Source organism: Cetorhinus maximus, unplaced genomic scaffold (assembly GCF_964194155.1).
Source record: "Cetorhinus maximus unplaced genomic scaffold, sCetMax3.hap1.1 HAP1_SCAFFOLD_622, whole genome shotgun sequence".
NCBI lineage: Eukaryota > Metazoa > Chordata > Chondrichthyes > Lamniformes > Cetorhinidae > Cetorhinus > Cetorhinus maximus.
The window spans coordinates 30,581-102,669 of record NW_027596564.1 but is presented as its reverse complement, the minus strand read 5'-3'; the positions used below and the strand labels follow the sequence as shown (position 1 = coordinate 102,669).

At 44.5% G+C, this 72,089-nt stretch overlaps 1 protein-coding gene across 1 annotated transcript; it reads right to left on the bottom strand.

Moving 5' to 3' along the window:
• Nucleotides 1-18,924: 18,924 nt before the first annotated feature.
• Nucleotides 18,925-41,777, bottom strand: LOC144674304 (zinc-binding protein A33-like). The gene is made up of 6 exons (XM_078535726.1): nt 41,343-41,777; nt 41,157-41,252; nt 40,830-41,063; nt 39,770-39,792; nt 35,776-35,894; nt 18,925-19,834 (listed from the first exon to the last, which is right to left on the bottom strand). Exons 1-6 carry the CDS (start codon nt 41,751-41,753, stop codon nt 19,284-19,286), a joined length of 1,434 nt encoding a protein of 477 aa, XP_078391852.1. The 5' UTR covers nt 41,754-41,777; the 3' UTR covers nt 18,925-19,283.
• Between the last annotated feature and the right edge of the window lie 30,312 nt (nt 41,778-72,089).

The following is a 72,089-nucleotide window of genomic DNA, read 5'->3' as shown; positions in this document are numbered from 1 at the left end:
AGGACAATAAAGGCTGGTCTAATCAGTGATGCCTATGTCACATGAGTGAATTTTTTAAAAACTGTAAACTCCTTTTGGAAGCCTTCCACCCCCCAGGCCTCTGTCATAGCGCCAAATATACTATTCAAGAAGGAGTCTTTATATTTACATTTCATGATCCGAAAATTACCTTGGTCCATTGACTGAGTTAATGACGTTACTTTGGGGGAAAAGTAAACAGCGAAAACATTGTTCTTCACCAACAGTTCAGCAGGAGAATGTGCTTAACCATTGTCCAGGAGCAACATGATTTCACAGCTACCCAACGTGCCTCTGGTACAAAGTGGTTGTGAAATCAATCAGAAAACATGTCCCTGGTTACCCTCATTGGCAGAATAGTGAACAGGTAATGTCCGAATCCTTTTGAAGCATCTGGGACGTTTGCTCTTCCCAATTACAGACAATTTACATTTGCGTGTGCCGGCTGCATTGGCACAACCAAGGACAGTCAGCCTGTCCTTAGCACCCTTAACAACTGTTGGTTGTCTCCTCAGCCGCCGTTAGCATTTTCCTCGGGGTGTATCACCAGAGCAGAGGTGTGTGTTGATCACTGAAACAATTGGGGAGGGTGCGGTTACATGGGGCCAGAGAAAGCAGTCACAGATGAGGCTGTGATGGAAGGAGCAGTGGATGGATGCAGAGCCCGGGAGGGGGCAACATTCAGACACAGGCATTCATCATTTCGAGAGGCACTGGCGGAAATTTCCCCACAGTCAGTCCGCATCTGAGGGACAGTCAGTAGCCCTGAACAAAACTACTCCACGGGAACACGGGCCAAGCATTTGACATCCTTTCCTTTTGCCCAGGATGCTTCATTTTTGTCACATCATTGTCCCACTGTACATTCTGAAACTGAGATGCATTTCTTCCAAGTAGCACTCTCCGATTTAAAAGAAAGCCTGACTGTATAGATAATTCCACCTCCTCCACCACCATCACCCCACCCCCACCCAAGTAATTCAAACCCAAAACATTGAACACTGATCTTGTTGAATTAATGGGTAAAAATTATCAAGTCATGACTTGTAATATTTGATATTTGTTGAGCAAGGTGACTTGTGATCCTCAGCAAGAAAACATTGCAGAATCATTGGCGGCATTTTAAATTGCAGAAAAAATGTAAGGTGCATTTGGTGAGCACCCTGGCCAGGAGCCTCTTAGACCTGAGTACCTTTTCCACCCAGTCTCCTCTCTCTGAGGACCCATGTGAAGCTGGTTTGCCAGTCAAAACCCAGCTCCCAGCTTCACATCGCAATGCTGGTTATAATCCAGCATCATTTTGGCAATTGCCCCGGGTTACTAGCTCAAAATAACCTGACGTGGTTCCTCTTAATGTGGACCTGTGCAGAGATTTAGGTGAGAAAGGGATTCAGTGTCAGTGTGAAAGGCTGATGAGTCAGCTGGGGTTCAGCGTCTGTGTAAACTGGGTCCAGAGGAGATAGGATACTTGGAGTAACTGGTGAGCTAATTTTGGATAAGCGTTATTTGTTGATAGTAGAAATGTCACGTTGTCTCTCCCATTTCTAACAAAACCTTAAATCCGATAATTCTGAAGTATAAAAGGAATTAAAATTGCTAATTCTTTTCTGCAGGACAGGCTCCAAGGAAATGCATAACCAATCTTCCACATTTGAGTTTCCTGTTCGTGCTTTTGTTTATTTATATTTTCTTAGAACCTACATACGAATTAGGAGCTGGAGTAGGCCACTCAGCCCCTCGAGCCTGTTCTGCCATTCAATAAGATCATGGTTGATCTGAATGTAACCTCAACCCCACATTCCTGCCTGACCCCCGATAACCTTTCACCTCCTTGTAAATCAAGAATCTATCCAGCTCTGCCTTAAAACTATTCAAAGACTCTGCTTCCACCGTCTTTTGAGGCAGTGAGTTCCAAAGACTCACCACCCTCTGAGAGAAAAAAATTTCTCCTCACCTCTGTCTTAAATGAGAGACAACTTATTTTTAAACATTGACTCCTAGCTCTAGATTCTCCCACAAGAGAAAACATCGTCTCCACATCCACCCTGTCAAGACCCCTCAGGATCTTAAAGGTTTCAATTAATTCACCTCTTATTCTTCTAAATTCCAGTGGATGCAAGCCTAACGTGTCCAGCCTTTCCTCATAAGACAGCCTTCCCTTTCCTGACATTAGTCTAGTAAATCTTCTCTGAAATGCTTCTAACTCTTTTACGACATTCTTTAAATAAGACCAGTACTGTGCACAATATTCCAGATATGGTCTCACCAGTGCTCTGTACAACTGAAGCATAACCTCCCTACTTTTGTAATCAATTCTCCTCACAATAAATGATAGCATTCTATTAGCTTTCCTAATTACCTGCTGTAACTGCATATTAACATTTTGTGATTCATGCACAAGGACACCTCTGAATCTTAGCTCTGCAATCTCTCACCATTGAGATAATAAGCTTCTTTTTTATTCTTCCTGCCAAAATGAATAATTTCACAATTTCCCACATCATACTCCATTTGCCAGATCTTTGCCCACTTAACCTATCTGTTTCACTTTGTAGCCTCATTACATCCTCTTCACAATTTAATTTCCTACCTATCTTTGTGTCATCAGCAAATTTACTAACCATTCCTTTGGTCACTTCATCCAAGTCATTTATATAAATTGTAAACAGTTGAGGCCCCAGCACTGATCCCTGTGGCACACTACCCATCACATCCTGCCAACCATAAAAAGACCCATTTATGTCTACTCTCTGCTTCCTGTTAGCCAGCCAATCTTCTATCCTTGCCAATATGTCTCCACCTGCACCATGAGCTTTTATTTTCTGCAACAACCTTTGATGTGGCACTTTAGCAAATGCTTTCTGGAAATCTAAGTACAGTATATCCACCGGTTCCCCTTTATCCTCAGCACATGTGATTCCTTCAAAAACTCTAATAGATTGGTTAAACATGATTTCCCTTCTGCAAAACCATGTTGACTCTGTATGATTCCCTTGAATTTTTCTAAGTGCCCTCCTATAACATCTTTAGTAATAGCTTCTAATATTTTCCCCATGACAGATACAAGGCTAACTGGCCTATAGTTTCCTGCTTTCTGTCGCCCTCCCTTTTTGAATAAAGGAGTAAAATTCACTATTTTCCAATCTACTGGAACCTTCCCCAAATTTAGGGAATTTTGGAAAATTAAAACCAATGCATCAACTATCTCACTAGCCACTTCTTTCAAGGCCTTAGGTTGAAGTCCATCTGGAACTGGGGATTTGTCAGCCCGCAGCCCCAACAATCTGCTCAATACCACTTGCCTGGTGATTGTAATTTTCCCAAGTTCCTCCCTTCCTTCCATTTCCGGATTTACAGCTATTTCCAGGATGTTACTTGTGTTCGCTATAGTGAAGACCTAAGCAAAATTGTTTAATTCATCCACCATCTCTCTACTTTCCATTATCAAATCCCCACACTCATTCTCTAGAGGACCAACACTCACATTGTTAACTAATTTATTTAAATATTTATAGAAATTCTAACTACCTGTCTTTATATTACTAGCTAGCTTTCCCTCATACTCTAATGATCTCTCCTTATTAATCTTTTTGTCATTCTTTGCTGTTCTTTATATTCTTTCCAATATTCTGACCTGCCACACGTCTTTGCGTAAGTATATGCTTCCAAGTCAAAATTATTGTTTGCGCCATAAGTTACAAAACCTGTTTTCACAAAAGTGAAATGTTCTTGAGGATACAGCACTTTTGGATTCTGTCCAAGTTTTGACACTGATTCAATGGAAGATAATGAACGAAGGGATAAGACAACATTATTAATTTGCACTATGTTAGGCTAGTTAATCAGTGCGCTGTCTTTCACACATATCGATTATGCTCCAACCCGGAAATGAACTGCTGACCCCATGATCGCAAAAACTCCATTCCTGTAACATTGTCCAGCTTTGCCCAGACTTCAGCCCGACTGACACACTCAGCCATCACTCTGACTCCAGTCCTGACTATTACAATGTTCTCATCGCCAGTAACCCGCCCACCGCCCAACATAAACTTCAGTTCATCTGTAATTCTACCGCTTATATCCCACCTCTTGCCAAGTCCCTGTTACACATCATCCCCGTCCTCACTAATCTACAGGGGAACAAAGCGAGTGGCCTGTCAGATCCTCAGTCAAACGGAATCTCTGTCTCTGCTTCCCGCCACACTTACAGACACTAGTCCTTGTATATGGGAGCTAATGGCAGCGGCCTTCCTTTGCCGGCCTTATCTAAACCTGTCATAATCTTGTCCACCTCTATTAGACCCACCACCTTCGCTCCAGGGAGAACAAGCCTAGCTTCTCCAACCTAACCTCAAAACCAGTGGGGGTTAAGCCCAGGGCCACCCAGCAATTCAAAGAGAAATTTGGGCGGCACAGAGGGGTGGGACCAGAAAGGAAGGGAGAAAAAGACTTCCCTTTTAAAAAAAATATTGAAGGAGACAAACTGAGTGAAGCGTTGAGAATGCCTTGGGAACAGCTCAGGACTGTTTTGCCGTGAAGATGCCTGAGTTTTGGAGAGAGCAGAATGAGGGGTCAGCCTGAGAGGTGAAGGAGTGGCGCCACCAAATGGGAAATATCCATACTGCAGGCAGCATTCCCTCAGTGAGTTCGAGCGAGTCTGCCTCACACCCCATCACCCCCACGACCACACCGTGACCTCCAATAAACCCCCTGCCGTGTCCCCACTAACATTATCCTGAACCCCAATAATACCCCGGTGTCCCCAGGATCATTATCCTGAATCTCAATAATACCCCGGTGCCCCCAATACCATTATCCTGAACCCTAATAACCCCCCTTCCCAACAACATTACCCTGAACCCCAATAATTCCCCGCCCCCACTGACATTATCTTAAACACCAATAACCCCTGTACCCACTAACATTACCCTGAACCCCAATAATCCACCAGTGCCCCCAAAAATATTTTCCTGAACCCCAATAACCCCTGCCCCCAATAACATTACCCTGAACCCCAATAATCGCCCAGTCCCCACTAACATTACCCGGAACCCCAGTAACCACCCCTGTTTCCCCACTAACATTATCCTGAAAACCAATAACCCCCACATCAACCCCAATAATGGACCTTTTAATTCTCTCCTCGGATACTCCCCAGGGCTCTAATCACCTCTCCTGGAGACAACAAACTACATCAGAAACAACAGAAAATGCTGGAAAATCTCAGCAAGCCTGGCAGCATCAGTGGAGAGACAGACAGAGTTAATGTTTCGAGTCTCTATGACCCTTCTTCAGAGCTGTATTTAGCTTTTACAATAAACAACATCTTTGTGACTCCAAAAACTTCCTCAGCAACCTTACCCCAACCACCAAGTTCTAACTGTTGCTCCAAGCGGGAGAGCCTGGACAAACTGCTATCACCTGACGAACTGACTAAGGCCCTTGAGTCCTTCGAGAAGTGTAAGACTCCCGGAAGCAATGGCTTACCGGCTGAGTTGTATTCGGCTCTGTGGGACTGGATCAGCCCAGACCTGCTAGAAGTGTACGAGAGTATGCTCCTGGCTGGTAGTGTGTCAGAATCCATGAGGAAAGGCATCATCACCCTCATCAACAAGCACAAGGGGGAAAGGGAGGAAATTACAAATTGGCGACCCCTCTCACTGTTGAATGTGGACTATAAGATTCTGTCCAAGGTCATCGCCAATCGGGTCAAGTCTGCTCTGGAGTTGGTGATCCACCCTGACCAGACCTGCACTGTGCCCGGCAGGAAGATCTCAGTCAGCCTTGCACTGCTCAGGGATACGATTACCTATGTGCAGGACAGGGGTGTGTATACCTGCCTCATCAGCCTGGATCAGGAGAAGGCCTTTGACGGAATATCACACACCTACATGGTGGATGTGCTCTCCAAAATGGGGTTTGGGGAGGGATTCCGCAACTGGATCCAACTGCTCTACACTAACATCAGTAGCGCAGTCTCAAATCAACGGGTGGTAATCAGAAAGCTTTCCAATTAAATCTGGAGTCAGGCAGCGCTTCCCTCTCTCCCCTGTTCTGTTTGTGTGTTGCATAGAACCATTTGCTGAGTCCATCAAGGCATAAGAGGAGTGACGATCCCAGGCAGTGGAGGCACTCAGGTCAAAGATTCCCTGTACATGGACGACGTCACCGTCTTCTGCTCGAATCTGCTGTCGGTGCGCAGACTGATAAACATCTGCGACCAGTTTGAACTGGCCTGGGGAGCCAAGGTTCATCATGGGAATAGTGAGGCCATGTTCTTTGGGAACTGGGCATACTGATACATTGTCCCCTTCGCCGTCAGGTCAGACGGCCCGAAGGTGCTGGGGATGTGGTTCGGAGGGACCGGGGCATGTGTTAGAAACTGGAAGCAGCGAGTGTCTATGGTGGAAAGAAAACTGGGCATGTGGCAGCGACTCTCCCTCTCCATTGCGGGTAAGAACCTGGTCATCAGGTGTGAGACACTCTCGCTGTTGCTGTATGTGGCGCAGGCCTGGCCCATTCCAGACTCCTGAGTGATGGCGATCACCCGAGCCATCTTTCGCTTTATCTGGAGTTCGAAAATGGATCGTGTCCACAGGGATGCGGTGTAGAAGCCTCTAGATAATGGGGAGAAAACGTGCCAAACATCACCCTCATCATGATGGCCACCTTTGTGTGCGGCTGCATCAAGCTGTGTGTAGACCCTCAGTACGCAAACACCAAGTGTCACTCCTTGCTGAGGTTCTACCTGTCCCCGGTGTTGCGAAGGATGGGTCTGGCAACGCTGCCGCGGAATGCTCCAAGTAGTTGGACCGTGCCGTACCACCTGTCCCTTGTGGAAAAATTGATGCAGAGAAACTCCTTTGACCACAAGTCCATCAGGCAGTGGTCGGCACGTAACGTTTTAGAGTCCCTGCAGGAAAAGGAGATGTTGGATCCTGTCGATGGTTCCCCGAGCAGTCTGTCAAAGTCATGTGGCAGAATGCCTCATCGCCAGAACTTTCCAACAGGCACCATGGTGCCTCCCCGTCAGATCCTTCCTACAGGCCAAGAATCTCACCCTCTTTGCCCCTTGCCCTCGAGGTGGCTGTGTGGTGGTGGGGTGGGGGGGTGGGGGTGGCGGGCAAGAGGCTTTTGTTCACCTCCTTGTTGATTGTGCCTTTGCAAAGAAGGTCTGGAGAGAGATGCAGTAGTTTTTGCCGAGGTTCATCCCGAGCAGTGCTGTGACACAAGACTCTGTGCTTTCAGCGCTGTTCCCAGGGACACACGCCGAGACAAACACCAACTGCAGCTGGAGGATCATCAACTCGGTGAAAGACACTCTTTGGTCTTCATGAAGCTTGTTGGTCTTCCAGTGCATAGTTGTCCCCGACCGTGTGTTGCAGACTGGCACATTCCAAGGTCCAGGGCTATGTGCAGAGAGACACATTAAAGCTTGGGGCAGCCGCTGCAAAGGCCCAATGGGGATAGGTCGCTGACTAAGACCTTTTGCCATAGTGCACCAAGAGACTGGGAATTGTATAGATCCCTCGGGCTGTACGGCTCACATTGAACGTATGCAGTGAATACTAAATGTATTATAATTGTATTGAAGCACCTCAGAGTGCAACAGGATGTGTGTTGATAACTCCAATATCATTGCACTGTCTGACTGTCTGTAATGACCATATTGAAATGACTGTAATATTCATTGATTGTATTGAAGCACCTCGTGATCCATGTCTAAAAGTTGAATTTGATACACTTTTTGTGATGGCGATTTAGAAATGTTTTGTAATGTTCTTCCAGATATTTAATGAATAAAGTATATTTGTCCAAAAAAGAGGTGTTTCTCCCAGGATGAGGTCAGCCCATTGCACTTCGAGTGTGCTGACACCTGCAATGTCCCCAAATGCGGGATTCTCGACTGTAAAATTTGTGGGAGCGGGAGGACTGCATTTGCGCCCTCCCCTGATTAACTAATTAATGTCAGAATTTACTGTAACATATTTGTTCACCAACAGAGACCGCTGTTGCATGTTCTACAAAGTACTCGAAAAATTAACACATAAAGGACACATGTATGTGGAGAAGCAAACAGTGTTAACGTTTCGAAGTCCAAGATCGTCAACATCCGCAGTGTTTTGCTTTTATTTTAACATTGGCATTTGAGGTCGCTCTGCACTCACTGCATTTATCATGATTTCCTCTTTGCTTGTGTACTAACGTCGAACGGCCAGCAGAGGGTGGCATAAGCAAGAGAAACGGTTTTGAGGAAAAGACGGTTTTTAAATTCATTCACCCAGAAACAAATGAGTCCCCCATTGCAGCAGCGAGCTGCTTCTAAAATGTCTTTAGGCTTTTAAATCCCAATGCCAAATCGGCTCCTGAAATGATATTTTTCATTTTTCATTTATTATTTATTCAATTCCCTTTTGAACAGCACCTGGTTCACAGAATGTGAGGGGGCAAGATAATGTTATTTTCGGTCTACACAGGCTGAACACGTCAGGATCAACAACAGAAGGGCTAAAGGATCCCCAAAAGATATTGGGTAACTGGTGCAGAATCAGGTTAAACTTCCGTCTTCATCAATTAGAGTTCATTTCATTTCGACAACACCCTCCATGCCCAAATATCCGTCCCTGGCCTGCTGCAATGTTCCAGTTAAGCCCAACGCAAACTGGAGGAACAGCACCTCATCTTCCGATTAGGCACTTTTCAACCTTCCGGGCTTAACATTGAGTTCAACAACTTCAGCGCATGACCTCTGTCCTCAATCCTCAGCCCCTTTCAGATCCCCCTTTTTTCTAATAATTTGTCATTTTTAAAATATATTTTTTAAAATATATTTTCCTCTTCCCACCAATTTCTATTAATGTTAAATTTATTCCCATCCATTGTTTTATCTCCAGCTTTTAGCCTATTTCGATCCCTTCCCCTCACCCCACCCCCACTCGGGCCATTTGTCACTTCCTCGTCTTGCTTTCTACCCTTAATGTCACTATTAGCACATTCCTTAGATAATATCATTACCATAAAAATCCTTTGTCCCTTTGTCTATGACATGTTTGGCAATCTCTTCTTTGCCTCCACCTGTCACTGGCCCTCTATCCAGCTTCACCTGTCCCACCCCCCTCAACCAGCTTATATTTCACCTCATTTCTATTTTTCTTTAGTTCTGATGAAGAGTCAGACGGACTCGACACTACAACTGTATTCATCTTCATCGATGCCGTCCGAGCTGCTAAGTTTTTCCAGCTCTTTTTGTTTTTTTCACAGAATCCATAGACCACTTCATCAGCAGGTGCAGAGAAAAGGGTACGTTCTGTGATTTTTCAAATGCAGAGCTAGCAGGCAGAATTGTTGTGTTGGTGATCACATCCACTCCCATGGAAGGATTCCAGGAAGATCTGTTAGACAAGCCGAAAAGGTGCAGCATTCAAGAGCGACTGAAGAGGATGGATGTAATTACGAAGTGATCCTCACAGTTTGATGAAACTTACAGGTCCAAAGTACAACCCAGTTGTTGAAGCACACACTAGGAAACCCAAACCTAGCAGGACATGTGGAGGGTGTAGCCTTCTGCATGCACCAAGGAAATGCCCAACTTTTCATCGATTCTGTAAGGCATGTGGCAGAAAGGGCCGTTGGCAGAGGCTGTACACTTGAGCAAAGGCTGATGCAGCTACAAACAGCCGTGCGCTGATCCATACAACCTGCATGCAACAGGTACTTTTCAGTAATGAGGATGGCCAGCTGGTATCCTGCCAGAAACATATACACGAAGCGATTGGCAAACAAGAAAATGACGATGTGCACGATGACATGGAGAGTAAAGAGCACCTATTTCACACCGTCAATCTTGTGGAAAGCATTGATGCCATCTCACCATCTGAAGTGTTTGCCAAGATTTGAATTAGCTGCCCTAAGAAAATTGGTAAGGATTCATTATTGGTCAAGATTGACACAGGGGCAAGTGCCAACATGCTCCCCCTACCAATTCTAAAAGTCACATATCTGTAGACATGGCAAAACCCACTGCTGTGAAACACTCAGCAAACAACAGCTCACGAATTCCATGTGCAGGATCATACTCCTGGACTGTAAGTACAGTCAATCCTCCTGGTGACACAGATGTTCTATATCTTGGAGACTAAAGGTCCAGAGTCCCTAGTTGTACCAGCATGCCATGACATCACACTAGCAACAATCCATGGAATCAATCAGACCTCACAAGGCAGATCAAACTCAGAAACTACACCTGTCACCTCAGTTCATGAACTAAAATCGAAATATCCAGAATGTTTAGACATAATTGTAAATTAAAAGTGAGCTGCAACATTACACTTGCAGGAGAATGCAAATCTGTCAATTGATCCAGAACAAGTCTGCAAGTCTGTCAATTGATCCAGAACATTTTGTGCAAAACAAATGCTAGCAGCTACAAGAAGAATTGCTGAAAGGTGACACTACAGAAACTGTTGAAAACAGATGGCCTGATTCAATTCAGTATCTCCACGAGCACATAAGATCATTTTGGCCATATTGGGACAAGTCAGGCACCTCCCGGTAAGTCATTTCTAAAGGCAGGCAGCTCATCAAACTGGAATCTTTGTGACCTGATATTAGCTTGATCTAATGCCCCAGATGAATGAATGATTTGCACAGTGAAATCCCTAATTCTCAAATGTAGACAGACCAAACAAGATCTGCCCATTGCAATGTTACATCCAAGGGTGACACCTTTAAGTGGAATTATTCTATAACTGGCACAGATCTTGTTTGGCCGACCAGTGCATACCAATTTACGGACTCTTACCCATTCTACTGTCTCAAAGACTAGAGAGCAACTTTTAAAACTGCAAGAGAAGACGGCCAATATCTTGATAAAAATGTGGGTACAGAGCTGCCACGTTTACCTTTGGGACAAGTTCACGTCCAGGGGCCCACAGAAGGGTACGTGGCAACCAGCCGAGGCGTCGAAGATTGGTTCAAACCAGTATCCTATGAAGTCATGACTCAAAAAGGCACAATGGTGAGACATAACTGAGGAGAAATCAGATCTATTTCAGCTCCTCAACCACTGTACATTCCTATTGCATTTAGGAAAAGATCCCTAATGAAACCAGAAACAAAATGCAAGTCTGACTATCCCGCAGGTCACTGTGAGCAATTAAATACACCTCCAGATAAAGTTACCATCATAGGATCTGGGCGTACCAGCAGATTGCCTTTACTCTTCAGGGACTCATAGATTCATCCGTTCGATACGCTCATGTTATACCATTAGGTAACTAAACATGAACAAGTATTCTAAGTAGTTACACTTCTTTGGAAGGGGTTAAAGTACCTTTAAAAAGGGGGAATGCTGTAATATGTCTTTAAGAGTTAGCTGCCTATCATCACTAGAAGGGAAGTCTGTCATGCAATCTAGCTTTAGTTTCACTTTTGATAGTGAGCAGAGCTCACAACAGACAGTTCTGCTGCAGATGCCTTCAATGTTTCTATCCATGTATATCTGTCCCCATGTTCCTCGCCTCAATAAATGAACCCACAGCATATTTACACAATCACTTATGTGCAATTGATGCCTTTATATCATTGTAAAATCACCCACATGGAGTACAAGATAATGTATGTGTACAGGCGAGCAAGGCTCCCCATCAGCACAGGCTGTGTCTGCCCGGTGTCCCTATGTGGTTCACAGAGTGAATGAGGGGGAGAGAGCACTGTGTTAGATAATGTACAGGTGAGTGAGCCTCAGTGCAGCAGCTCAGTGTCTGGTTTTCCTCAATATTTGTGCATTTTCCCCTCAATTATTTTCTGTTCTGTCATTTAATTTTCTTTTCCCCAGACAACATACCAGGGAATGTTTGATATGAAACGAGAATTGTAAATCTATTTGTAATCTGTTTGTGAGTGTGCTGAAGTACCTGAGAATGTTATAGGCTGCATTAAACAAAATAGATTTGTGTTGCACTTTATGTGATGTCAAATTGGAACTGTCGTGTAATTTACCTTAACTTTATGAATAAAGTTTATATTTTGAAAACAATAGTATTACCGTTTCTAGTACCTGTCGAACAGGAATTGATGTTTATCTCGGTGTGCGTCCCTGGGAACAACCTGTAGAGCACGGGGTCCTGTGTCAAGGAACTGCTTAGGAAGAAACTCGACAGAAACCACTGCATCTCATTCCAGACTTACTTTGTATAGACACTTTGCAGCATTTAATCTGTCCTGTTTTCTATTTTATCAGAGACCTTCCCTTCTGTTCATCTCCCCCACCCACCCCACCAACCAATGCATCAACTATCTCACTAGTCACTTCTTTTAAGACCCGAGGATGAAGTCCACAGGATCCGGGGATTTTTCAGACCGCAGCTCCAATTGTTTGCTCAATACCACTTCCCTGGTGATTGTAATTTTCCTGAGTTCCTCACTCCCCTCCATTTCCTGAGATAAAGTGATTTCTGGGAGGTTACTTATATCCTCAATAGTGAAGGTTAATGCAAAATATCGGTTCCATTCATCTGCCATCTCATTATTTTCCACTATTAATTCTCCAGACTCACTTTCTGTAGGATTAACATTCATTTTGGTTAATAAAAACAAAAATTGCAGGAAAAACTCAGCAAGTCTGCCAGCTTCTGTGGAGAGAAGGATAGAGTTAACGTTTCGAGTCCATGGTGACTTTTCTTCAGAACTGAAGAGAAGTAGAAATGTGGTGAAATATATACTGTTTAAGGGGGTGGGACAGATGAAGCTGGATAGTAGGTCAGTGATAGGTGGAGGCAAAGGAGGTATTGCAATAGATGTCATAAACAAATGTTCAAATGGGGTGTTTATGGTGGTAATACTGGCTAAAGGAAGTGCTAATGGTGGCATTAATGATAGAAATCAGGATAAGCAAGTTACATTTGGCCCTCATGGGGGTGGGGTGGAGGGGCGGGGTGATGGTGTGGGAGAAAAGATCAAAATAGGCTAAAAGGTGGGGATAAAACAATGAATGGAAATAATTTTTTTAAATAATAATAGTAATGGGTAGGAAAAAAATGAATGTACATAAATTAAAATTTAAAATTAGATATTTGGAAAAAAGGGGATTAAAATGGGTAAGGATGGAGGAGAGAGTTCATGATCTGAAGTGGTTGAACTCGTTGTTAAGTCCGGAAGGCTGTAAAGTACCTAGTCGGAAGATGAGGCGCTGTTCCTCAATTTTGCATTGAGCTTCACTGGAACATTGCAGCAGACCCATGATGGACATGTGGGCATGAGAGCGGGATGGTGTGTTGAAATGGCTAGCGACAGAAAGTTCTGGGTCATGTCTGCAGACAGACTGAAGTTGTTCCACAAAGCTGTCACCCAGTCGGCGTTTGGTATCTCCATTGTAGATGTGACATCGTTGGGAGCAGCGAATGCACTAGACCAAATTGAGGAAAGTGCAAGTGAAGCACTGCTTCACTTGAAAGGAGTATTTGGGCCCTTGGACGGTGAGGAGTGGGGGGGACAAAAGGGACAGGCATTGCACCTTCTGTGATTGTATGGGAAGGTGCCATGGGAGGAGGGTTAAGGTGTTGGGAGTCATGGAGGACTGGACCAAGGTGTCCCGGAGGGAACAGTCCCTACGGAATGTCGTCAGGGTGGGTGGAGGGAGGATGTCTTTGGTGGTGGCATCATGCTGGAGTTGGCGGAAATGGCAGAAATTTTAAATCCTCTCTGCACTCTCCCCAGTTCCTCTCTCATTTTTAATAATAAATTGACCAGAGCCACGTGCAGTACTGTAAGTATGATCTAACCAAAGTTTGAAATAACTTTAGCTTAACTTCCCTAATTATCAATTTGATCCCTTCAAAAAGAAGCCCTCCTGGTTGGTTTGTTTCTCTTCAGCCTTTCCCTCCCCAGTATTGACTGACTGACTAATTGTTTCTCTCACAGACACACGTACACAGACGCATATATGCGCGCGCACGCGCGTGCACACAGACACACACGTATGCACACATGCACATATAAAGACACGTCATCCATTTATAAATTGTGTTTCTGATTCTGAAGTTCAAAATATTAATGCAAATTATCAACTGCAGTGGGGCCAATACTGATCCTTGTCAAATACTATTTCCCACTTTCTGCCACTCTGAATAACTGCCCTCTGCTTACTACCTGCTAGCAATCCATTCTTCCCTTCTCCCCTGACCTCCATATTTTCTGACTTTATTCAGTAGCCTATTGTAAGAGGCATTGTCAAAGGCCTTTTGAAAATCCAGGTAAATTGCATCTACTACATTACCATTGTCTACTGTCTCTGTTACCTCCTCCTAAAATTTCATTACTTTGGTCAAGAAAGATTTTCCCTTTTGAAATCCATGCTCATGATTCTTTTTTTTTGTTCGAAGCTCTTCCTGTCTCTAGTAGGGATTACATTATTTCTTCTAGCACCAACATTAAGCTGACTGATCGACTATTCCCTAGTCACATTCTGTCCTGCCTTTTTAAGAACAGGAATTACATTCGCTATCCGCCAGTCCTCTAGCACTACACCTTTTCCTCAAAAAAATATTTTGAATCTGCAGTAATACCTCTGCTATCTATTCCCTAGATTTACTTTAAATGTCTGGGCGTGAAACTTCTGGGCCAGGGTTTTATCCTCTTTGAGTTTGATTCGATCCCTTTTCGCTTATTTTAATTGCACTTACTTGAAGACTTAGATTATTAATCAATATCATGTCTACCTGTTCTAGCTCCCTGTTAAATACTGAAATTAAATAATCATTTAATTTACTTAGAAAAATATACTTTATTCATAAAATATCTGAAAGCACATTACAAACATTTCTAAATCGCCATCACAAAAAGTGCAATCAGATTCAACTTTAACACATGGATCATGAGGTGTTTCAATACAATCCATGAATATTACAATCATTTCAACCTGGTCATGACAGTCAGACAGTGCAATGGTATTGGAGTTATCAACCTACATCATGTTGCACTCTGAGGTGCTTCAATACAATCATGATACATTTAGTATTCACTACATACATTCATTGTGAGCCATACAGCCTGAGGGGTCGAGTAATCATTTAATATTTATGCCCTGCCTCTATCCTTATCTGTGGCATTATCCTATCTATCCCTTAATGGTCCTATTTCCATCCCAGCCTTCCTATTTTTATTTATGTGCCTGAAAAATATTTTGTTTTTTACCTTCCTTTTCAGAGTTTAACGTTTCAGAGTAATATCAAACAGTTGAATTTACATATCAAAGGGAAAATTAAAGGAGAATGAAAGGCTATGTGAGGAGAGGGCCATGTAAGATCTAACAGGAGTGGAAAAACATAGAAAAATAGAAGCAGGAGTAGCTCATTCGCCCTTCGAGCCTCCTCCACCATTCAATATGATCATGGCTGATCCTCAATCTCAACGTCATAGTCCAGATCTCTCCCCAGCCCCTTTGACGACTTTAGTGTCCAGATGTCTATCTAATTCCTTCTTCAACATATTCAGTGAATTGGCCTTCACAGCCCTCGGTGGTAGAGAATTCACCACCCTCTGTGCAAAGAGGTTTCTCCTCATTTCAGTCCTAGATGGCATACCCTGTATCCTAAGATTGAGAACCCTTGTTCTAGACCTCGCAGCCAGAGGAAACATCATCCCTGTATCCAGCCTGTCCAGCCCAGTCAGAATTTTACATGTTTCGATGAGATCCCCTCTCATTCTTCTAAACTCGTGTGAATACAGGCCCACTCGACCCAATGTCTTTTCATACGGTATTCCCAGGAATCAGTCTGGTGAACCTTCGCTGCACTGCCTGTATGGCAAGTTTTCTTTCTCCGCTCAGGAGATCAAAACTGCACACAATACTCCAGTTGTGGTCTCACCAAGGCCCTGTATAGCTGCAGGAATACATACTTACCCCTGTACTGAAGTCCTCTTGCAACTGCTTGCTGCACATGCATGCTTGCTTTCAGTGATTGGTATGCAAGGACACCCAGGTCCTTTTGTACATCAACATTTCCCAATCTGACACCATTTAAAAAATATTCTGTCATTCTGTTTTTCCTAGGGAAGTGGTTAACTTCACACTTATCCACATTATACTACATCTGACATATATTTTCCCAATCACTCAATTCGTCTAAATTGCCTTGAAGCCTCTAAACATCCTACTCACCGCTCACATTCCTGCCTTCAAGAAGCCCCCAGCCATTTGTGCATAAGTCTGCTATGTAAAGTAACTGAAGTTGGGGAGGCCATTTGGAATTCCACTGTCTAGTGGGTACTGTGTTAACTTGCTGGTTTTTTTAAATTCTAAAATCTGTTTTGTTCTGTTGCCTTAAAGGGGGATGTGTAGCTGGGAATCAGGTTAATATTAGGAATGTTAGGAGTTGGTATAGGAGTAAGTAATTTGTAGTCTGATTTATGTGTTTAAAATCTTTTATTTTGTTAATAAATACTCTAATTTCATTTTTAAGATCTCTAAAGTCTTAGTGGACACATTATTTCTGAATTTAGTGCACACATCTTCTCGTAATAAATACAAATTGTAAAATCATTGTGATAGAGTGACCAAGTTTCCCGTGTGGATGTGGTCCGCCCGGCACACATCATCTGCCTTGTCATAACACCGACCTCTTGGGAACAACACTGTAAAACTACTCCAGTCTGAAAAATAACCATTCACCATACCTGTTTCTGCTGCTGAGGCAAATTCATATTCATACTGTCACTGCCCATTTTATCCCACGGGCTTCAAATTTTCGTGTTAGCATATTATGTGACTTTTTTCAAATGCCTTTTTGGAAGTCTAGAAATAGCACATTAGCCATGTTACCCTATCAATCCTACCTGTTACCACATTAGAAAACTCAGTCAAGTTGGTTGGGCACATTTCTTTTGAGAAATCCGGGCTGGCTTTCCTTAAGTACTCCACACAATTGTCTACGTGTTTTTTAACTGTGTCCAAGGTTATCACTTCTAAAAGCTTTCCCAGCACAGGGGTTAAACTGTCTTACCTGGAGAGGCTGGATTTATTCTTAGACCGTTTCTGAACAAGGATGAAACATTTACATATCTCCAGTCCTCTGGCTCCTCTCCTCTACCTAAGGGGATTGGAAGATTATGACCAGTGTCTCTGCAGGGAACTTTAATGGAAAATTTAATAGAGAAGTTCAAAATCATGAAAGGTTTTGAGAAAATAGGGAGAAACTGTTTCCAGTGGCAGAAGGTTCAGCAACCAAAGGATACAGATGTAAGGTATTGTTTAAAAAAAATCCAGAGTGAGATGAATACAGATTTTCCCGCAGCCAGTTATTATCTGGAATTTACTGCCTGCCAGTGTGGTGGAAACAATATTCAAAACTAACTTTCAAAAAGGGATTGGCTGTGGGGGAAAAGGAACTGGACTGGGACCAGTTGAATAGCTCTATCAGAGTGCCTCTCTATACAGAGAGGGCTGACTGACCACAGTCTGTGCATTGTGATTTTATGATTTTGCATTGCTTCCCACCTGAAGCAGGCTGGCATTCCCACTGCCCATCTCAGGTCCCTATCCACAGTAGTGATGGCTGAAGTACCAGAGTAAACTTCCGAACAATTTACAGGCAACAGTCACTCCATTTAATCCAGCCAGAAGCTCTTCAAATCATCCAGGTAAATTTGGAATGGGGGCTGTAAGAATCCAGACTCTGGAACAATTTGTAAATAAAACAAACAACATGTTTAGTTTCTGCTTCTCAGATTTAATGATGAACTGTGTCCTTTTTTTAGAAAACTGCTTCTATTCCACTCGTTTTCAGGTTCTTTTGGTTGAAGAACAAATTTACAAATGTAATCATGGACTTCCAATGTAAATTATAATTCTATATAAAAATGATAATATGAACAGGTTACATGTACAGAGAGACTTAATAATGTTTTTAATAAAATATGTAACTACATACTAGTTATTTAAGGACTATTTCACTGACGGGGAAAGTGATGAGACAGAGCAGACAAACCACAGATAAATGATAACTGTGACTCCACTTCTTTTTGCAAAGTATACTTTATTCCTAAAATATCTGAAAGAACATTTCAAAATGACCATCACAGAAATTGCAATGATATTCAAATGATCATGTTGCACTCAAAGGTGCGTCAGTACAAGAGAAAGCCCATGACAAACATTATAATGCAGCAACTGAACTACTTTTCACGTGGTTAACACTGCCTGTTAATGGCATACATACCCGATCAGTTCACACATCACGTTCAATACAGACAGACTATCACATCAGTATTCACAACAGTGTCACATCATTTACATGCTCAAACAGTCTCAAAGCACGTTCACATTTTAGTGTAAAACAAACCGGAAACACCCCTCCAATTTTATTACAGAGTACCCACTTGAATTTGACAGTCTGGGCAATATTTACAGGCGTGTACCAACCGAGTCCAGTTTCTCAGTGTTATTGAAACATGGTGAGAGTTTGAAGAAAGTCAAGATAACAGTTTTATCGCGGTTACAAGAAACAAACCAATAAGAGATTAATATAAACAGAAAATGATGGAAATACTCAGCAGGCCAGACAGCATGATAACGGCACTTGCTCACTGAGTCCAAATTGAAGACGGACGAGTATCACAGCAGCAGCTGGACTTCCACCTCCCCTCCTACCGAAAGGAAATATCAGACTCACCGCTGAAAACCATGACAGCCGAAATGTCCATCACCGTGAAGAAGGGAGAGAATTCGGGAGGTTTGTGGTTGGAAATCTTGACAGCTGCTCATGCAGGAATAACACTCACTCCTGGGAATTTATACAAAGCGGGGAGCTTGTTATTTCCCCCACTTCACTTCCTCACCCTCTTGTGCTTTTCTGTCTCTCTCCCACCCTCTGGAGAAATTATTTCCTGGACCCCCGGGAAAGACTCCCCGGACCCCAGTTTGAGAATCACTGAACTGATTCATCTCAAACAAGCTGATGTCCCACCACCTTCCGCCTGTGGAGCAACATTACAGGCAGGAAGGTCACCGGGTTCCTGCAGTTCACAGCTCATTCTACCCAGTAAGTTCCTCTCTACAATTGAGCTTCTATTTGTTTCTTCTCTCCCCCTCCTTCTTTCCCCCAGCCCTACAGAGGTCCTCGCTGATCTTTCAGTTCCCAGTTCCCACACAGGGTTTATACCCGGAATGTTAACCTGGCTTCTCTCTCCACCTGTGACTGAGACCCACACCCATCAGTTTACAGCTGGCAGGAGGCAGGGAGCCGGTGTGAAATTATGGGATGGATCTGTTAGTGACCTTGAATCCCGCAGATTCTCAACGGGGCCGAGTTTTTCCCGTCGTCATTCCATCCCGGGCGGAAGATGGGAAAGATTCTCCCAGTGAAAGTGTGGGTAAAAGTGTGGAGATGGGACATGTTGTCCGCATTGTAAAATGACACCTGTCCACCCTCATAGTCCAGGAAAACCCCGATCTTCCGGGGATTCACACTCGGGGTGAGGGGGGTCCGTGAGGGGGAGGTGGCGGCAAAATAACCAAATCCGGGAACCAGCCCCACAACCCACAATCCGGACTCGGGGATCAGGGAGATTCCCCCTTTCCTGTTCACAGACTCTCGGGCCACTCCGAGCCCCCACCGAGTCTTCTCCCCCACCTCCACCTCCCAGTAATGTCTCCCTGATGTGAATCCCTCTGATCCCAGGACACATTCCCAGGGATCAAACCTCTCCGGGGTGTCAGGGAGCCGCTGCCGTTTGCCTCCTTGTCTCACACTGGTCCGGTCCTCAGACAGGATGAGCCGGGGATTCGCTGTGTTCAGATCCAGAGTCAGAGAGGCTGGAGCTGGGGGAAAGTTAAAATAACACAGTCAATGATTTAGAGAGAGGGGCTGGGGAGGGGGAGAGAGTGTGAGGAAGGAGCCCGGAGGGGGAGAGGGGGAGAGGAAGTGGAAGAGAGAGAGAGAGAGAGGGAGGCGGGGAGAGAGAGAGAGAGGGAGGCGGGGAGAGGAAGCGGGAGAGAGAGAGAGAAGGAGGTGGGGAGAGAGAAAGAGAGAGGGGGAGAGGGAGCTGGAAAGAGATGGAGGGGGGAGGTGAAGTTGAGGAGAGAAAATGGCAGCAGAGGAGGGAGCAGGAACGTGGAGAGGGAGAGTGTTGGTGGACTGATGGAGAGGAAGAGGTGGCAGAGAGTGAGAGCAGGAGGGTTTGAGAACATGGGAGCAGGAGAGAGAGAGACCAGCATGACAGAGATTGGGAGAGTGGGTAAGAAAGAGAGGGTGGAGTAAAGAGAGCAGGGGATGGTAGGAAATGTGTGCGGATGTGAGAGTGAGATGAAGGGGTAGAGAGTGCAGGGGGCAGGGAGAGTGCGAGGGTGAAAGTGAGATGGAGGGGTCTAGAGTGCAGGGTGGCTGGGAGAGAGGGTAGATGTGAGAGAGAGATGGAGGGGTAGAGAGTGCAGGGGGCAGGGAGAGTGAGATGGTGTGAGAGAGAGAACGAGATGGAGGGGTAGAGAGTGCAGGGGGGCAGGGAGAGTGTGATGGTGTGAGAGGCAGAACAAGATGGAGAGGTAGAGAGTGCAGGGGGCAGGGAGAGTTTAAAGGTGTGAGAGAGAGTGAGCAAGAACTGGAGGGTGAACGCAAATCGGGCAGAGTGAAAAAGAGAGAAGGGGAGGGCTTACAAGGGTGGGAGAGAGAATGTGAAGGTCTCAGAGAGAGTGGGAGACTGCTGAGAATGTGAACGAAAGCAGAAAGGGGAGGGGCGAAAGTGCAGAAGAGGAAAGGGAGAGCGTGGGAGGAGGGGAGGGCGTGGGAGAGGTATAGCGGAATGATGAGGAAAGGGGGAAGGAGAGAGAGTGCCTGGATCGGTGGAAGAGAGGGCGAAATGGGCCTGACAGGGACAATGGGTGGGGAATGGAGGTAGAGGGCGGGAGGGACTGATATTAGATCGAGCAGGAGCATTGTTGAGAGGGTGAGTGCATGGCAGGAAGAGGGAGAGTGTGTGTGGAAGGGGAGAGAGAAAGATTGTGGGAAGGGCAGAGGTAATAATGAGCGCAGAAGTTAAAGAGGCAAAGAGAAAGGGAGAGTGGGAGGTGAGTGAGAGAGTGTGGGGACAAGGGGAGTGAGAAAGTGTGGGTGGAGAGAAGGATGGGGGAGAAGAGGGAGAGCGTAAGGACGGGAGAGCATGAGTGACAGGGTGTGGAAAGAGATAGTGACGCAGGGAGAGAGAGAGTATGAGAGAGGGAAGAGAGATTGTGAGAAGGAGAGCGGGAAGGGGAAAGATTAAGTTTGGGAGAAAGCGGGGAGGAAACAGCAGGCTGGAGAGAAAGAGAGCTGGAGAGAGTAGGTGGGGAGTGATACTTCTGCGAAACAGGTATGAAAATGTCACCACACAGATTGTTTACAATCTGATCCTGTAAGGTACCAAAGAAAATTAAATTACAAGAACGCTATGATTAGGAGCAGGGGTAGGCCATTCGGTCGATAATGGCTGATCTGATTGGATATATTCAATGACCCAGCCTCCACTGCTCACCGGGGAAGAGAATTCCAAACACTAACCACCCTCTGACAGAAAACAAATTCTCCTCATCTCAGTCTTAAATGGGAGACTCCTAATTTTAAAACTGCCCCCTAGTTCCAGATGCCTCTCCAAGGTAAATGTCCTCTTGGCATCCACCTTGTCAAATCCCCTCAGCGTCTTACATGTTTCAGTAAGATCACCTCTTATCCTTCTAAACTCCAATGAGTAAAGGCCAAACCTGTTCAACCTTTTATCATAAGATAATCCATTCATCCCAAGAATCAGTCGAGCAAATCTTCTCTGAACTGCGTCTTATGTAAGTATCTCATTTCTTAAGTAAGGAGAGCAAAATGGTACACAGACTTCAGATGCAGTCTCACTAAGATCCTGTACAGCTGTAGCAACAATTGCATAGTTTAATACTCGATTCCACTTGCAATAAACATGAACATTCCAGTTACCTTACTAATCACTTGCTGTACCTGCAATTAATTTTTGTGATTCATGTACCAGATTGTCCAGATCCCTCTCTACTGTAGAGTTCTGCTGTCTCCCTTGGTACATTGCGAGGCCAGACCCCAAAATGTGTTACAGTCCCAGGCAAGACCCTCAAATTTGGTTATGATCTGCTTAGTGACCATTAACTTTTTTATGTTAGTCGACCAAATTTGAAATCCCAGTTGCTTACTAACAGGATAAATCCATAAGATTCCATGCTTTGAAACAAACAGAAGAATTTTACTAAACAAGAGTCAACAATGCAAACAGATAATATTATCTCTTATATTCTATCATAAAGAATTAACATGAGGTAAACATTAATTAACAGGAAAACTGCGGTCGAACACACCACAAACCACATGTTTAATGACAGAGACGAGCAAGGCAAATCACATGAACCTGCTCATAATCTGCCCAAATGTCAATTATCACCATTAAAAACCCCCCGGAATAATGGAGGATCAAAGGACAAATATCAACAAGGAACTGCAACACAATATTATTAGTTAAAAAAAAAGTACAAGAGAAATTAATGGGACTTAAAGGAGATAAATCCCCTGGACCTGATGATCTACATCCCAGAATGTTGAATGAGGTGGCTGTAGAGAAAGTCGGTGCATTGGTGGTCAACTTTCAAAATATGAGACGCTCTGGAATTGTTCCTGCAGATTGGAAGGTGGCAAATGTAACCCCACTATTTAAGAAATGAGGAAGAGAGAAAACAGGGAATTACAGACCTGTTAGCCTAACATCAGTCGTAGGGGCAATGCTAGAGCCTAAAATAAAGGATGTGATAACAGGACACTGAGAAATAATGGGAAGCTTGGGCAGAATCAACATGGACTTGATGAAAGGGAAATCACGTTTAACAAACCCCTGTTGGAGTTTTTGGAGGATGTAACTACGAGAATAGGGAAGGGGTAACTGGAGGATGTCATTTATTCAGGTTTTCAGAAAGCTTTAGATACGGTCCCACACCAGAGGTTTGCAAACAAAATCAGAGCAAATGCAATTCAGTGGAATTTACTGGCATGGATTGAGAACTGGTTTATGAACAGAAAACACAGAGTAGAAATAAATTGGTCATTTCCAGGTGGACAGGCTGTGACTAGTGGGGTATCGCAAGGGTCAGTGCTTGGGCCCCAGATATTCACAATCCATATCAATGATTTGGATGTTGGGATTAAATGTAATATTTCCAAGTTTGCAGATGGAAGTGTCAGTTGTGAGCAGGATGCAGAGATGATTGAAGGAGATTTGGAGAGGCTCAGTGAGTGGGCGAAACTGTGGCAGATGGAATTCAAGGTGGAGAAATGTGAGGATATCCACTTTTGTGGGAAAAACCGAAATGTAGGGTATTTCTTAAATGGAGAGAGGCTGGGAAATGTTAAGCATAAAAGGGACTTATGTGTCCATGTTCATGAGTGGACAAAAATGTGGCAGATGGAATTCAAGGTGGAGAAATGTGAGTATATCCACTTTTGTGGGAAAAACCAAAATGTAGGGTATTTCTTAAATGGAGAGAGGCTGGGAAATGTCAAGCATAAAAGGGACTTATGTGTCCATGTTCATGAGTCACTGAAAGCCGGTACAGCAAGGAATTTAGAAGGCAAATGCTATGTTGGCCTTTATTGCAAGATGATTTGGTTACAGGAGTAAAGGTGTCTTACTACAATTATATATAGCCTTGGTGAGACTGCATCTGGACTAATATGTGCAGCTTTGGTCTCCGAACATGAGGAAAGGTATATTTGCCATAGACTGAGTGTAATGAAGGTTCACAAATAAATTCCTGGAATGGAGGGATTGTCCTGAAGATGCAGAAAATTTGGATTTATTTTAAAGTGCCAGCTAGGACCAGCATCTAGGTTTCCAAAGCATACACAGACAATCACAGCCTTACATGAAAGCTAAAAACTTGTACAAAGGGTTCAGCTGTAAATTTGCAATTAGGAAATGGGAGACACACATGGGCAGGGACTCAGGATGACTGGATCAAAACATGGGGAAGGCCATTTAACACCGTCTGATAGCCTTGAACCACACCCAGTCAGCCCCCATAAACCTTTTGTCTAGAACAAACGCACATTCTTTGTTCTCTCCCAAAAGGACAATGCCCAGTATCTGCACTGCAATTACTGTACAAGAACACAATGATCAGATTATTGTGCTGTGGCATTTGTCTAACTAGCACCATTAAGTTGTAACTGGTAGTAAAAAATATATTAACTGTGCTCAGTTGAATCTCGGTGGAGAAGCGCCTGGATTGCCCAGCGTTAGCTGCCCACATGTGTAATAAAGGAACCACTTGAATATTGCATCTGGACTCCGAGTGTTGAAATTTTGTACCAGTGTATTCCTCGGACCTTTCAGTCCTGTGAGCAAAGATTAAATAGACGGGTCCTTTGCTCTCTGGAGTTTAGAAAAATGAAAGGTGATCTCATTCAAACATACAAAATTCTAACAGGACTTGACAGGATAAATGCAGAAAGGATGTTTCGCTGGTTGCGGTGGTGGGGCGGTCGAGAACCAGGGGACACAGTTTCAGATTAAGGGGCAGGTCATTTAAGGCCAAGATGAGGAGGAATTTCTTCACTCAGAGGGTGATGAATCTTTGTAAGTTTCTGTCCCAGACGGTTGTGGAGGCTCAGTCATTGGGTAAGCGCAAGACTGAGATGGATAGTTTTCTACATATTAAAAACATCAATGGATAAGGGGATAGAGCAGGAAAATGGTGTTGAAGTAGAGAATCAGCCATGATTTCATTGAATGCCAGAGGAAGGGCTGGACGATCTACTCCTGCCAAGAGCAGTTCTACTCCAGTATCTTGAAAGGGTTAAACAATTTTAGTTAGAATTGCCTGTTAGTAACAATAAAATATAAGCAGAACGGGAGAATAGCATATGTGTTTCAGACAGAATAAGAAAGGAGATGGGCAAGGCAGGAGAACAAAGAACAAGTTCAGGGAGTGAGTGGGCATTGAAGTCAGGAGGCACAGACTCCTGGACAATCAGCAAGAGATGGTGGTCTTGCGAGGATCAGAACAATGTCGAGTGTCTGTACACACGGGAAATAAGTGACAAAAGCCGAAGGCCTCTTTAAGCATGTGATTGTGAATTGACAAGATTAGATTACGAGTCTGTGACTAATTGTGTATAAAAACAAGATTTCGCTGTAATCTGCACAGCTCGGTCTTGGACTGCCCAACGCTGTCTCTCCCTGCATACACTTGAATCACTAATGAAAGATCTTGGCCTGTTCCTGCGTCTCCTGGTAGTTTGTAAGGCAAATTATAACATGCCGACAGCAGTTCCACTCCAGCATCTCAACACAGGCACGGTCCCAGCTCCTCAGCTGAGCTGCTGCACCAACTGCTGCTCCCAACTCTTTAAACTCAATACAAATGAACACAAATGGTTGTTAACTGACCTTTGAATTCACCTGTTAACCTGTGATCTCCCAGCAGGGTTCAGCCCCCTTGCCCTGAGACAGGAACTGAATGTATCAACCCTTGGGACATTCTGAACCTTAAATGTTACAATCTCCAGACAACACAAAGGTTATTCCCACAGGTGTGAACTTACAATCGCTCCACACCGAAAATACACAGTCAGAACTCTAACAATATAGGTTTAATCATCCTCTCTATTAAAATAATACATTGCCTTGATATTCTTCCTGCCAAGTGGACAAGTTGATGAATTTGGACATTATAATCCACCCGCTAAATTAACTATCAATTAATCTATCTAAATCCTTTTGTAGACTCTTCATGTGCTCTTAACAAGTTAAATTCCTAATATCTTTGTGTCATGAACAAATTTAACTACCAGACATTCGGTCCCTTCATCCAAGTCATTGATATAGATTGTAAATAGTTGAGTTCCCAGCGATCATCCCTGTGTCACTCCACTAGTTACAGCTCAGCAACCCAAACACAGGAGCGGGATTGGGAGAGAGAGAGAAAAAAAAACGTGTGAATATAGAGAGGGGAGAGGGAGGGGGAGGGGAGGGAGAAAGGGTGATGAAGGAGTGAAAGATTGGGAGGGGTGGGGGTGTGGTCAGTGAGTGGACAGAGTGGAGCCAGAGTTAGCTGGAGGGGACAGTGACAATGGTGGAAGGGGAGGGCTGAGATGGTGGAAGGGGGAGGGGAGTGAGGTTGGGAGGTGGAGCGGAGAGAGAGCATGGGATGGGGAGGGGAGAAAGAAAGCTGAAGGGAAAGGAGGAGGGATTGCGAGGGACAGTGTGCGGGACAGGGAGGACAGGGAGAGTATCGGACCGAGATGAGGGAAGAAGTGCGGAATGGGGAGGGAAGACTGACTGGAGGTAAGTGAGTGAGAGAGGGGAAGGATGGGGAGTGGAGTATGTGTAGGAATGGGCGGAGGGAGAGAACAAAGGCAACGGGAAGGGAGGTGGCGGGGAGCAGGGGACCAGGAAAGTGAGATGAGAGAGAAAGCAGGAAGGAGGTTGTGAGGAAAATGTACAGGGTGGGGGTGGGGGGAGGCAGAGGGAGCATGGGAGCAAGAAATCGAGGAAGGGAGGACTGGGGGGGTGGGTAGAGGGAGTGGGTGGTGAGTATAGAGAGTGGGGGAGGGGAGAGAGCAGAGATGCGGGAGGAGCAAGTGCAGATTTGGGTGGGTGATATTGGGGAGACAGTGGGTGGGTGAGCGTAGAGTGTGAAGGAGCCAGGCAGCAGTGGGAGGGGGGTGGGCATTGTGTCATCCAGCGTGGACAGGAGCATTGAGGAGCTGAGAAAAAGACTGCTGCCTCCCCCATCTCCATATTGTTATCAGGAAAATAAATGTGCTCAGCTTTTCACTGTCGCCCACATCCATGTCCAGGAAACCCAAGGCTCAGGGCTTGAGTCTCAGGACATCCCAATTGTTGGACAGACTCCAAAACAGCACCAACATTAGCAGATGGATGGCGCCTAACGCCTGTTTTCGTAACTGTCCTAGTCCCTTAAAAACATCCGAGCCCAATTATGAGTTGGACTAGATAACGGAATCTTCTCGCGCAGAAGGAGGCCATTCAGTCCATCGTACTTGTTCAGGCTGTCCAATTTAATCGTCTAGTCCAGCTTTTTGCCCGGAACCCTGCATATTAGTCCATTTGAGAACATGTTCAATTCATTTTTGAAAGTTCCTATGAAATCCACATTTTCAGACAATGAATTGCAGATCATGAACATAGTCTGTGAGATTTCATTTTTGCTCATTACCCCTCTAATTCTTTTGGTGATTATTTTAAATCTTAACCTTTAGTTACAGACACACTTACCAGAGTAAACAGATTCTCCTGATCTGCTCAATTAAGCCCTCATAATTGAAATTCCTGCATTAAATCTCCCTTTAAACTTCTCTGTCCTAGAGAAGCTTATCCAACTTATCCAACGTTACCAGCTTATCCAACTACCCTGTAAACTGAAGTCCCTCATCAGTGCTGTTGTGCTGGTAAGTGCCCCCTGCACCCTCTCCAAGGACTTGACATCCTTCCCAAAGTGTGGTGCCCAGAAATGCAGAAATTACTCCTCCAGAGGCCTATTTGAAGTGCTCATCGGTGCAAACACTGCACCTGAAACTGCTCCTTTCTATACCCGTGCACTTGCACACGAGGGACAAGTTCACTATCCTGATTTTCTAATCCAGAAGGTGATCAAGAGTCACCAACAGATGCTCCAAGGTGACATAGAGACACATGGGGTGAAATTTGTCATGGACGGTTGTGTGACTTGGACAACACTGAAGTAGCAGCTCGGAACACATTCCTCTCAATATCTGTATCCATTAACTCCGATGGAGATTGATATTGAGCACGATGTAAGCTGGGTTACTGATTTACTGTCTGATTTTCACATATTGCGTTACCATCCAAACAAGGTTTACTCTTTCTGAAACTCTTTTTCAACTGTTTAAAAATAAAGACAGTTTTAACTAAACACACAGACATTTCAGGACATGTCATTGAAGTGATGGCTCACCAACAGGCACTCCGTCTACAGCAACTTTCATAGACAATGGCCTCTCTGGATATGTGTGAATAGCTTTCTTACTGCCTTTTCAAGATACAGATATTACATCCATAGCTGGCATACACCTGGAGATATCCCCTGCTGAGAGCAGAAAATGACCACATGCAGGTGGAGGGATTGATAAGGCATGAAACACAATTGGATGACCCGAATCAAGGTATTAACTTATATATCAAGGGACCAGGGTCAGAAAGGGATATAAAGCCACAGCCACAAGGACAGCCAGGAAAGCGTGACGTGGTCAGTCACAGGAAGTCGTGCAGGAGAAGTCATTCAGCAGAGTGACCACGTGGGAATGGGCTCCGACATGCGGATCTCACTGAACAACTGGTGTTGGAAGTGTATATTATTGCATGTTTGGTTAATAAATGTTTTGAGGGGTTGTTTAGGTTGGGCCTGTACTCATTAGATCTCAGGGTCGGGAGAGCATGTGGCAGTGGATCAGAATAATGCCCAGTGGAACGAAGGGAGGTTCAAGGGTGACAGAGGGGAGTGGAAAGCTGATATTGGGTGGGTTAATGTGATGGGGGGAAGTTGGTGGGTGGCAGGGGGAAGGGTAGAAGTTGGTGGATGAAGTTTGGAAAGTGACACTCACCATTCTTCAAATCTGACGTTGACCACGCAGTTAGTCAGTAAGTAAGATGCCTCGAAGTGGGAGCAAGGTCTTTTTGGTGGGTGGTGCTCAAGGTCAGCAGAAATGGCCGACGAAAGGAACACCCTAATAATTATGAGGTAACTGGATGTCATCCATGTTCAGTCGTGTTCTCCCCTCTATGGTGAAGCCTACACATCAGCAGGTTTATGCCCATCTCATCACATCGAGATCCCAGCAAGGTATGGAGCTTCCTTTTATTCTGTCCATTCGCCATCAGCTGCAGTCAGAGGCAGGGATGAATGGAGAGCGAGGGGTGGAAGCCTCCAAGGAGCACGGGTGGTGGCCAACTCATGACTCCAAAAATCCTTCCCCCCAGCTGAATGGTCATGCCTGACAAGGGCTCATGTGTTTAGTCTTTCTATGTTACCAAGGCAATGGTCTCTCTGTAGGGACTCGAGGGTAGTGGAGGGTATTAAAGGAACTATCTCGGTGATTGCCGGGCAGGATCCTCAGGGACAAGGGATACCCCCAGCAAAAATGACTGATGATGCCAGTTCACCACCCGCAGAGTACTGCTGAGGAGATACAATGATGGCTATACCCCCACCAGGTCCCTGACTGAGCAGGTGATTGAGCTCCTAAAGATGAGGTTCAGATGTTTGGATGGCTCAGGCAGTGCTTTCCCATACTGAGAATGTCTCAGATCATCATTGTCTGCTGCACCCTGCACAGCCTCGTGATACAAAAGGGGGATGTGTTGCCTGAGCGAGACATGGGGAAACAAAATGTCTGCTCCCATGAGAAGGACAATGAAGGGGATGGGAGGGCCAGGATGTGGCCAAACCACATGCAGAGGCTATAGCTGGAATATGATGTGGTAGACAGGCCCATACCAATCTGATAGTTACCAGATTCCAGGCAGAGTAAGCTTCCGGGACATTTGTTGAACTTTTTGGTTTTCTATCCTTTGGAGGCTGGAAGGCCCCAGCACCTTCTTGTTTACTGACCATAGGTTTCTCAAATGTACCTTTATTTATGAGAGCAGAATTAAATTGCAGTAGTGACATCTTCCCTGCAGTTGGTTTGAGCCTTGCATGTGCTCAACTATAATAAAATGCTGAACCCTGGCGCCAAATGCGCTTATTAGGATCTGCACCATCTCCTGCAACCTCAGGCACCTGTAAGTAGAATTGTGATTTCAGCAATGCACTGACAACGTCCTGAACACGACAGATTGGAAGGAATGTCAAATCTAAACTTTCCAGAGATGCACTATCCTGATTGGGCATTCTGAATACACTTGTGTGTCACTGACTGAAAGCTGACGCATTGGTCCCAAGTGAAGCCCTAGATGGGTCCATTATTAAAGAAGTTCAAGGCAGGGGTGACCTTCAACGCCACCAGCATTGGATTCCCTCCAAGCCCTTGTGGCCGCAGCTCATTGTGGAGAAGCTGGCAGATAGATCCCGGGATCTACGAAGCCACCTCCAGCATTGCCTTTCACCCATTTGTGGATAAGAGCACCGCCTGTGATACACCTGTGGTCAGGCCAATGGCCGCCATCTTGACTTCCCTGAGGCCGGTTCTTGCTAACCCTGACACCTGCTCTCAAAGGGGAGCCGACCTAGCAGAGAGCTCTTTCAACCATAACCAGACAGGGAGGAGCAACATGAGAACGTTTGACCCCTATAAATCGCTGCTCCATGCATATTGATGAGAGATTATCATGTTCCTGCCCCCCCCCCCGGTCACCACTCACACATCATAATCGCATATCCCTTGACATGTTTATCATGCCAACAAGTTTAGGGGTTACTTTGTAGTCCACTCACTGAGTGCCTCACCTGCACTATGCTTTGCTGAGGTGGAAGGCCCCTGACCCTCCAGTCACAGAGACCCCTACAAGTCTGAGTCTCAGATGGACTTTAGCTTAAGTGGAAGACCGTGATCTGTCATTGTGGCACCCACAGCCAGGGAAAACTTCTTTCCTGCATGGACCCTGCACAGGACAGTTAAAGCTGCTGATCATTCACATGGATCTCCTCACAGTCCTCAGCACAGGTCCAATCGACACTCCCTCTCCTCGTGCTCTAAACAAGCAACGATCCTTCAATGATATCCAATGCACTTTGGTTAGACACATGGCAGCATGATATCATCGCAATAACAGAAACCTGGCATACGGAGGGGCAAAAATTGCAGATTACCATCCCTGGATATAGAGTTTTCAGGCAGGGTAGAGAGGGGGATAAAAAAGGTGGGGGTATAGCATTATCGGTTAAAGAATCAATGACAGCTGAAAGGAGGGATGACATCCAAAATGAAGCATCAAATAAGGCCCTATGGGTGGAGCTCAGAAATTAAAAAGGGGCAGGCACACTACTAGGAGTGTACTCAGGCCCCCAAATGGTGGAATGGGGCAAATATGTAGGCAAATTTCTAAGTGCAAAAACAATAGGATGGCAATATTTGGAGGCTTTAGCTACCCTAATATGAATTGGGATGCAAACAGTGTGAAGGGCACAGAGGGCACAAAATTCTTGAACTGCATTCAAGAGAACTTTCTTAGCCAGCATATAACAAGCCCAACGTGAGGGGGCGCAATTCTAGATTTAGTCTTATCAATGAACCTGGGCAAGTGGATGAAGTAGCAGTGGGTGACCATTTTGAAGATACTGACCATAAGACAGTTAGCTTTAACACCATTATGGAAAAGGGCAAATAGAAAGCAGGGATAAAAGTTCTAAATTGGGGGGAGACAACTTTTACAAAGCTGAGAGGTTAATTGGCGAAAGTGGATTGGGTAGAGTTATTAGACGGGAAAATGTTGTCAAATCAGTGGGGGTTATTCAAAAGCAAGATTCTATGGGCACAGTGGAGACATGTCCCCATAAAACGAATGGTAATACTGACAAATCTAGAGCCCCCAGGTTACACAGAAGCAGACAGGTCAAGATGAAGCAAAAAAAGAAGTCTCATGGCAGTCACAAAAAGCAAGTCTAGAGGAGTATAGAAAGTACATGGGTGAAGTAAATATGTAAATTAGGAAAGCAAAGCGAGGATTTGCAAAAATGTTGGCAGGTAAAATCATATAAAACCCTAAGGAGATTTGCCAGTACATTAAGAGCAAAAGAATAACTAGAGGAAGGGTAGGGCCTATCAGAGATGTACATGGTAACCTGTGCGTTGATGCTGAGGACGTGGGCAGGGTTCTCAATGCGTACTTTGTCTCAGTCTTCACTAAAGAGAGGGATGATGCAAACATTCTAGTTCAAGAGGAGTAGTGTGAAATATTAGATAAAATAAGTATAGTGAGAGAGGAAGTAATGGAGGAACTGACATCCTTGAACGTGGATGTATAACCAGGACCACATGGATTGTATCCCGGGTTGTTAAACGAAGCCAGGGAGGAAATAATGGATGCCCTGAGGATTATGTTCCAATCCTCACTAGAGACAGGTGAGGTACCAGATGGTTGGAGGTCTTTGAACATTGTACCATTATTTAAAAAGGTTGTGAGGGATTGGCAAGAAAATGATAGGCTGGTCAGCCTGACTTCAGTTGTGGGCAAATTATTGGAATCAATTCTGAGAGGCAGGATAAAGTGTCACTTAGAAAGGCATTGATTGATCTGGGATAGCCAGCATGGTTTTGTAGGGGAAGATCATGTCTTACTAACTTAATTGAAATTTTTGAGGAACCAACAAGGAGGATTGATGAGGGTAGTGGAGCAGACATTGTCCACGTGGATTTTAGTGATGCATTTGACAAGGTCCCACATGGCAGACTGGTCAGGAAAGTGAGATCATATGGGTCACAGGGAAGGAGGCGAGTTGGATCCAAAATTGGCTCAGCAACAGGAAACAAAAGGTCATGGTCGATAGATATTTTTACAAATGGAAAATGGTTTCCAGTGGTGATTGACAGGGCTCAGTGTTGGAGTCCTTGCTGCTTGTTGCATATATTCATGGTTTGGGCGTAAATGTGGGAGGTATGATTGGGAAATTTGCTGATGACACAAACATTTTCCCTGTAGTTGGAAGTGAAGAGGGTAGCTGTTATCTCCAGAATTATATCAATGGTTTTGTTGAGTGGAAAAATTGAATTCAATCCGGATAAGTGTGAGTGATGCATTTGAGGTGGGGCTGAGGAAGTGAGAGACGTTGGCGTGCATGCCGCATATCCTGGAAGGTGGCAGTACAAGTGGGTACAGTGGTCTAGAAAGCATATGGAATGCTTTTCTTTATTGGATGAGGTATTTAAGTCCAAGGCAAGGACGTTGTGATGGAACTGTATCAGATGCTGGTTACCACAGGGCACAGATTTACAGTGAATGGTAAAAGGATTAGAGGGGAAATGAGGAAAATATTTTGCACCCAGAGGGTGATGGGCATCTGGAAGTCTTGGCCTGGTTGGTGATTTAGGCTGAAATACTCAACTCATTTGAAAGGTACCTGGATCTGCACCTGAAGTGTTGTAAACTGCACAGCTATGTACCAGGAGCTGGAAATTGGGATTAAAATGAGCGGCTAGTTTCTTTTTTCTTTGGCTGGTGCAGGCACAATGGCCTGAATGGCCTCTTACTGTGCCGTAACTTTTCTATCATTCTATGGTTGCAAACCTTTTATGTGAGGCCTACTGCCACCTTTGATAATGGAGATAAAGTAGATGAGCACGCCACCAAAGTCTCCATGTGCGGTCGACAAAGGATTTAGGCAAATGCACAAACATCTCGTTAATATTACACCCAAATCCCTCTTGCAGTCAAGAATAATGTGCAGCCTCTGATTTTCTACTGTTAAGAAGACAGCGTAGAGCTTCAGTCTCTTAGCCTTAAAACTGCATCCGTGCCACTCACATAGCAGATTTAACACTGATTGAGTACTCGTGGCAACCACCACATCTCACATCAGGGCAACAGCTGCAGGAGAAACAAAAACCTTGATGATCCATCTTGGTCTCCTTCCAACGTTACCAATGTCATAGATGCCAGTCTTCAGCTGAGGCAACTGACTGCACATGATCACAAGTAAGGGATGAACTCACTGGATACAGCAAAGGCAATGGACACTAACAACATCCCAGCTGTAGTACTGAAGATTTTAACTCTGAAATTAGTGACACAAATTGTTCCAGTCGACTTACAACACAGCCATCTGCTCGACAATGTGGGAAATTGCCCAAGTATATCCTGCCGACAAAAAGCAGGACAAATACAATGCAGACAATCAATGGTCCAACAGCCTACTCTCAATCTTCAGGCAAGTTGTAGAATGTGATGTTGACAATGACATCAAGTGGCACTTACACAGCAATAAAATGCTTATAATCCTCTGTTTGCGTTCCACCAGAGCCACTTGAAATCGAATCAGTTAGATAAAAATGAAATAAAGATGGACAGGTGATGTGTTGCAGTTGCAGCAGGTGGGAACCAGAGGCTACCCGTCTGATTCACGGCAAACACATCTGCAGTAAGTGTCTGCAGCTTGAGGAACCTCAGCTCCGAGCTGATCCACTGGAATCCGTGATTTGGACAGTGCAATGCACTGGAGAGGGGTAAAGTTACCAGCACATTTTGTTCCAGGAGGCAGTGACACCCTTAGGCATTCCGATTTGTTCAGTGGTCAGGGAAAGGGAAGAAAGTCAGGTTAGAAAGTCCAGCCTTTGCAATTGCCCAACAGATTCAAAGCCCTGGCACCTCATGTGGACGAGAGCATGAATGCAGGGAGGATGAGCAAACTGACTATGGCACAGTGGTGCAGGAAGCTATCCAAATGCAAAAAGGAATGTCATTGTAGTAGGGGACAGGTTAGTTAGGGGGATAGAAACTCTTCACTTCAGGCAAGTGCATGCATTCCAAAGGCTGTGTTGCATGTCCTGTGCCAGAGTCAAAGTAATCCTCTCAGGGCTGGCGAGGAACTTGGAGTGGGAGGAAAAGCATCCAGTTCTTATAGTCCCCGTGGATACTTATATTGATAGGACTAAGAAAGAGGTTCTACTGAGAGAGTATGTGCAGTTAGGCACTAAATTCAAAGGTAATAATCTCTGCCTGAGGCATCAGCTGATTGGCATGGAGTGAATACGATCAGAGAATTGGATGTGTGGCTCAAAGATTGGTGTTGGAAAAATGTGTTTCAATTCATGGGGCACTGGCACCAACGCTGGGGAAAAAGTGAGTGAAACTATTAGAATGGCCTTCACTTGAACCACGCTGGAACCAGTGTCCTGGCAAATTGTACAACTAGGTCTGTGGAGAGGACTTTAACCTAAAGAGTGGGGGAGGGGGAGGAATTGTTCATGTGTGGAGAGGTTTTGAACATCCATGAAGGCCCTGCCTTTTCAACCTCACCCCACACCTGAGGTGTGGTGACCCTCAGGTTAAACTCACCACCAGTCGTCTCTCTCTAATGAGAGCGCAGCCAATGGTCCTCTGGGACAATGTTGACTTTCACTTCACAGTTTTCATTTCCTTACTTAAGGGAGTTATATTTATGTCTTCGAAGCAGTTCAGGGAAGGTTCGCTAGGCTGATTCCTGGATGAAGGAGTTGTCTGATGAAGAAAGGTTGAGACATTTAACCCTATACTCTTGAAGTTTAGAAAAATTAGAGGTGATCTTAGTGAAACATATGTGATTCTGAGGGAGCTTGATAGTGTTGATAGTGGGAGGATGATTCCTCTTGTGGGGGTATCTAGAAGCAGTGGACATGGTTTATAAATCAGGGGTCTGTCTCCCTTTTGAGATAGAGATGAGAAGGAATTTCTTCTCTTTGAGGGATGTTGGCCTTTGGAATTCTGTTCCACATACAGCAATGGAGAAGAGACTGTTGTATAGACTCAGGGCTGAATTAGACATAATTTTGAACGACAGTGGAGTTAAGGGCTATAGGGAACAGGGAAAAAGGGCAGTTAAAGCCACAGTTAGATGAGCCATGATCTTATCAAATGGCGGGACAGGTTTAATGGGCCAAAAGGCCTCCTGCTGCTCCTATTTCTTATAATCTTATGATGATCATACGACCACAACCCCTCACTGGAGGAACGTTGGATTTCCTGTTTCCCTCACACCCCTGGAACTTTGGAGCTCATTTATTTCCATCACAACTGGAATTATAGTTAGGAAAATTAATATAAAAGTTTTACCAGGGTCAATGGAATTGATCATTTCCCACCAAGCTCTGTACTGTAAAGGTCCTATGAACTTTCTGATAGACAGGTCTGCAACATCTGCTACTGAGAGTTTCGGAGTGTCATCACTAATCCTGTAAATATCAAAGAATTAATGCTATAAATTCATCCCATTTGAGCATTTTAGACATGATTTAAATGGTGAAGCTACCCCAAAATGCATATCTTTCAGCATTTTTCATATTAGAACAAATGTGATAGAAAGTGAAATTTCTCTCTATAACTGAGCAAAAGATAACTTGGAAACGCAAGGGCAGAGGATGGAAACACTCATGTCCTGCAGAAGGCCCACAGCCTGATAACAAATTAGTTGCTTGTATATCACAGATCACAGGAAAAGATGAACATTTAGCCTGTCCACTTGCTCTATTACAAACAAAGCTTGTAGAATAAAAGCAAAGGTTGAAAACATCAACCCAACTCTCCGAGACACCTGCTCTCCTCTACTTCTGGCCAATTGCATATCCCTGATTTTAATCACTTCACCATTGGCAGCTGGACCTTCATCTGCCGAGGCCCTGAGCTCTGAAATTCCTTCTCTAAACCTTTCTGCCTCTCTATTTCTCTTTCTTCCTTTAAGACATTTTAAAATGTACCTCATCTTTGGTATTAATATCTCCTTTTGTTTTGGTGCAAATATTGCTTTATATCTTAAAGCACGTTTCTGCTATTGCGTTGATCTTTTTCATTCATTCACATGGAGTGGGCTTCGCTGGATAGCCCAGCATTTATTGCCAATCACTAACTGTCCCTTTAGAAGGTGGTTGTGAGCTGCCTTCTTGAACCCCTGCAGTCCAAGTGGTCTAGGTACACCCACAGTGCTGTAAGAGAGGGCGTTCCAGGAATTTGATCCAGTGGCAGTGAAGGAATAATGATATAGTTCTAAGTCAGGATGGTGAGTGGCTTGGAGGGGAGCTTCCAATTAGTGGTGCTCCCACACATCTTCTGCACGTGTCTTTCTAGATGGTAGCAGTCATGGATTTGGAAGGTGTTGTCTAAGGAGGCATGGTGAGTTCCTGCAGTGCATCTAGTAGATGGTACACACTGCTGCCACTGTTCGTTGGTGGTGGAGAGAGTTAATGATTGTGGATGGGGTGTCAGTCAAGTGGGCTGCATTGTCCTGGATGATGTCAAACTTTTTGAATGTTAGCGGAGCCGCACTCATCCAGGCAAGTGGAAAGTTCTTCATGCTCCTGAAATGTGGCTTGTAGGTGATGGGCAGGCTGAGTTACTCATCGCAGGATTCCTAGCCTCTGACCTGTGCTTATAGCCATTGTATTTATATGGTTAGTCCAGTTCAGTTTGTGCTCAATGGTATCCCTCAGGATGTTGATAGTGGGGGATTCTGTAATGGTAATAGCAAGCGACGGAATATCAAGTGGCGATGGTTAGATTCTCTCATGCTGGCGATAGCCATTGCCTGGCACTTGTGTGGGGAAAATGTTACTCGCCAGTTGTCAGCCCAAGCCTGGATATTGTTTAGGTCTTGCTGCATTTGGACATGGAGTGCTTCAGTATCTGAGGAGTAACAAATGGTGCTGAACATAATGCAATCATCAGCGAAAGTCCCCACTTCTGACCACTTATGACGGACGGAAGGTCAATGATGAAGCAGTTGAAGATGGTTGGGCATAAGACAGTGCCCTGAAGAACTCCTACAGTGATTTCCTGGAAATGAGATAATTGACCTCCAACAACCACTAGCATCTTCTTTTGAGATAGTTATGACTCAAACCAGTGGAGAGTTTTCCTCCGATTACTATTGACTCCAGTTTTGCTAGGGTTCCTTGATGCCACACTCGGTCAAATTATGTAATGTTCAGTCACTCTCACCTCACCTCTGGAGTTCAGCTCTGCTGTCCATGCTTGAACCAAGATTAAAATGAGGTCAGGAGCTGAGCAACCCTGGCAGAACCCAAACTGAGCGTCAGTGAGAAGGTTATTGCTTAGTAAGTGCCATTTGATAGCAATGTTGAAGACCCCTTCCGTCACTTCACTGATGATCGAGAGTAGACCTACGAGGCAGTACTTGGCCAGGTTAGATTTGTCCTGCTTTTTGTGTACATGATATACCTGAGCAATTTTCCACATTGCCGGGTACATGCCAGTTGTACTGGAACAGCTTCGCTAGGGGTGCGATAAGTCCTGGAGCACAAGCCTTTAGTACTATTGCCAGAATATTGTCAAGCCCCATGGCCTTTGCAGTATCCAGTGCCTTCAGCCATTTCTTAATATTACGTGGAGTGAATCAAATTGGCTGAAGACAGGCATCGGTGATGCTGCGGACTTCTGGAGAAGGGCGAGATGGGTCATCCACTGGGCACATCTTGCTGAAGATGGTTGCAAATACTTCAGCCTTAATCATTTGCACTGATGCGCTGGGCTCCCCATCATTGAGGGTGGGGTATTTGTGGACTCTTCTCCTTACGTTAGTCGATTAATTGTCCACCGCCATGCAACGCTGGATGTAGCAGGACTGCAAAGCTTTGATCTGATCCATTGGTTGTGAGATCACTTATCTCTGTCTATCCATTGCTGCTTCCGCTGTTTGACATGCAAGGAGCCCTGGGTTGTAGCTTCACCATGTTGACACCTCATTTTTAGGCATGCATAGTCCTGCTTCCGGCATGCCCTCTTGCACTCTTATTCAACCAGGGTTAATTCCCTGCCTTGGAGATAATAGTCGAGTGCAGGATATGCTGAGCCATAAGGTCGCAGAGTGTGGTTTAGTACAAATCTGCTGCTGCTGATGGACAACAGCGCCTCATGGATGCCCAATTTTGAATGAGGGTATCATCAATCTGAAGGCAGGAGTTCATCTCCACAAGGACTGTGCAGTGGTCCCTCCTACTGCTGCAGTCATAAACAGATGCATGTGCGGTAGGCAGATTGGTGACGATGAGATCAAGTACGTTTTTATCCTCTTGTTGGTTACCTCATCACCTGCCACATACCCAGTCTAGCAGCTATGTCCTTTGGGACATAGCCAGCTCGGCCAGTAGTGGGGCTTTATGAAAAAATCATTCATGAGATGTGGGCATCGCTGGCTAGGCCAGCATTTACTGCCCATCACTAATTGCCCTTGAAAAGTTGGTGGTGAGCTGACTTCTTGAACTGCTGCATGCCATGTGGTGTAGGTACAGCCACAGTGCTGTTAGGGAGGGAGTTCCATTAACGAGTCACTCTTGGTGATGGTCATTGAAGTGCCCGATCCAGTGTATATCCTGCACCCTTGCCACTCTCAGTGCTTCTTCCAAGTGGCGTTCAACATGGAAGAGTACTGATTCATCAGCCAAAGAGTATGTGAGGGAGGGGTGGGGGGAGGGTGTTGGCAAACGGGTTGCTACGTGGTCATCATCAGTATGTTTCCTTGCCCATATTTCACCCGATGCCATGAAACTTCATCGGGTTCTGAGTCGATGTTAAGTACTCCCAGGGCAACTCCCTCCAAATTTTATACCACAGTGCCGCCACCTCTGCTGAGTCTGTCTTGTCGGTGTTAAGGATACAGGTCAAGGTTCTATACTGGAATAAAAACAAAACCTGTTCCCACTTAACATGTGACTGTCTCGGTTTGGTCTGGAGCCTTGCAGGGACATGGATGGTCGACACCATGGAAACATGGACGGTGTGGCTCTCTCGGGGTCAGTCGGAAGGCCACAGCCGCACTAACAGCAGTCTGCAGCCTGCAAGTGAGCACTTCAGGACTGCATGGCATCTTGCAATTTAATACAATCATGCGGACCAGTTATAAGAAATCTAATTTAATATCTGCAATAAAACATGTCAACAAAATAAAAGACTAGTGCTTAAACCATAAGCAGAGTTATTGTCGCCCGATGAACGGCACTTTAATGTTGCGATTGTAAGTAGAAAAGAAATTCATAACAAAACCTTTCTGAGTTATTTTACCAAATTGTGCAGAGTTTCAGCAGAAAACATGTCCTACCTTCTCTTCCGACAAGCTTCCTCCTGAAATAAATGAATCACGAACAGTGAGGAGAACAGTAACAGATTTAGAATCATAGAAAGTTTATGGCACAGAAAGAGGCCAGTCGGCCCATCCTGTCTGCGCCAGATGAAAAACAAGCCACCCAGCCTCATCGCACTTTGCATCATTTGATCCCCAGCCCTGCAGTTTACAGCACTTCATGTCAATATCCAGACAGCTTGTAAATGAGCTGAGGGTTTCTGCAGTGAGTTCCAGATCCCATAACCGCCTGGGTGTAAAGGTTTTTCATCATCTTCCCTCTCATCTTTCTATGCACTTTAAATCTGTGCCCCCTGGTCACTGACCTCTCTGCTAAGTAAATAGGCCCTTCCCCACCCACTCTATCAGGCCCCTCACAATTCGGTTTATCTCAAATCTCCTCTCAGTCTCCTCTGTCCCAGGGAGAACAACCCCAGCCTTTCCAATCTTTCCTCATAGCTGCAATTTTCTAGTCCTAGTAACATCCTTGTAAATCTCCTCTGTACCCTCTCTAATTCAATTACTTTTCTGTTAAGAGGTACCCAGAACCGCACACATTTCAGGAGGACATAAACAGGGCGGCTGGTGAAATGAGCAGACTCAGAGCATGTTAGATTCAACACGGAAGTGTAAAGTGATGCATTTTGGCAGGAAGGTTGTGGAGAGTCAAATAAACTGGAACTCAACATCAGTCCCGCTCACAGACACAGTGACTCTCACACACCGTACCAGACACACCCACACACTCACAACATGAACTGGAACTGGATTACAATGGGCGGTCCAGGTGAAAATTAAACTTGGCAACGCGGAAATAATCACAAAGCAAGTGTGAAGATCAAGAAAACTGATTCTCTGGAGGTTACAGGTATTCTCGGGAATCTGCAGGCAATGTGGAAGCCGATTATTTCGGGGAGACCGCAGAAATGTGCTTAACTCAGTTTTTATTTATTCAGTAAATTCGATATTTATTCCACAGTTATCAGTTATTTTGTGACTGTGAAGTTTCATTGAACTGACCCGCAATATATTCCCTCACCTTTAAAAATATCAACTCGACCTTTTGCTCCGTCTGTTTCTGCAACTTTGAGAGCTTCTCTTCAATAGAATTTAAATTCTCCTCAATCTCTCGAAGGTTTTTCTCCATTCTTTCTAGAATCCTCTCCTCTTCTTCCCTGAGATCTCTGAGTAGTCGCTGCTCTTTCTCAGTGAGAATCTGATGCATTTTAGTGAACTCGGATGTGATGTGGGTCTGCAGACTGCTCGACTGTTCCTACCAAATGAAATGTGAAACATAATTAATGTCCCGCGATAAAGGGAGCAAAACTGACCGAGATCCCAGAAAACCAGCACAGGGAGACCTTACCCTGACTTCGGAAATCTTCCGCTTCTGTTTCTGTTCCGTTTCTAGAACCGCCGATTTCTTCTGTGTGAGAGAATCTAAGGAAGATTTCAGCTGACCCTGGGATTGGGAGAGAAAATCACAGAATTGAAGTGTTAGACCATGAAAATATGATATAACTATCAACTTAGAAAATATATCCCCTTTTACCTTGTAGATTTCAACAGCTTCTTTAATCGGTAGGAAGTTGTGAGATTTGTGTTCCCGCGAATCTCTACAAATCACACAGATCAATTTCTTGTCAGTTTCACAAAACAGCTTCAGTTCTTCCTGGTGTTTCTCACAGTGAAGTTTGCTTTCCTTCTCTTTCAGATCCAGCTTTAATTTTCGAACTTTCTCGGCCAGATTCGCTAAGGCCCGATTCGCCCTGAGGTTTCTTTCTGGAAACTCCTCTCTACATTCCGGGCAGGAGTTTTTCTCCTTCTTTTCCCAACACTGGGTGATACAGGAGCGGCAGAAGTTGTGTCCACACTGCAGTGAAACCGGATCAGTGAAGAAATCAAGGCAAATGGAACAAATTGCCTCCTCGGTCAAACTCTGGACCTGTTTTCTGAAAGCCATGTTCACACTCAGCACTTCCTGATTCAAACCGCTTTCAGTTTCGATGTTGCTGCCGCACACCCTCAGTTCAGCTTATTTCTTATAACGTTCACTTCGATCCTCAGGGAATTATTATTCCTTCGTAGTCTAAGTCCTCGCGACTTTCACACAGGACAGTAAACATAACACGCCCAGTCTAAAGGGGGAAAAGCAGAGTTGAAGCACGGAGGGGAATAATTGAAACCTGTCGAGGGCGGGTTGGGCTCCAGGGAATGTTGACAGTGGAGAGAGAAAGAGAGAGAGGGAGGGAGAGAGGAGGGGGAAATCGGTGGAATCGAGATTCCATTGCACTTCTCTCCAGTCTGAACTCGCTGCCGATTACAAACCCTCTGGTGAAACAAGTTGTGAGATCCAGATCCTTAAAATGCATTCCTGATTGCAGTCGCTCACACTAAGGCAAAAAGTACCATAACTTCAAGAAAGCATATCGAGAGATAGTTACAGAGAATTTAGAGGGTTCGACCTGTCAAGTTACTTTATATTTAATAAAAGAAAATCTTATGTTTTAATAGCGCCTTTCGCAGCCGCTGGACGCCCCAACGCGCTTTGAAGCAGAGGAAGTACTTTAGAAGGGGAGTCACTGGTGTCACGTTGGAAAATACATCAGTCAACATGAGAACAAGTCTGAGTTCTGTTCCGAAGCATCTGGAATGAGACGCGATCCCACCACTTTCTGATTCAGAGGTAAATAAGCTACCAACGAGCCACAGCTGACAGATGGCACTAAAATTAGATATTTTTCACTTGTTTCCGGAATGTTTCTTTGCAGGAGTGTGGAGAGATGAAGCAGCGGATTTACTGGCGAGGGCGTCTCCTCCCAGGTAACTCTGTAGCACAGGCCTCTGTGCTTCATGGATCCTTCCCAGGGACACCTCAACTGATGCAGGAAAGCTTTGGGGTGACTTATTTCCCCCATTATTAGGGAGAATTTGTCCATCTGGCGATTGGTCACAATGTGTAACTCGCTGCCACATGATGCGGCTGAGGTCGAGAGCATTAATGCATTAACAAGGAGGCTTGAAATATGTTTTTATGCAGAATGTATTTGGAGTTTCTTTGTAAGTGCTTGAGAAAATAAGATTTAGTTTCGGAAATAGAAAAAAAGATATTCAAACTCCGCCTCGGGGATTTTGAGCTCTGTGCATTCATGTCTCAGGCAGTGCTGCCCTCCCAGTCCTTGATAAAGAGGAAGGACATCACAGGGTGTGGGGGCAGGGCTGTGGGACAGGCCAATGGAAAATGGGAGGGGATCAAACGGCATCCTTTTGGGGTTAAACTTGAAGAGCTTCCCCCGACACACGTGCTCCGCCAGAAAGGAAAACCACAGGCTATTAAAGTTTTGAGATACATCAGGATTATAAACAGACAATTCAGTAAAGTTGGAAAAATATAGGTCAGAATTTAGCCCTCGATGGGCGAGCGGGACCCGCCCCCAACTCGCCGACGGAAAAATTCTGGCCAAAGAGTTAAGGCGGCAGAGGGGAAGTGGAGAGATCAATGTCGATTGGAAAAAAAAAATGTCTTGTTTTATTGCAGAGATATTGTCTGATATTCTAGCGCAAAATGTTTCATACATTTGACAGTATTGAACATTGGATTTTAATGTCACTGTCTGGGTGTTAAACAGCTCCTGTGTGAGGCACAGAAAGGACAATCTGGCCTGGGGGACATGAACACCCCTTACACAGCCCAGCGGAAATTACTGACATTCATTTCAACGATGGGAAAACCTGGGAAGTTTCTGTCATTGGAGACATTCCTCCCCACCGGTCGGAATTCGACTCGATTTTGGAAAATACTTTCACCCATCATCAACATGAGGAGAGTTCTGTCATCATCATTAAAATTTGACCGAGGCCATTCAGGAGTGAAATCTCGAAGCAACTTTTCGCCTCCAAGTGTCGGGGAAATGTGGAATTGTCTCTCCTTTAAGGGGGAATACTGGGAATAATGTAATTTTCCAGGGTATCAAAACATACGGAGCTGAGGCGGATAAATGGAGTTGAGGTACATGTCAGTCATATCTAATCGAAAGGTGGAAGGGATTCAGGCGGCTGAACGTTCCAATCATTTTCCTGTCCCCCTCCGACAGCCTGAGACCTTCCAATGAGACACTCAACCAAGGCCTCAAGTGGGAGTTTCAGATCCCACGGTAAAGTGGAGCAGGGAAGTTCTCCCGGTGCCCTGGACAACATTCCTATCTCAACCAACGCCACCAAGGACAGATTAACCTGTAATTCATCTAATTTCCTTTCTGTAGGGTCGTGCTGGGTGTAATATGACTCATTCATTTCCCTGAAAAACGGCGGTTACTGCACTTGCGAGTAATGAATTTCGGGTGCAGTCAGTTTCTGGGATGGGTTCAGACTCTGTGTGATCGTCTCTTTTATTCATACAAAGTGCAGCACTGCCACCTGCTAACAGAATATCAGTTCCGAAGAAGAGCCTAGTAAACAAAGAAACATAGAAAGTAGGAGCAGGAGTAGGCCATTGGACCCTTCGAGAATGCTCCGCCATTCATTATGATCATGGCTGATCATCCAACTCAATAGCCTGCTCCCACTTTCTCCCCATATCCTTGGATCCCTGTCGGGTATTGAGCTATATCTTACTCCTTCTAGAAAACATACAATGTTTTGGCCTCAACTGCTTTCTATGGTAGCGAATTCCACAGGCTCACCACTCCCTGAGTGAAGAAATTCATCCTCATCTCAGTCCTAAATGGTCTACCCGGTATCCTCAGACTGTGACCCCTGATCCTGGACTCCCCCACCATCGAGAACATCCTTCCTGCATCTAGTCTGTCTCGACCTCAATTATTTTAAAATGTATTTCCATCCATTATTTTACCTCTACCTTTTAGCCTATTTCGATCCCTTACCCCCACCCCACCCCCACTCGGGTTTTCTGTCACTTGATCGCCCTGCTTTCTACCCTTAATTTAACCATTCGCACATTTCTTAGCAAATATCACCACCGTCAACACCCCTTTGTTCTTTTGTCTATGACATCTTTTGGTTATCTCCACCTATCACTGGCCCTCTATCCAGCTCTACCTGTCCCCACCCCACCCCCCACCCCCGCCCCCCAACCCCACCCCCAAACCAGCTTATATTTCACCTCTTTTCTATTTTTCCTTAGTTCTGATGAAGAGCCATGTGGACTTGAAGCGTTAACTGTGTTCCTCTCCACAGATGCTGTCAGACCTGCTGAGTTTTTGCAGGTATTTTTGTTTTTGTTTAGGAATAAAAAAATTCTTGCAGTTCACCCATGCGCTCTTTGAATATTTGTCATTACCTATCCACCATCATCCCTTTAAGTAAGTTTTCCCAATCAATCAGAGCCAACTTACGTCTCATACCATCGTAGTTTCCTTTATTGAGATTCTGGACCCTAGTCTCAGACTCAGCTACATCACTCTCCAGCTTGATGAGGAATTCTATCATATTATGGTCACGCATCCCCAAGGGGCATCGCACAACTAGATTGCCAATAATTCCTTTCTCATTACAGAATACCATGCCTAGGATGGCCTGTTCTCTAGTTGGTTCCTCAACGTATTGATCTAGAAAACCATCCCAAATACACGCCGGGAATTCCTCCTCTATGGAATTGTTACTAATTTGGTTGGCCCAATCTAAATGCAGATTAAAGTCATCCATAATTACAGACGTTCCTTTATTGCATGCCTCTCTAATTTCCTGTTTAATGCTAGTCCCAACATCACCGCTTCAATTTGGGGATCTATATAAAAACCCTACCAACGTTCTTTGCCCCTTAGCGTTTCTCAGCTCTACACATACAGGTTCCACATCGTTGGAGCTAATATCTCCCCTCACTATTGCATTAATTTCCTCTTTAACCAGCAATGCAACTCCACCATCTTTTTATTTTTGTCTGTCCCTCCTAAATACCCCTGGATGTTCAGGTCCCATCCCTGTCCACCGTGCAGCCATGTCTCCGAAATCACGACTATATCATACCTGTTAATTAATTGACCCACTTTATTGCGAATGCTTCTTGTGTTAAGGCACAAAACCTTAAGTCTTATCTTTTTAACATTACTTGTCCCATTCCCATTATTTTTCACTGAGGCCCTGCTTGATTCTTGCCATTGATTTCTCTATCTCTTTTCTTATTCCCCTTTCTGTCTTTTGTTATTGTCCATAATCCCCCCTCCTCTGGCTCCTTGCATAGGTTCCCATCCCCTTGATATTTTAGTTTAAACACTACCCAACCACTCTTGCTAATATTCCCCCCAGGACATCAGTCCCGGTCCTGCCCAGGTGCTACCTGTCCAGTTTGTACTGGCCCCACGTGCCCCAGAACCGGACCCAATGTCCCAAGAATGTGAAACACTCCTCCTCACACCATCACCTCAGCCACGTATTCATTCGAAATATCCTGCTATTTCTACTCTGGCTAGCACGTGGCACTGGTAGCAGTCCTAAGATCACAACCTTTGAGGTCCGACTTTTCAAATTACTTCAGAACTCTCCTATATTCTACTTTTAGGACCTCAACCTTTTTTTTTACCTATGTCGTTTGTACCAATATTTATCATGACCACTGGCTGTTCACCCTTTCCCTTCAGAATGTCCTGTAGCCATTCTGAGACATCCTTCACCCTAGCACCAGGGAGGCAACAAACCGTCCTGGAGTCTCGTTTGTGGCCAAAAAAACACCTGTCCATTCCCCTCACTATTGAATCGCCTAAAATTATTGCACTCCCACACTTTTTCCTCCTTCCCTGTTCAGCAGAGCCAAGTGTGGTGCAACGAATTTGGCTGTTGCTGCTTTCCCGTGAGAGGCCATTCCCCCAACAGTATCCAAAGTTGTATATATGTTTTGCAGAGGTATAGCCACAGGACATTCCTGCACTGCCTGCCTAATCCTCTTGCTCTGCCAGGTGGTCAACCAGTCCCTTCCAGCCTGTGGACTCTTAGCCTGCGGTGTGACCACCTCTCTATATATGCGATCCACAATACTCGCCACCTTGCGGATGCTCCAAAGTGTCCCCAGCCGCCGCTCAAGCTCCGAAACCTGGGCTTCCAGGAGCTGCAGCTGGAGACACTTCCCGCACACATGCTGGTCCCGGGCACAGGAAATGTTCCCAGCTTCCCACATGGAGCAGGAGGAGCAACCACGGCTTTGAGCTCTCCTGCCATGACTTACCACTTTAAATTAAATTGTACCTTATACTTAATACCAGATATATCAATTACTCTCGGTTACTTATTCTCCGCTCCTCGTTGTTACAGAATATAGCCCTTACAAACGATGAACCACAAAATAAGACTTTGAAAACTATAAGTGTTAAAAGTAGTAAATACTTACCTGAATGTACACACAGTCCTCAAAGGATCACCTCATTCCCTTGCTCACCGCTCTCCCTCAGTCACTAAACTCCAACTTAAGCACTCTACTGCAGCCCAAAGCAGCACCAAAGTGCAATTTCGAAATGTTAACTCTCCTTCTCTCTCCACAAATGCTGCCAGACCTGCTGAGTTTTTCCAGGAAATTTCTGTTTTTATTTTCTGACAGAATTTCAGTGCTGAATGAAAGATTTGAGCATTCAAAGCGGCCCAAGAATTGCTGAGTATGGTTTTTGAAGGTTCATAGGTTCGAAAGGCTGAGTGGTTTCCTTCTGTGTTGTATGAGGTTGCAACTTTCAAGCATTCTTAGACTTGGATCCGATCAAATTCAGATTCTCAAAGTCGATTCAATCAATCTCATTGCTTCGTGATTTGTTCCCAGGGGTGTTAGTGGGAAAGATTAGCTGGAGAATGTCACATTAATATCCACAATTATCCGGGAAATATTTACGAATTAAGATTTTGCATTAATGTGATATATGCTGCAGTATTTAGCTGGTTTTGAAATCGGCTATATAAACCAACATGGTTGTCATCCTGGCATTGCTGCGCTAACAGAGGGATTTAAAAACAGTAATGGTGGGAAACAAGTGATTGGAGATCTCCGGAGCTGAACAGCATCGGAGTCAGTCTTGATATCAAGACTCTGGTTTGTGCAGATCAACCCCAATCTACTGAACTCCTGGTTTGTCGGTTCATCTGGTGAATATCACAATGGGATCCATTCTGCGGGATGAAATGTTGGACATTAAACTCTCTCTACGGAACTTGTTAGACTCCACAAAGGACCATAGGGTCCGTTTAACCCAGTAAAATCGTCCATGAACCTTGTATTTTCATTCTAAAGTGTGTTCTTATGTAATTATTACTCCTCTTTTACTGACTCCACTGTTAACTGTTGTCTTCGTTTCTGAAATGAAACCTACACGACTCCCTTTCAAACAGCCGCAGGGAATGTAGTGTTAGTTGTTCCTGACAGGAATTAGGAATGTTGCCATCCTGCCCTTTACAGCCTTTCAGCCTCAGCATTGAATTCAGGAATTTCAGATTTTAACCACCGTTCACATTCTGCTGTAACCATTAACACGTGCTCTGGAACCAGCTTATGAGCCTAAGAACACAGGAACGGGAGGAGGCCATTTGGCTTGTCGAGCCTGCTCTGCCATTCAATTAGATCATGGCTGATCATCTATTTCAATGCCACTCCCCCGCAATAACTCCATATTCTTTGATGACATTGGTCTCAAGAAATCTGTCGATCTCTGTCTTGCACATGCTTGATGATTGAGTTTCCACAGCCCTCTGGGGTAGAGAATTCCAAAGATTTACCACCCTCTGAATGAAGAAATTCCTCCTCATCTCAACCTTAAATAGTCTACCTCTTATCTTGAAATTATCTCCCCTGGATCTAGACTCACCAGTCAGGGGGAGCATTTTATCTACATCCACCCTATCACACCTTGTAAGAATTTTGTAAGTTTCAATGAGGTCACCCCTTATTCTTTGAATCTCTAGAGAATACAGACCGTCTCCTCAATCTCTCCTCATAAAACAATCCCTCCAGGATTAATCTAGTGAAGCTCCGCTGCACTACTTCTGTAGCGAGTATATTCCTCTTTAGATGAGAGGACCAAAACTGTGCACATTACTACAGGTGAAGTCTCAGCAAGGCTCTGCATGACTGCAGCAAGACATCCTTACTCCTGTATTCCTCGCGATGAAGGCCAGCATGCATTTACCTTCCCAATTTCTTGCTGCATCTGCATGCTAGTTTTTTGTCAAGAGTGTGAAGGAACACTCTCCACTTGCCTGGTAAAGCGCAGCTCAAACCACACTCACGAAACTCGGCATCATCCAGAACAACGCAGCCCGCCTTATCGACTGCCCATCCACTACCTTAAACATTCACCCCCCTTCACCACCAGTGTTCGGTGGCAGCAGTATTTGCCATATGCACTTTGCACCTTGCTACGAGCCATTTAAGTGCTTGCTGTGAATTTATGGTGTCAGATTTTTTTATTTGCAGGATTACTGAAGATTATCATTGAGTATCGTTATCAGAGGGCATTTTGTGGGATTTTACTGTGACGGGTGAATGTGCGCTTGTGAGTAATTCACTGTGGACCGCATTAGTTTCTGGGATGGCTTGAGACTCTGAATGTACGCAAGTTTTTCATTGATACAAAGTGCACCGCTGCCACCTGCTGACTGAAGCTCGGTGCTGCAGGAAAGAAAAAGGACCCGAGAAGTGGGGGCTGTCTTTAAAGGTTCACAGGCACCTCGGATCATAGAAACATAGAAAATGGGAGCAGGAGTAGGCCATTCGGCCCTTCGAGCCTTCTCCGCCATTCATTATGATCATGGCTGATCATCCAACTATAAAGAACAGGAGTGCATTGTAATTTTGCTTTCTTCTTTTGTAGAAAGTCTGATAATGTGACTTTGCAAAGGAAGGCTACAAGTGGAGTAAAGTAAGCAAAAGCTTCAATAAAATAAAATATCCAAATTACAAGGTTAAAATACAGAAGTTAGGTCTCAGAAGGTGTAGCAGCTTTATTACTTCTAGCTTCTAGACTGTTGCTGGTATGTAATTGCAGTACAGCAGGGTTAATCCAGCCACAGTATTTTAAATTATAACAGCTCCAATTAATACAAATTGAAACTCTCTCCCAGCCAAATCGCACATATTTTTTCAGTATTAAACATCAAAGTATCAGTAGAAAACTGTACAAAAATTCCCTGGACAAGAAAGATGCTTTATAGGCATTTAGATTTATTTAAGGATGGGGACCTTGATCAGAAGGCCTCAAGCTTACAAGTTTACACAGTTGGAAAATGGAAGTGCTCGAAATTTTAATGGCAACATAGCAATAGCATAAAATTATATTAGTACCAATTTATTGGTTTGTGTGTGCGTGGAAATTATGTGCCATATCGATCGATTGGGCTCCTTCTGTGCTGGATCATACAATGATTATCATGTATTCTGCTACTCAAATCTAATCGATACCACCTTCTCAAATTGAATTCATCCAATCCCCTTGTTTGGTTGTATGTTCCGTGACCATCATTGGGAAAGTTTAACTGGGCAGCCCCACACTGAAATCCACAATTATGTGGGATAGATATAATCAGCATGATTTTCCATTAATGTCTAACCTTTGATATATACTGTAGTATTTAACTGGCTTTAACTTCAGCCTCAAGAACATGGTTGACATCAAGACGGTGTAGTTCTAACAGAACGATTTAAGTTCAGTAATGGTGGGACCAAGTGATTGAAGAACTCAGGAAATAGACACAATCACTGTCAGTATGGTGTCAAACCTCTTGTTTAGATGTCAGTTTCTTTAATTCAATCATGCGATGTGCGGTTCTCTGGCTAGGCCAGCATTTATTGCCCACCCCTAATTACCCTTGAGAAGATGGTGGTGATGAACTCCCAATCTTCTACACTTCTGGTTTGTCTGGTACTCGAGTGAATATCGCAATGGGGTTCACTCTACGGAGCAAATTATGTGACGGTCAACTCTCTGTACAGCCATCCTTAGACTCTACAGACAAGCACAGAGACACGTGTGCCAATAAAAGTCATTATGAGCCTCGTGTTTTCCACCTAAAGCTTTTCCTTATATTTTTTAATCCCCGAATCAGGTCACTGTTAACTCCTGCCTTTCGCTCTATTCCAAAGGGATTAGAGTATAAGAGTAAAGCAGTCTTACAGTAATTATACAGGGGCTTGGCGAGTCGTCAACTGGAACAGTGTACAGTCTTGGTCTCCTTAACTATCGTAGGATAAGCTTATTATAGAGGGAGTGGAAAGAAGTTTCATGAAACTAATTGATGGGGGATTTCTATGCGGAGAGTTTGTGTAAATCTAGCATGTAATCCGTAGAGATGAGGAGAATGAAAGGTTGTCTCATTGCAGCATTTAAAATTGTTAAGAGCTTTGTCATGGTAGATGCTGGAAGGATGTTTCATCTGATTTAAGAGTTTAGAACTGGGCACCATGGTGATTCAGCTGAAAAAATCTGGAAAATTCAATCTGGACGCGACAAGGAAATTAAACATGAGGATCATCGGGAAGAAGTGAAGCTGTTTTGTGAAACTGACAAGACATGTCCTGCTGGGAGAGACCAACAGAATCACGAGTCGCACCATCTCCTGCTGATCAATGAAGCTGTTGAGATCTACAAGGTACAATCAACAAGAGATTCACTCACATGTTTTCAGAAACACTTTCATTCTGTGATTGTCTTTCTCAATCCGAGGATCGATTGAAGTCTTCAATAGAATCTCACACAAAAAAATACATCGGCCGTTCTGTAAACGGCAACAAAACAGAAAGAGAAGATTTCCGAAGTTAAGCTGAGGTCTCCTTGTAATAAAAACAGAAAGTGCTGGAAAAACCCAGCAGCTCTTGCAGCAGTGAAAGTGAGTAGGAGGTATTTAAAGTGTGTGTAGGGTGGGAGTGGCGTTGGTTGGGGAGGTGGTGAATGCAGTATATCGGGGTTGTGGAAAGGTGAGGAGCAGCCAGCAGCAGGCAGGATAATTCATGCATCTCCTGGGCACAAATTATCAATAAAGAGAACAAAAATAAATAACTTTACATTTCTACAGCGCCTTTTGCGACCACATGACATCCCAGAGCACTTTACAGCCAGTGAGTTGTTTACAAAGTCTGTTAACTGTTGCAATATAGGAAACACAACAGGCAATCTATAATCTACAGATGTAATAATGACCAGATAATCTGTTTCTGTGATGTTGTTTGAGAGATAAATATTGATTGAACAGGACACTCAGCGTCATTCACTTCAACCTAGACTGTCACCCACTTTCACTGATCTGGTTTCAGTTATTTACAGTTCTTAGTTCACCAATTAAATACACATCTATCTCTGTTCTGATATTTTAAACCAATATCCCTATTGGAAAAAAGCGGCATAATTCGGATCAATCTTTTGATATTTTTATTTTATTCTCACTCCACTGTTCTCTTTGCAAAGCATATTGTCACAAGTTGATATCCAATCAGAATCCGGGCTGCAGAATGGAGCCCCAGTCTCCTCTCCTGCACCGTTTAAGATTCATGCCCCTAATGGTTGTTACAGTTTAGCTCCGGCTACAAAGCCTAAGCTACAAGGTAAATCTAGGTACAGAACACATTGTCCATCCTCTCCTCTGTCTGTTCTGTGTTTGAACCTCTGCTCTTTTCAATGGCTGGAACGCTGCCCCCATTAGATTTCCTGAACTCTGGAATCCCTGAGCCATTTGGACTGTGCCGCCCTGCTGAGAAATGCTCCAGCCAGATAAATGGGTTTAGGTTGGTGGTCAATACAGACCGTACCCAATTGGTTAGCTGATCTGCTCTCCGACCCATATTCACTTTCACTGACTTGAACAAAACATAATATCCACCCTGTTAGTGAAAGGAGGAGGGGAGGGGAGTGGAGAAGGCAGATAGGAAGGGAGTGAAAGGTGGCATTGTGGTACTGTAACTGGACTAGTATTCCAGAGACCCAGGGTTATACTCTGGGGAGTCAGTTTCGAATTCCACCACGTCAGCTGGTGAAATTTAAATTCAATAAAAATCTGGAATTAAAAGTCTGATGATGACTATTACATTGCCCCATTTCCGATTGTTTTAAAAACTCATCTGATTCACTAATGCCCCTTTAGAGAAGGTAATCTGCCATCCTTACCTGGTCTGGCCTACATGTGACTCCAGACCCACATCCCATGAACAATTGAAAAAATGTGATTCTACTGTTTTGCGTCCTCACCAATTTCCAATATCACCCCCAATGTTGACTGGCTACGGTGACTCTGCTCTTCCACTCAATCGCTTCAAGTTTAACGTCATTTGTTATAAATTCCTGGTCAGAACAATACTTCACTGCACAGCTGGTCTCTGAGCTTCACTCTGCTACTTTTCTGGGTTCTGGTCAGGAATTGGCTTTCATCTGAGCTGAATTCCAGTTGTACTGTGATCTCTGTATTTGTTGCAGCTTTTTACTGAGATTGTATCCTCTTCTGGACCCTCCTCCGAGCTCCATTAAGCACATTCCCACTGAACTGCTGCTATCCAACTTCCCGTCCTGTTCCCATGTTAGCTCACAATGTAGATGGGGGCATCTCCTCACTTCCTGTCCAGCTAATTTTCAAATTCCCCCACTTTCATAAGGCCCATTTCAAAAATACCGACCATCAATCGCTGTTCTTGCACTTGATCTCCAACCTTACCTTAACAAAGTCCTTGAATGTGTGCTCACTTCTGAAATCCATGTCCATTTTCCAGCAGTTACATGTTTAAACCAACAACAGGATTTTCATCCATCAGAGCGTCAGTGGGTCTAATAATTGTCACAAATAACATGTATTATGACAGCGAGTATAGCGCATTACACCTCATCATCCTTTTGGACCATCCTGTAACCATTGACATGCTCATCATCACCATTCTCCTCCAATGTCTCTCCTCAATTGTCAGTGTGACTGTATTGATTTGGTTCCACATTTGCCAATTTGATCAACAGAAGAGTTTCTGCAGCAATAGTTTCTCTTCCCCCCTCAGCACTGTATCCGGAATCTCCCCAGGATTTATTCTTTTCTTCTCTCTATTACTCATCCACATGTTGCCCAGGTCAACCTAATCCACAGAAACAGGGTCAGTTTTCAATGACAACCAACTCTACCTCTCCACGACCTGTCTTGGACCTTCCACCACCAGTTGGTTTTCAAGCAGCTTATTTGGAATCCAGTTATGTAGGAATCGGAATTTCTTTCAAATGAGTATTGAGAAGATTTAAGTTATTACCTTACAAAGTCCTTACCGATTCTCCATCCCCTCCATGTCCACGGTGTCTGACTCTGACTGTCACTGACTGAACCAAACCCTTGCCGTCCTATTCAATCTGGAATCGCACTGCTGGTTATGATCAAACTAAGAGTGTCTGGGACATTCTCTGGAGTACATGGTGTATCCCGTCTTTCCAATCTCCTCTGCTGAGTGTTTTTTTTAAAATTTAGTTTCTTAGGGTGATTTTGGATTTCTTCATTTCTCCATTCGTTCACCACCTCCCTTTTTCCTTTTTTCCTTCCCTTCGCTCTGATGTTGTGAATTTCTCCCTCTCCTCACCTCAAAAGCATTAATGAGTGACACCCTAGTCATGCCTCCAGAGATTGCAGGTTAAATTCGCCGAAGTGGTAAAGCAACATGTGCCGTCGCAAATCAGTAGCTCATTTCACATTGCACACTCCCGGGCTCATACTTTATTTTGCCCTTTTCTATCTCAGCCGTTCCCTCTCCTCTCCACCGTTGCACTCTCCCAATCCCTGTGCACTGCCAAACATCGACCCCCGCACTCAACCATTCTCAACTCTGCTCCCCCTGCAAACTCTCCACCACCACTTCGCACCAACTCCAAATGTGCAATCTCTCCCACCTCCCACGCCCTGGGCACTCTACACCCCCACCTTACTTATTCTACCCTGCCCCCCATGGACTTTTCCCTGCACCATCCTCCTTACCCCTGCTCACTCTCCCCTTGCCGCAATGTACTTACCCCTTACCCAATCATCATGCAGTTTGCCTTCCCCACTGAGCACTCTCGCCCTCCAACCACACTCTCCCACACTCCGCAGCCCGCCCGTCCACCCAATGTTTCCAGTGAATTTCAGGTCTTTATCTCCAGACACCCAGGGTGTAAAATCTCAGGTAACAGCAAATTCCAAGAATTTAAACTGCAACCTGAGTGAGATCTTTAAAAGGAAAGCATTCAAATAAAACACAGCAGGAAATTAAATCACTGACTGTGTTATTTTAACTATCCCCCAGCTCCAGCCTCTCCGACTCTGGATCTGAACACAGCGAATCCCCGGCTTATCCTGCCTGAGAACCGGACCAGTGTGAGGCTCGGAGACAAACGGCAGCACGGACAAGTTTGACATCTGGGGCTGCGTCCTGCGATTGGGGCAATTTACATAAAGGAGACATTGCTGGGAGGTGAAGGTGGGAAACATGACTTGGTGGGGTCTGTCAATGGTCGAAGAGTCTGCCAGCAGTAAAAAAGGTGATCAACCAGAGACTTGAAACTGGATGCTGGATTGTGTGGCTCGAACCAGGAGCTGGTTATTTTGGCGCAACCATCCACTCATCGACCCCCTTCACCCCGAGAGTGAATCCCCGGAAAATCGGGGTTTTCCTGGACTATGAGGATGGACAATGTAGTTTTACAATGTGGACAACGTGTCCCATCTGCACACTTTCACCCACACTTTCACTGTGAGAACCTTTCCCTTCTTCAGTCCGGGATGGAATAACAACAGGAAAATTCCACACCGCTGGCATTCCGTGGTATTTAAGGTCACTAACAAGACGACCCCATAATTTCACACCGTCTCCCTGCCTCCTGCCTGCTGTAAACTGATGGGTGTCGGTCTCAGTCACAGGTGGAGAGAGAAGCCAGGTTAACATTCCGGGTGTAAACCCGGAACGAGGAACTGGAAGAACAGCGAGGACCTCTTTTGGGCTCGGGGCGAGAAGGAGGGGTAGAGGAGAACTAAATAAAAGCTCAATTGTAGAGAGGAACTTACTGGGTAGAATGAGCTGTGAACTGTAGGAACCCGGTGACCTTTCTGCCTGTAATGTTGCGCCACTGGCGGAAGGTGGTGGGCATCAGCGTGTTTGAGATGAATCAGTGCAATACCTTTGCTGCCAAGCACTGTTATTAAAATATACAGTAAAAGCAGCACTTGCTCGAGAAAGAGGGCTTGATGTTTAATTACATTCCAGAAGCCTCTCCAAGGCCTCACAGTAATAAAGGACAGGCGTTGGGAAACTCCACCGTTGAGCACTTGAACGTAATCCTTCCTTTCGGTGAAAATGTATCAGTCAACCTCTTACATCACATTGATGGGAAAATTATAATTTAACATCTCTAATCTCTCTCTCCTATAGGTTTTAAAAACACATTCCACACATGAACCATTACTTTCTGATTTTCCTCATTTCGTTGTCAAATGCTTTCAACTTTCCTCAAATTCCACACCCTTCATATCCGTTTCTTACTCTTTAATAATACAAGTGCAAATATTTCATGTTATAAGTTTTTTTTCTCTATTATCACTCAAACGTCATTTGACAAATCAGTTGTGAACATCGGTCTGTGTTAAATTTCCTGTCTTAAGCCATTTAAGAACCCACTGTGACAAGCTTAATGATTGAGATCAGTGTTTCTTATTAATGAATTGATTTGATTAGGCCAGAAGAACACAAGAACCATGAGCAGGGGTAGACGATAGGGCCCAAACACTGCTCCATCATTCAATATGATCATCGCTGATATTCTGCATCATCTCCACTTTCCTGCCCACTCCCCATATGCCGTGATTCCTGGAGAGATCAAAAATCTGTCCTTAGTATTAAATACATTCACTGATTCCACAACCTTCTGGTGTAGAGAATTGCAAATCATCACAATCCTATGAGTGAAGAAATTTCTCATGGTGTCGGGCGTAATATATTAGCAAGGGTAGAAGATTAGATAGCTAACAGGAAGCGGAGAGCAGGCATAGTGGGTCATTTTCGAGTTGGCAAGATGTGGCGAGTGGAGTGCCATAGGGATCAGTGCTGGGGCATCCACTGTTTACAATTTATATCAATGACTTGGTTGAAAGGACTGAATGTGTGATTGCTAAATTTGCTGATAACACAAAGATGGGAAAGTGAGTTGTGAAGATGACATAAGAAGCCAGCAAAGACACATAGATGGGTTAAGTGTGTTGACAAAAAATTGGAGTGACAAAATGTGAACTTATTCACTTTTTCAGAAGAATAGGAAAGCAGTACATTATTTAAATGCTGAGAGATTGCAGAACTCTGAGACGCAAAGGGTGTCCTGTGAGTATGTGGGCGCAGCAGTGATTAGGGAGGCAAATGGAATGCTAGCATTTATTACAAGGGAGATGGAATATAATAGTGAAGATGTTTTACTCCAGTTGTGCAGGGTACTGGTCAGACTACATCCGATGTATTGTGTACAGTTTCGGCCCCCTTACGTAAGAAAGAATATAAATGCAGGTGCAGGACAGAGAAGGTTCACTCAACTGCTACCTGGGGCTGGGGAGGTGGAGTGGGAGTAATCTTGGCAGGAAAGGTTGAGCAGGTTGGGCCTGTATCAACTGGAGTTTAGAAGAATGAGAGGTGATGCTATTGAAGAACATAAGATCCTGAGGGGACTTGACAAGGTGGATGTTGAAAGGATGTTTCCCCTTATGTGCGCGATTTGAACCAAGGGCTACAATTTTAAAATAAAGGGTCTGCCATTTAAGACTGAGACAAGGAGAAACTTTTTCTCAGAGGCTTGCTCTTCTTTGGAATTAACTTCTGCAGAGAGCAGTGGAGGCAGGGTCATTGAATATTTTTTAAGGCAGAGATAAATAGAGTCTGGACCAACAAGGGAGTAAAAGGATATCGGGGTGTGGAGTTGAGCCACAATCAGATCAGCCATAATCTCATTGAGTGACAGAGCAGGCTTGAGGGTCTGACTGGCCTACTCCTGCTCCTGAATTATATGTTGTACGTTTCTCATCTCAGTCCTAAATGATATACCCTTTACGCTGAGACTGTGTCCCATGATCTAGATTCCCAGCCCAGAATCTTGTCTGTTTCAGTGAGATCATCTCTCATTCTTCTAAACTCCAGACAGTATAGGTCTAATTTAATGAGCCTTTTATCATCGGACAACCCTTTCTCATAACATGAACTAATCGAATGATCCTTCACTGTAACTGGCTGATCAATTGCTGAGACAAAAATATTTATTTCCTGTCTTTCTTCTAAAATATTTTTCATTATTATTTGCATTCAAAGCCATGAAGCAGACAAATAAAAGCCACCATTTTTTTTTTTCATTTTAGGTCAGTATGAATAATATTTACTTTTTTCATTCATTCAGGTGATATGGGCTTCGCTGTCTGGGGCAGCATTTATTACCCATCCCTAGCTGCCCTTGCGAAGTTGGTGTGTGAGCTGTTTTATTGAACCGCTGTTGTCCATGTGGTGCAGGTACAGCCACAGTGCTTCTAGGATTTTGACCCACCGACAGTTAAGGAATGGCGATATATTTCCAAGTCATGATGGTGAGTGAATTGGAGGGGAACATCCAGGTGGTTGTGTTCCAAACTATCTGCTGCCCTTGCCCTTCTAGATGGTAGTGTTCATGGGATTAGATGGTGCAGTCTAAGGAGCCTTGGTAGTACATCTTGAAGTTGGTACACACTGCTGCTAATGTGCGTCGGTGTTGGAAGGACTGAATATTTATGGATGCGGGGTCAATCAAGCAGGCCACTTTGTCCTGGATGATGTCAAGCTTCTTGAGTGTTGTGGGAGCTGCACTCATCCAGGCTAGTGGGTCGCACTCCATCAAACTCCTGACTTGTGCCTTGAAGATGGTGGACAGGCTTTGGGGAGTCAGGAGATGAGTTACTCATCGCAGGATTCCTAGTCTCTTAACTGCCCTTCTAGCCACATTATTTATATGGCTGGTCCAATTAAGTTTCTGGTTAATGTTAACCCCCAGGGTGTTAATAGTGGGTAATTCAGTGATGGTAATGCCATTGAACATCAAGGGATGTTGCTTCGATTCTCTCTTGTTGGAGATGGTCATTGCCTGCCATTTGTGTGGTGCAAATGTTACTTGCCAGTTGTCAGCACAAGCCTGGATATTGTCCAGGCCATGCTGCATTTGGACATGGACTTCTCCAGTGTCTGAGAAGTCATGAATGGTGCTGAACATTGTGCAATCATCAGCGGACATCCCCACTTCTGACCTTATGATGGAAGGAAGTAGATTGATGGAGCAGCTGAAGATGGTTTGGCCTAGGATACTATCCTAAGGAACTCCTGCAATCATGCCCTGGAGCTGAGATGACTGGCCTCCCAACAACCACAAATATCTTCCTTTGTGCTGGGTATGACTCCAACCAGTGGAGCATTTTCCCCCTGACTCCCATTGACTCCAGTTTTTCTAGGGATCCTTGATGCCACACTCAGTCAAATGCCGCCTCGATGTCAAGGGCAGTCACTCCCACATCACCTACATATGGCATTTGGTAGATGTGCACACTTGAGGAGTTTGTGGGTTAATTAAGCAAACAGCAAAATATCTCCACACCAGTTTTGAGAAGGTCTAATACATCACTCCATTCTCCATCCTGGGTGCATCCATTAAATGCTCCCAGAGACAGATGGCCTTCTGCTTTGATTGGCTGACAGACTTTTTCACTTATTATGTAAATGAGATATATTTCATCACAGAACCTGAAACAAACACTTCATAATGTTGCTCAGTAATTTTTCGAGAGCATGTCATCAGATGTACTGTCCTGGAACATACAAAATTCAAATGTTAACACATTGTAGACTGATGAAAGTCCAAAAATAGACTAAAAAAGCTTTGATTTTCCAGCAGGAAAGAGCACAAGAGTTAATAGTAAAATGATGAGCAAATTGCTGATCTCAGCTGCAAAGAACCTGAAGGGAGAGCTTTGTGTCTTAGACAGGAGTGGACGTGAACTAATAGAAGGAAGTGATTGAAAAGCTAATTAGAAAAGGAGAGTGAATAATACAGGACTAACTGTGTAAAAGTTCAGTGGACGGGCTGGTATTCAATATTGATTTTTACTAACAGACAGAGTCAGCGGAAACACAAATAAGTGCAGCGGCAAACCAAACACATAAAATAATAGAGGATGCACTGACGACAGGGAGAACACTTGTAAAGACCCTGGTAAAGCCAAAACAATGGGAAGCTACAGAAACAGGAGTCGGCCTTTAAGCCTCTTGAATCTCCTCACCATTTCATCAAATCACACACTAATGCCTAATACAGAAGATCCAGTCATGGAAGAGGTAGAAGTTCAGAAGCTAGAGAACGTCGTGAGGACAAACTTGCTGTTGGGAAGGTGCAGGTAGATTCTGGCTGTGAGTAGTGATGAGTGTGGGAATGATGATGAGTATCTAGAGATAGATATGTGTACATTGAGGATGAATGAGAAAGGGTATTAGAGGAGCGGGAAGGACTAAATAATAAAGTAAGAAATTCTGGAAGTTATTCAGGAAAATAGAGCCAGGCCTTACAGGATTGAAATTAGGAAATATTTCAAGATAAAAAGACTGGTAGAAGTCTGCAACTCTCTTCCCCAAACGGCAATCGATGCTAGATCAATTTTGAATTTCAAGTCAGAGATAGATATTTGTCAGCAAAGGGATAAGGGAAAAGGCATGTATATGGAGTTAGATCGAAGCTCAGCTATGATCTCACTGAATGACAGAACAGTTTCAAGGGGCTAAATAACCCCTCTGCTGTTCCTATGTTCCTTTAGGAAAATGATGGCCTGGACAAATATGTATTTTGATGCCCTTTGAGTTGATTATAGTAGTGTTTGGTGATAGTTTCAGAAAGAAAACTGCAATCTCGGAAGTTTCTCTACGATTGTTTATTATCTGAATTATAAGAATAACATTGCACTTAAGTGGCAAATAATCTACACATTACACACTGAACTAATAAATAATAACACCCATTTCAAAAAAACCTTGTTCACCAAGATATTTTGAATCACATCATTTTCGATAGACAGGGTCACAAGTGAAGATAGTCTGTCCTCACCCATATTCAATCACTAATGTGATTTTCTAAGCTACAACTGTTGACTGCTCACCACTGATGTGAGTTAACAGGGTCTTGAGTGTTATCCATGTGTTCAGAAACCTGAAGTTTGTTTTGTTTAACTGGCACTAGTGTGAGTTGGAAGCAGATTTTGGAGTTAGCCAAATTCTTTGCAGAGGTTGTTTTCAGTATTATCAGGCTCTCCCCAGGCAGTCAACCAACATTAAGACCGGCCATGTCCAAATAAGTCCATTGAGGTTATGATGTCTCTCCATCTTTCCACTATGGAAATGCATCACTTCACACTTATCCACATTAAATCTCATTTGCCTTGAGCCTGTCCATTTCACCAGTCCATATGCTTCTGAAGTCAACTTCTCTTCTCTTCACTATTTAGCCTGCAGCCAAGTTTAATATCATCTGCAAATTTTAAAAGTGTAATTTTTATAACCAAGTCCAATTTATTATATACCAAATAGTTTCTTGTCAATTGCTTTGTATTTCTCGCTAATTTTCCTTGATTTGTCTCCGCAACACCCCAACTCACCTCCTCCTCAACCCCTTCCCCTCCTCCTAAGCGACCATTCACCCCTCCTCCTTTCCCCTCCCCCCTCCTCCCTCCACCTCACCCCATCTCCCTTTATACCATCCCCCTCCTCCCTCTTCCTCACCCCATCCCCCTTTTCTCAACCTCCCCCTCGTCAGCCCCCAGAATCCCCCTCCTCCTCAGCTCCCCATCGCACCCTCCTCCTTACCCTCACCATGCCCCTTCCTCTTGATCTCCCATTCCCTTCCTTCTTACCCCATCCCCCTCCTCCTCACCCACCCATTCCCCCTCCTCCTCACCCACCCATTCCCCCTCCTTATCACCCACCCATTCCCCCTCCTTATCACCCACCCATTCCCCCTCCTCCTCACCCACCCATTCCCCTTCCTCACCCACCCATTCCCCTATCCCTCATTCAACCTCCTCCACATCCCCATCCCCCACCTCCTCAACCTCATCCCACTCCTTCTCACCCCCAATCCCCCATCTCCCCACCCTCATACCTCCTCCTCCTCACGCCATTCCCCTCCTAACCCAGATCTCCCCTGCTCCTTACCCCGCATGCCCTCTTCTTCCTTACCCCGTCCCCCCTTCTGCTTACCGTCATTCCCCCTCCTGCTCACCCCATCTCCCCTCCTCACTCCCATCCCCCCTCCTCCTCACCCCCATCCCCTGACCTCTTTACCCCCCATTCCCCGACCTCCTTATCCACCCCCCCCGCCATTCCCCGACATTAAAAATAGAAAAAAAATCCTGATGTGTCCCCTCATGTGACAATGTCACATGAATTGGGGCATGTCCATAATTTTTTTTAAAAACTTTAATAGCATTTTTTAAAACCTACATGCAACCGTATCCCGCCCGTGGATGAGGTTTCATGTTTTTTCTATTTCCCGCCGGGCCTTCTGGCCTGCTCGCCAGCCTTAATGTTGGATGGGCAGGTCCATTAATTAGTTTAATTACTCTGTCAATGGCCTCAATTTGCCATTGACAGGTCGGCGGGTGTGCAGCTGATTGTGCTGAGCCCCCGGCTACCTGAAAATTTAAATGGGGTGCGGTGACATCGGGAGCTCCGCCCACTCGCCAACGGGAAAATCCTGCCCAAGGTCGACTGAGCTTCTTGCATCACAACAGTGACTACATTTCAAAAGTATTTCATTGGCTGTCAAGCACTTTGGAAGCACTGAAGCTGCGAAATACATTTTATAAATGAGCCATTTTTATTTCTTCCATCGCTAAATTAATGGAAGATGGAGGCTGATAGGTCAGTAAATGCCTCTTCCCTGAATTAAGATTTCAGAACTAAACAATTAGCACAACATTGCACTCAATGAACTGATATATGATAAATGAAAATAAAATTATATATTCACAGATTTAACAAACAAATACAAAACTTAAACTTAAACTAAGATGTCAAACTCACTTTCTTTGGTGGGCCTGATCCAATATCTTGGCAAAAGTTATTAAAATAGAAATTTGAACTAGATTGGTACTTATTTACATTTAGATTTGAATTATTACTGTTGCGCTGCAATAATTGGCATCTTGAATATTACTGAAACCCTTCATCTTACACTCCTCAGGAGAAACTCAAGGATGCCAAATTTCAAACAATCATAACAATTATACCACAGGGGAAGAGGGTGCAGGGTGAGACCTGTACTGGGGAAGTGGTGGGTATGCCAGGGTTTGTGTGGGGGCACCAGTTGAACTGTGCAAGTGACTCAAGATGGTGAGGGCTGAGGAAGCAGTCTCCAGAGAAGATGAGGCCAGATGGAGATGTGAGGGTGTGTGTGAAAGGGCGAGTGGTGGTGTCCCTTCAGCTGGCAGTGAGTGAGATGCCAGTGCATGAATGATGGGGTTGAGTTTGTGACTTTAGAGCAATGAGATGGTTGCCATACCCTGGCGGTACGGGTGAGAGCATTTATCCTTTATCTGCATTGGATGGCCAACCTCTTCTGTGCAGCACGGACTCTGATCACCAGGGCCATTGTCCACCAAGCCAATGGGCAGGATTGTCCCAGATTTTCACTAAGTACGGTGGCAGGAGGGAAAAACAATGTGTCATCTGCTGCCGCAAAGGTGGCTTTTTATCCCATATCATCCCAAACTTTCCGCGTTTAACTATGCATTCCCGGGAAACACGCTGCTTCGATGATTTAAACAAACAATTACAAAACTTAAATCTTAAACTAGGATGTCAAACTCACTTTCTTTGGTGGGCCTGATCCAATATCTTGGCAAAAGTTATTAAAATAGAAATGAAATTTAAACTATATTGGTATTTATTTAGATTTGAATTACTACTGTTACTGCTCTGCAATAATTGGCATCTTGAATATTACTGAAGCCTTTTGTCTTACACTCCTCAGGACATACTCAAGAATGCCAAATTTCAAACAGCCAAAACAATTATACCACAGGGGAAGAGGTGGTAATGTTGCTGCCCTTCCTGTGGCCGGAGTGGAGGTAGAGTACATCACAGCGGGCCCCCACGGCGTCCAAAAGACGCTCGAGAGACGCATCACTAAACCTGGGGGCTGCAGTCTTCTTGCCTTTCAGGCCCAGGTCTTACTTGCAGCTGTCCTGGGCTGGAAGCACTGAGAGATATGCGTGTGGCTGTACTTTGAATGTGGCAACTGGTGTGATGAAGCGGTGAGGTGATGGCGTGGCGGGCGCATCAATACCCACCCACAATCGAAATGGCATGTTTCCCGGGAATGCATAGTTAAAAGTGGCAAGTTTGGGATGATATGTGATAAGAAGCCACCATTGCCGCTGGCAGGTAAAACATTGTTTTTTCCTCCTGCTACCGCACTTGGTGCAAATCTGGGACAATTCTGCCCATTGTCTCTGAGAAAGCAACAGGGAACTATCAGCTCCCCAAGCTGCCGGGTAATTCAGAAAAGCGCAAAGCTTGAACTTATTCCTTTTGTTTGCAGAGAACAGATTTCTATATGTGAAAATGTGTTGCTTTTAACAAACATAAATGAGCCACAATATGAGCTCGATTGTTCATGTAAACTGGTTGTTAGTGTAGCTATTAGCACACTCAGGATTGTTCAGTAAGTGCTGCCCAATCACGGAATCACATCGGACAGTTTTGCAAGTGTGGGCTGGTTGCGTACGGTCCGTACTCTGCCTATTATGAACAACCAAAGGAACAGGCTGTTTGATTCCAGCAGCTAATCACTGAGACATATGGCATTCATAACTATATCACACCAGCACTGAAATTCATCTCTGACATCTCTTAGCTTGAATCAATGCATCAAATCTTGGCGAAAAATGATTGGGCTGAGGCCTGACCTGGGTAAACCCCTTGTCACGATGGAACGTTTTGTTCCAACCCCGGAAGTGAATTCCAGAGCCTCACCGTTCTGCATAGAGAAGTTTCTCTTGATTACTGTTCCAAATCTCATACATTTTATATTGTACCTATGGTCCTTTGTGTTTACCGTTCACTGCAAATAACCTGCTGCTGTCTATCCCATTACATTTTTGCATAATTTAATCATTCGTATGCTATCGACCTGGAACATCTGTTGATTTGAGATGGTTCAATCCTAACAGAAAGGGTACAAAGTCAGAATAGACCTAGGACTGAGCCACCTAACTTTCGGGTGAACTATACACCCGTCTTGTTAAACTCCTCCATTCCTGCTCTGTTTTACAACCACAACTGGCCGTCTTCACGACTATTACCTGTGACCCATAAAGGCCTAATGCTCTCTGCTTCAAGGGTGTACTGCCAAATTCTGAGGTGCAGAGCTCCAATAAAATATGTTGACCATATCATTTCTAAACCTATTATTACGTCATTTTCCTGCATATTAATTTTTTGAGTACCCAAAAATCACTAAAGCTATGATTTTTAAGTGAAAAATATTTCTGCCGGTGGGCAGTGGGCATTTTATTTTCTACTGTGTGGTATTTCAAATCATTCATCTCTAGCGTAGCTAGAATTTCATTACGCAATATTCTACAGGTTGAGTATCTGTTATCCGAAATCCTCGGGGCCAATCGCGTTTCGGATTTCAGATCATATCGATTTTCGGGATACCACATATAGGACTGGGCCTACATACATCACAATAGTCCAAGCCTAAATGGAATAAAATGGCTAGAAAAGTTAAATGTATCACTGAATAACAAATGCAGGCTACCTGTAATTATACTCGCCCATGGCACCGTCTGCAATTCTGCTTGTACGAGAGGGTTCAGAATATCGACGTTCTCTCCTGGGAGGCATTCTTGAATAGTTCCCCCAGCTTCATTTGCCTCATCAACATTGGCTTTTCTTTCATAAGTTTGTCATTTGATTGACGTTATTTCTTGCTCACTTATAATTGCACGTTGTTCGAGTGCCTCTATCAACCTGTCACACATCTTAATAATATTGTCTATGGGCACTTTCTCTACTGGGTTCATTCATCAACACTGTTTTTATACAGTTGATCTTGATGTAGCACCATTCCTACAATCTCCCTGTCAGTCGAAGGATGCACTTTGGGAGCACTGTTAACTGTGTTAAATAATTCTTCAATATTTTCAGCCTCCAGTATATTCACACATTCCATTCATATGCATCTTGAGCAATCAAGGAGTTAGTTTACCAGATTTTTTTCCCTTGGTCACCGGAAAATCTTCAAAGTCTTTGTCAATATTATCATTTCGATGAACACTGCTGCAGGTCGAAGTTTTTACAAGTGTTGGTCAGTGTCTTTATCAACAAAGCACCACACATTAGCAGATGCGTAGATGGTGTCAGGGGGAGCTGGTGGCATCGTGGTATTGTCACTGGACTAATACTCTAGTGACCGAGGGTAATGCTCTGGGGACCCAGGTCATAATCCCACCAAGACAGATGGTGAAATTTGAATTCGATCAAAATGTGGAATTTAACTTTTAACAATTCAGCCATTGCTGAATGCTGTAAAAACCCATCTGGTTTACTAAGGTCCTTTAGGGAAGCAATTCTGCTGTCGTCACCTGGCCTACATGTGACCCTGAACAAGGTCAATAAATGCTGGTCTAATCAACAATACCTACATCACGTGAATGAATTTCGAAAAAACTGTAAACTCCTTTTGGAAGCCTTCCACCCCCCAGGCCTCTGTCATAGCGCCAAATATACTATTCAAGGAGGAATCTTTATATTTACATTTCATGAACCGAAAATTGCCTTGGTCCATTGACTGAGTTAATGACGTTACTTTGGGGGGAAAGTAAACAGCGAAAACATTGTTCTTCACCAGGAGTTCAGCAGGAGGATGTGCTTAACCATTGTCCGGGAGCAACATGATTTCACAGCGACCCAACGTGCCTCTGGTACAAAGTGGTTGTGAAACCAATCAGAAAACATGTCCCTGGTTACCCTCATTGGCAGAATAGTGAACAGGTAATGTCCAAATCCTCTCGAAGCATCTGCGACATTTGCACTTCCCAATTGCAGCCAATTTGCATTTGTGTCTGCCGGCTGCATTGGCACAACCAAGGACAGTCAGCCTGCCCTTAGTACCCTTAACACGTGTTGGTGCACTCTCCACAGCCTCTGTTAACATTTTCCTGGGGGGTGTATCACCAGAGCAGAGGCGCGTGTTGATCACTGAAACAATGGGGGAGGGTGCGGTTACATGGGGCCAGAGAAAGCAGTCAAAGATGAGGCTGCGATGGAAGGATCAGTGGATGGGTGCAGAGCCCAGGAAGGGGCAACATTAAGATGCAGGCATTCAGCATTTCGAGAGGCACTGGTGGAAATTTCCCCACAGTCAGTCCGCCTCTGAGGGACAGTCAGTAGTCCTGAATAAAACTACTCCACGGGAACACGGGCCTAGCTTTTGAAATCCTTTGCCTTTGCCCAGGAAGCTTCATTTTTGTCACATCATTGTCCCGCCGTCCATTCTGAAACTGAGACGCAAGTCTTACGAGTAGCACACTCCGATTTTAAAGAAAGCCTGACTGTATAGATAATTCCACCTCCACCACCACCATCACCCCACCCCCACCCAAGTAATTCAATCCAAAAACATTGAAAACTGATCTGGTTGAATTAATGGGTAAACATGGTCAAGTAATGACATGTAATATTTGGTATTTGTTGAGCAAGGTGACTTGTAAGCCTCAGCAAGTAAACATTGTAGAATCATCGGTGGCATTTTAAATTGCAGAAAAAATGTAAGGTGCATTTGGTGAGCACCCTGGCCAGGAGCCTCTTAGACCTGAGCACCGTTTCTGCCCAGTCTCCTCTCTCTCAAATCTGTAATGAGGCAGATTTGATAAGTGAGCTTAAGGTGAAGGAGCCCTTAAGAGGAAGTGACCATAATATGATAGAATTTACCCTGCAATTTGAGAGGAAAAAGCTGGAATCAGAAGTAACGGTATTACAGTTGAATAAAGGCAACTACAGAGGCATGAGGGAGGAGCTGGCCAGAATTGGCTGGTAGATGAGCCTAGTAGGAAAGACAGTGGAACAGCAATGGCAGGAATTTCTGGAAGTAATTTGGGTGACACAGCAAAAATTCATCCCTAGCAAGAAGAAGCATACGAAAGGGAGGACGAGGCAACCATGGCTGTCAAGGGAAGTCAGGGACAGCATAAAAGCTAAAGAGAAAGTATACAATGCGGCGAAGAGTAGCGGGAAACCAGGCGATTGGGAAGCCCACAAAGACCAACAGAGGACAACTAAAAAATAAATAAGGAGGGAGAAGATTAAATATGAGGGTAAACTAGCCAGTAATATAAAAGGAGATTACAAGAGGTTTTTTTAGATATATAAAGGGTAAGAGAGAGGCAAAAGTGGACATTGGGCCGCTGGAAAATGACACTGGCGAACTAGTAGTGGGGAACAAAGAAATGGCGGAGGAACTGAATAAATAGTTTGCATCAGTCTTCACGGTGGAACAAACGAGTAACATCCCCAAAGGTCAAGAGAGTCCGGGGGCAGAGGTGAGTATGGTGGCCATTACCAAGGAGAAGGTGCTAGGAAAACTGAAAGGTCCGAAGGTGGATAAATCACCTGGACCAGATGAATTACACCCCAGAGATCCGAAGGAGATAGCTGAAGAGATAGTGGAGGCGTTAGTGGTGATCTTTCAAGAATCACTGGAGTCAGGGAGGGTCCCAGAGGACTGGAAAATCGCTAGTGTAACCCCCCTATTTAAGAAGGGAGTGAGGCAAAAGATGGGAAATTACAGGCCGATTAGCCTGAACTCAGTCGTTGATAAGATTTTAGAGTCCATTATTAAGGATGAGATTTCAGAATACTTGGAAGTGCATGGTAAAATAGGGCAAAGTCAGCATGGTTTCATCAAGGGGAGGTCATGCCTGACAAATCTGTTAGAATTCTTTGAGCAGGTAACGAGTAGGTTAGACAAAGGAGAGCCAATGGATGTTATCTACTTGGACTTCCAGAAGGCCTTTGACAAGGTGCCGCACAGGAGGCTGCTCAGTAAGATAAGAGCCCATGATGTTGGAGGCAAGGTACTAGCATGGATAGAAGATTGGCTGTCTGGCAGGAGGCAGAGAGTGGGGATAAGGGGGTCCTTCTCCGGATGGTGGCCTTTGACTAGTGGAGTTCCACAGGGGTCAGTGTTGGGACCACAACTTTTCACTTTACACATTAATGATCTACATGAAGGAACTGAGGGCATTCTGGCTAAGTTTGCAGCTGATATAAAGATAGGTAGAGGGACAGGTAGCATTGAGGAGTCAGGGAGGCTGCAGAAGGATTCAGACAGGATAGGAGAATGGGCAAAGAAGTGGCAGATGGAATACAATGTGGGGAAGTGTGAGGTCATGCACTTTGGTAGAAAGAATAGAGGCATAGACAATTTTCTAAAAGGGGAAAGAATTCAGAAATCTGGAGTGCAAAGGGACTTGGGAGTCGTAGTCCAGGATTCTCTTAAGGTGAACTTGCAGGTTGAGTCGGTAGTTAGGAAGACAAATGCAATGTTGGCAATTATTTCGAGAGGACTAGAATATAATAGCAGGGATGTGCTGCTGAGGCTTTATAAGGCTCTGGTCAGACCACATTTAGAATATTGGGAGCAATTTTGGGCCCCGTATCTCAGGAAGGATGTTCTGGCCCTGGAGAGGGTCCAGAGGAGGTTCACGAGAACAATCCCAGGAATGAAAGGCTTAACATATGAGGAACGTTTGAGGACTCTGGGTCTACACTCGATGGAGATTAGAAGGATGAGGCGGGATCTGATTGAAACTTACAGAATACTGAAAGGCCTGGATAGAGTGGACGTGGGGAAGACATTTCCATTAGTAGGAGAGACTAGGACCCGAGGGCACAGCCTCAGAGTAAAGGGAAGACCTTTTAGAACAGAGATTAGGAGAAACTTCTTTAGTCAGAGAGTGGTGGATCTATGGAATTCATTGCCACAGAAGGCTCTGGAGGCCAGGTCTTTGAGTGTATTTATGACCGAGATATATAGGTTCTTGATTGGTAAGGGGATCAAAGGTTATGGGGAGAAGGTGAGAGAATGGTGTTGAGAAACTTATCAGCCATGATTGAATGGTGGAGCAGACTCGATGGACCGAATGGCCTATTTTCTGCTCCTATATCTTATGGTCTTATGGTCTAAGAGAAAAAAGAAAGAGCCTTCGGACATCCCAAATTGAAATGCAGCCTGTGAAGTACTTTTGAGTGTAGCCGCTGTTTTATTGTAGGAAACATCGCAGCCAATTGGCACACAGCAAACTCCCACAAACAGCGATGTGACAATGAACAGGTAATCTGTTTTTAGTGAAGTTGATAATGTAATAAATATAGGGCTGAATTTGACGGTCCGGTCTTGGGGTGGGTGGGTGGTTGGGGGGCGCGTAAAATGCGACGAGCCATTCAAAAGTCCATTGACTCCAGCAAGACTGGAAAACCCCGCCAGTGGGAGGGGCCATAAAACTCCGCCCAAAGGCAAGGGCAAAGGAAAGAACTCTTTTTTGAAATAGTGTCGTGTGATCTTTTACATCCACCTGCAAAGGCAAGACAGGGCCTCAGTCAATGCCTGGCAAAAACGGGCACCTCCAACAGTGCAACACGCCCTCGCTACTGCACTAGAGTGTCAGTCTGGATTAAGCGCTCAGGACTCTGGAAAGTAATTTATAAGCTTCTGACGGAAGTGGCAACTCACTGAGGCACAGATGACACTTAAGGAAAGGGTTAAAGTGCGCAGCAACGTAAAGCCAATTTTGTTGCCGACAGTCCCATGATTCTTTGGATACAATCAAAATACACGTTAAAACGTGCTATAGAAAAATATTCATCAATGAGGGGTCCTCCTCCACCGGGAGCCTGTCTCAGGATGCAGAGGCCTAGTTATCCATGGGATGCAGAACTGTGGAATGAATGCTTTGATTATTAGTCTGGGTTTTCAATGAATGAGACTGGAGCACACCCTGATTAAAATAAGCACTGCATAGTGCGCGTTTACAAAGGGATGAGACTGTACTCGTAGAATGGAAGAGGTGAAAATTTGCTACGTGACTAATAAAAAATGCCTCTTGTGCTTTCAAAGGTGACGTTATTGGAACGTTATTAGTTAACTGGGAAAACATGGCATTTTGGTCCAGGGTTGAGTGTGAGCATAGCTATAAATCCATGACAGTAGATCCCACTGTTCCTCCGCATGAGAATATTGAATCATTTGCACGTACAGGAAAGTTAGGTGGGGGAGAATAGAGGAACACAGGCTGCGAAGGGAACCTGTCCATTTCTCTGAACCTTTAAGTGAAAGGAGAGAACATCTTGAAATTGCACAAGCCAAGCACCCAAGGTATTGTGGCATAGTGGTAATGACACTGGGCTAGTAATCAAGAAACCCAGGCAAATGTTGGAGGAGGAGGAGGGGGGGGCGGGGGGGGGGGGGTGTGGTTTAGTTCAAATCACACCATGCCATCTGATGAAATTTAAAGATGAATAATTAATACAGCTGGAAGTAAAAGCCAGTCCTAGTAACGATGACCATGTAACCAGTGGATTAAAATGCTCTCGAGGGAAGGGAATCTGCTGTCTGGCCTACCTGTGACTGCAAGGTGGTTGACTCTGAATGGCTTGGGAAGTCACTCAGTTATCCCAAACTGTTACATGTTTTTACAGTCTCTGGCGCGCGGGGAAGTACAAAGGCCTTGGGCGGGAAGGCAAATGGGCCAAGGTTAATCAGTGACCCATTTATACTACAGCTTAAATCCTGTTTTTATTGAAGTGCATGGAAAAGAAGGTGGGTTGTAAGCCAATTCACCACTGCCTGATCCACGATGTTGCCCAAAGCCAATTTTACCATTAGTTTCAATCTGATATGTGCTCCCAGGGTGTACCAAAGCATTAAATCTCGACATCGTTTTAAAAATGTTTTACTTCTTCACTCTTTTCAAAACCTTTTATAATTTATTTTAACATATACCTTTATTCTGCTCAGTATTCTCTGCTGCAGCGCTAATTTGTACTGGCTGATTTAGAAAACTCACCAATAGCAAGTAGAAAGACGTCTCAAACTTCACCTTCAAAGTGCCATCCGTAAATCAAGCTCACCATAAATAGTTATTGTGTAATCTGCCTGTGTGAAGCTGACGGGGTTGATTGCGATGCAGGTGTACGTCCCACAATCACCTTTCCTAGCGCTCGGGATGATGAGGCTTCTGTATCCTGTTCATTAGCTGGTGAGGCCGAGAGATTTCCTTTCCGTCTTTC

Coding starts and splice junctions, on each gene's coding strand:
- LOC144674304 (XM_078535726.1), bottom strand. CDS start 41,753: ATGGCTTTCAGAAAACAGGTCCAGAGTTTGACCGAGGAGGCAATTTGT. Junction 41,253..41,342: donor AAGCTGTTGAAATCTACAAG/GTAAAAGGGGAT, acceptor TCCCAATCCCAG/GGTCAGCTGAAATCTTCCTT. Junction 39,793..40,829: donor TCGAGTTGATATTTTTAAAG/GTGAGGGAATAT, acceptor CATTTATTTCAG/GAGGAAGCTTGTCGGAAGAG.